At 40.9% G+C, this 72089-nt stretch overlaps 2 pseudogenes; both read right to left on the minus strand.

The window, feature by feature from the left end:
* Positions 1-19782: 19782 nt before the first annotated feature.
* Positions 19783-24516, minus strand: LOC109679192 (B-cell CLL/lymphoma 9 protein pseudogene; annotated as a pseudogene).
* Positions 24517-24618: 102 nt separating this feature from the next.
* LOC109679193 (B-cell CLL/lymphoma 9 protein pseudogene) lies at positions 24619-31619 on the minus strand (annotated as a pseudogene).
* Between the last annotated feature and the right edge of the window lie 40470 nt (positions 31620-72089).

Here is a 72089-nt window from a genome sequence, read left to right on the forward strand (position 1 = left end):
ACCAGCAGGCAGGTTTCAGGACACACTGACCTTAGGGTCAGTCCATGTGCAGGTGCACAGGGAGGTGAAGTGCTCGTTTTCTGTCATAGTCTGAGGCTTCCTCTCCATAAGACTGTTTCCCAAAGCAGACTCTGGTTTCCTGATTATGTGCTTTCCACAGATATCCCTAAATTAGCAAATGCTGTTTTTACACATGTTCTCTAGTGCATCTTGTAAAGGAAAGAAACCAGTCTCAGAAAGATAAGCATTTCAGATTTACTCTCATAAGTGGAATCTAGGGAAAAAATCAGTAAATAAAAGATGACATGAGAGTGGAGGGAAGTCCTCTCAGAAAGGAACAATGGGATTATGGAAAGCTGGTAGAGTAATAGAGAGTGTGAAATTGGGGTTATACATAAGCAAAGAATGTTATGGTCAAGTGTAAAAATACCCTAACAAACTGTTAGTGCCTATAATTTCAGGCACTAATAAAAATATTCACATTTACAGAAAAAAATTCTTGACTTCACAAATACTAAGGAGTCATTTATGGTGGTAAAACTGACTTGGCTATGGTCACCGGACCAGATCCTGATGATCCTCAGGGGATCCTAGTGAGTCTTTTCCCATGAGAAATACACTTCCATGAAATTCCATGATTAGGACAATGTGTGGAAATCAGACTGTATCCAGGTCAGGGTAACCCTGGTGAAATAAACAAACAGAATTGTGTTTAAATCTCCTACTCCTCCTCATGCGTAAATGGACCCAGCACACTAAGGCCTAATCAGATTGTCTGTTTCAATAAATCCACTTAATTCTGTTTAGACTTCTTTCTCACTTTTCTCTGTTGTCCATCTTCTTCCTGAGAGTGAAGAAAGTAGTCTGCATTCTCAAAACCAGCATGGACGTCTTTTACCTGGGCTCAGGTGTGGTTCCTGTAGGCCACAAGGAATGCTGAAGACACCATTCACTGTCCATTACCCAGGGAACTCCCACTGTCTGCTGTATTTCAACACTTTTGCAAAAAAAAAAAAACTTGAGCTGACAAAGGTAGCATACCTTTGTCAAAATGTTCAAAATGGTATGTGGAGGAATTACTCATATTTGACTAGTCGGACCCACATCTCCCTCCACTGTGTCCTTGGAAAGAGCAGCTGATGGACACCTTATCTTCTGTGCCCTGTCATTTGAAGCAGTGCAAGATGAACTCAGTTTGTTCAAGGCATGTATGGCTGATCATTAGAAACTGTCATTGCATGGACACTTACATCCCTTGTGACTACTGAGATGAGGCAGTGGGCAGGGTTAACTCAGTTTGTACAAGACAAATATGGCTGGATATCAGAGAGAGAAGCCTGGAAGTGTTCAGGAGCTGATGCAGTAGCTATGGAATTTCATCTTCAGCTGATCTCTGAATAAATCAGACGCAGCCAGTGTGTCTAGGGCCACCCAGCTGATATAGCATGAACTGATTGCCATGGGGTCTAGTCGCATCTGCTAAATACCTTCATGATTAGTGTGGGGTGGAATAATTGGAACATGTTATCTAACATGCAATATTTGATAGCAAAATCAGGTTCACATCACAAATTCCTGTCTTGGAGTATCTGGTACTCATAGCCAAGTAACAGAACAACATGAGAATGAAATAAATTTACACAATATGTTATTTTACTAAAATTCCCTTGCAAGACAAAATGCAGATATGACAGGAAAGGTTGAAAAATCCTCACAGGGGTTAGGGACATTGTCTGGCTTCCAAAATGATTTTGAGACATGGGGTCTCTCAGTCTTGATGGAAACATCACTTGAGTTTAAGAGAATTGACATTTTACAGGGGTACACAAAGACCAAAGGAATCCAGACGTGTATTTCTCCCTGTGTATAAGAAGAGGACCTCCCACATGTAAATTATTAGTCATTTCCTAGAATAAATTCTCCTCTAGAGCTGTGGGAGCTCATGTCTCTTTCCTCACTCAGGGCTGAGGTTTCTGTGAGGGCAAGTTTGTTGTCTAGAAGATGAGACTCTTGTGTCTTCTCTCGTGCCTGGTGACAACTCCCCAGATTGAGTGTCCTCAATGTCACATATTGTTCTGTGGAAAAGTTGTGACTGCAGGGGACTGGCAGGGATGATTCTCCTTGTCTCCAGGTGTCCTGTCTAGTTATAACTCAGGAATCAGGATCTGTTCTGGTAAGTCTTTTATAGATCCTGGCCCTCAAATGTTCTGTCTCTGGAGTCTTGAGATATGTGACAACAGATGACACAGAAGTGCATTAATGTGTATGAAAGAGACCTGGTGAGAGGACCTCATTGTGCACCCAGATATAAACCTCCCTACAGAAAACAGGAGGTGTGGAATGCAGGAGGTGCTCAAGGTTCACCCAGTCCTGGGTCTTAACCCTTAGGCCAGTGCAAGATGGAAATTTCAGGGACCTCTTCAGAGCTCAGTAGTTTTCTTTTTCTTCAACAGCTCACATGCCTCCAGGGACATCTCTCCCTCTCTCTCTTTCTGTCTCTCTCTCCTTCTGTCTCTCTCTCAGTCTTGGTTTTTCACAGAAGTTACTCTCTCTGTTCATGGATGAAATGGGACCAATCAACAGCACAGTCTGGAAACACAATGCTGTTACCTGTGCCTCTTCCCTCAGACAGAAGAGCACCTGTCTTAGGTAGGTATGGTGACCCTGCATAACTTGTGCCCCTCAGGTCCCTGAGTTCTCTGGGCTGTTTAATCTCCTCCTCCACATGCACACTGCAGCCCATTATGGTCATGATTATCTCTTCTCTATTCATGACTGAGGACCATGGAGGGATAAGGAATCCAGTTGAGCTGAGAACAGAAATCTCAGATTAGCCATAAATGTGGCTGGAAGGTAAGCATACAGATGAAGACCTCTTCTATCCCTGCAATGTTGTTTGCAGGATGGAGCTCTGAAATGAACCCTGGAGACTATTACTGAGGCAGATCCCTCAGTTTCCACTTGGAGAATCCAAGTGTGCAATTAGGACAAGATGGACAGAACCCTGTCCTGCTCATTTCCACCTGTCCTAAATATCCAAAAGAACCACCCTACACTATCTCCCTTCTCTAAACAATTGAATTCAGAATAAATCCATACTTAGCCACAATGGTCCATGTGAACAGAGATCTTCTCTCTTCCTTCCATTGTTCCCTAATCTCCAGGAAAAGAAGGAGGCTCCTTGAAAACTCTGCTATCAAGGCACCAAATCCCTCATTATGTAAGACCCATGTCATGTGTCCTTTATCCCATGGACACTACCGGGATTTGCAAAAACCCTGCACAGGTCATGGTATTTGATTTCAGGACACAGGCTCCACTTCAGGGAAGTCATGCCTCATGTTGGCTCAGACACTTGCTGACTACAGGGAACTGGACAAGTCACACACCTCAATTCAGAACATATCCATAGGGTTCATGCTACAGAGCATCCATGTGTCTAAAACCATAGGAGGGTGTTTGAAGATAGTGGTCAGTAAATGAACTGGGTGGGTTGTCTATGCTTACTTCACCACTGTACTTGGAGTGAGGGCTCATGTGACAGACAAGCATCTGAAATTTTATGTGATTTTTCATCCAATTTACTTTTACAAGGTACACAGATCCCTGTTCACTAACCACCATCACACAGGTGTGCAGATAGGTCTGAATAAATGGTATTAAATTTTTACACTGCTCCTGGGGTACTTTTTGATCAGTGGAATTTTACAACTGTACCCCTGGATTCAACCAATAGACCCATTTTCTCTATATTGATGTATCTCTTGATTTCACACATAATTAAGAATAAAATCCTATGTAGTTTTGATCTTTGGAATTGTGTTGAGGTAGTTAATACCTCTGTGTTCCTAGAGCAAGTAAGGGAGCCTGCTATAGTACAGAGTGTTTGATGCTACAGATTAATTCATCTATCATTTTGGGGCCATACTGAATTTGAAGTTAGGACTTCCTGATTAGTAGTTTAACGTGGTGTTCTACTTGAGCCATGCTTCAAGCCCTATTTCAGAGATAGGCTTATGCTTTTTCTCCCATTCTGGCCTGGAATGGGATCCTACTATTTAGTGCCTCCTAGTGGAGCTTGGAAGAGAGATGTGCATCACAAGACACAAGTTTTTCCTTTGTGATGTTTTCACACAGATTTTTTTTTTTTTTTGCGTAGACTGGCATGGGAACATGACCTTCAAGTTTTAACCCTCAAATATCTGAAACAAGTACATGAACTGTTTCATTTTGATTTCATTTTACGTCTGTGTTTTTCTAAATATTTCCTTGATCATTTCAGAGACTAAGTAATCCACTGCAGGTTTAATGTTTGTAAGTGGCTGTTACCAGACCCCACTATGGACAGTGATTCTGAAGATTTCTCCTATTGCAGAACATCAGAAATGTGTCTGCTTTTCTGTTTTTATATTTTGGTATTAGTGGTGTTTGAGCTCAAAGTCATATGCTTTTTTGAAATTGCGGTACTACTTCAAGCAAATCACAAACCCTTCTTAGCTTTAGATATTTGTTCACATAGGGTCTCTTCTTTTTACCAGTTGTATGTTTCCTCTAAGATATTCCTACCTACACCACCTATGTTGCTGAAAACACAGGTTCACCCCGCCATGTCCTGATTCCTTTTTGAGATGTGTTCTTATGAATAATATGTGACATCATCTTAATAATTAGTATCATTTTTCTTTTTTCTAATTTTCATTTGTTTTTCTAGTTTATGTAAACAAAACTTTTTCAATTTTGTATGTGTCCAACATTCAAATATACCTTACTAAGAATTACAGATTGTGCAATGCACCGTTATTATTAAACAGTGATAACACTCTTGAATAATGAGGGTTTTCTTACAATGCTATTGCAGATTGTCACGCCTCAATGATAGTGTGTTCACACTTTGTGTTTGCAAGCATGATATTCTCATTCCTAATCATCAGTGGATGATGGAGTCACTTGACAATAAATGTAACATAATCCATTTGCAGATAGGATTATTTTATTACGTATAGATTTCATTATTTTATACAAATTAAATTTTTAACATTTGAATGTTGAACATATTTTACATTACCTATACACACCGTATTAAGTATTTTTTTTGTTATATTTGATACAATTTTGTTTAGATTGGCAACATTACTTGGAATGTGAGAATCTATCTTTAACAAACACAGAGGTCTGAAATTTAATTTAATTCGTTAAGTAATTTATTTTGTAGCTCAGTGTTATGCAGTATTAGTGGTGTGAGCACAAAACCTTTCCATGGACCATTTCACTAAAAAGGAAGTTTCTAAAGTATCAGCAGCACAGACGTGTACAATTGACCTTGGCCACCCTGACCTCACCTATATACAACACAAACCTGTGCACTAGAAAATATATATGTCTCCAGCTCATTTTCTTTTCTGTCAGTGAGGCTGGGAAATAGCCCTTTATCCTGACCAAGCAGGTAAATATTGCCTACTGAAAAACATCTATAGAAAAGTGTTGAAGAACTTCACATCTACCCTCCACTACTTACTCCTGCCAGATCACTTAGTATAACTGAACTAAAACACTACATGAGATTAAAACTCACAACCAAATAGTAGGCTTCAGACTTGCAAAATCCAATATGAAAATTAGAGGAAACATAACCCAAATGAAGGTGACATGGAACAAATCCCAGACATAGAATTCAAAAGAATGAATATAAGAAAGATCAAAGCTAACCATTGTAAAACCTAAATGAAAGTATAGGCTTCCTATATCTTCACCTTCTCAATTCTTCCACTCTCTTCATATTCTTGCAGATTCTTTCATGGATCCCTCTCCAGAACTCTTCTCCCACATTCTAGTGTTACAACTCAGATCCTGATGTATCACTGTCTTCATCTCTTGGTGGCTCTAGAACTCTCAGTTGCCTCTTGGTGTTAGGGAAAGGGAGTTTTCAACCTCAGCAGGCAGCTCCACTCAGTCTTGGAGATGGTGCATAGAACATTGTGTCCACTGATGAAAAGAACATTCCCAGACAATGGGGCTAAGTATAGAATTGTGTGCTTGAGTACATGTCACCCACCAGTGTGTGGTTCCATTTGTGATTTCAAAAAGGAGAATGAAGAGGGCATACATGTGATAAAATAAATAATGTGATGTGTCCTTTGTTTTTATCACAATGCAGTTACATGATAAACAACCACAGATTCCAGAAGTCATCATTACTGTGAATCCCACAGGACACAGATCTGTTCTGGTAAATGTCTTCTTTGAGATACCCAGTAAGACATATTGCCATGATATAGAAGAATGTGCAAGTAAGGATTCTCTGCATTGATGAAAACCAACCCAGGCTTGACCTTGAATACCAAGGAGAAGCTCAGCATTTTGTGGTCAGCACTGAACACAGACTACATACAAAGGAGTTGGTGCTAAGCTGGGTTTTCCTTGTTGCTATTTTAGAATGAAATATACAGAAACAATACATACTCAGTGTTTGAGAAAATATGACAGAGAGGAACAGTGAGTATGTGTGAGGGTTTTCTGACCAGATTTCTCTGAGTTTGCAGGTATCCAGTGTGAATGGCAGTTGGTAAAGTCTGGGAGAGTCTTAGTGGAACCTGAGAGTTTCCTGAGACTCTCCTGTGTAATCTTTATATTCTCTGTGACAGGAAGAGGATCCAATAGGCTCCACTTGAGAGGAAGGACTGGGTCACACACATTAGTACTGGTAGTAGCACATATTATGCAGAGTCATTGGTGGTTTCTGACCATACCCAGAGCTAATGTCAAGAACACAACACTTATGCAAATGAAGGCTGAGGGCCCAGGTCAACTTCATTCAATACTGTGAGATCTAATTTTAGGGGGACTTTAAAGTGGTCCTTAACACAAACCTAACTACACTGTTGGTGAGGTGCACCAAGGGGCCCTCTGAGCCAACTGGATGTGCTCAGGACAAGTGGGCACCCAGGGCCAGCAGTCTGCATTAATGATAAACAGAGAGCATTCTCAAGCAGGAGGAGGTGCTCAGATCCAGCAGGGAGCACTTGGGACAAGCAGAGAGATCTCAGGAGGAGCAGAGGTCTCTCAGACTAGTAGCAGCCATCAAGACCAGAACATTCAGTGCAATATAAGCTGGAGGATCACATACAGGGGACACTCACAATGATTTTGAGGGACTGGGGTTATTCTCAATGGTACAGTATCCCAGTGAATAACTGTAGCTCCATGACACTTTACCTCCCTGTGATATCTCTGGTTAGAGAAGTTCTAGTGGAAAAAGATCACAAGCTCACATGCACTGAAGGTAGACCATCTAATGTGGGAATATGTGACCACTGTGGTCATCAGGACAGAACCTACAGAAGCTTGGGGCCCCTCATGAGGGATCCCATGCAGCACAATGCAGAGAGTAAGAGGAATTCCTGATTAATAGTGTTCAGGTTTCAGTGTGGAACCAAGAGAGTGACAAGTCCAGGTTAAGTGACCCAGGAAACCTGGATCTTCAGTCTTCCACTCTTTTCTTGATTAACTACACATTGGAACCATAACTGAACAATGGTCTTTTATATTTTGTGTTTATGCTACTGGGGGTTGAGATCAGGCCTTAATGCTTGCTATACAAATGCTCTACCACTTGAGCCACAAACACAGGACTCAGGTGCATTCTTAAATCTAATTCATTTTCTCTGTTAAATCTCCCATGTGTCAATTTTCACACAGAACTCGCTGATTGTCAAATTCTTTTGTCTCATTCTCATGGCACTGACCTGCCACGTAGATATGGCTCAAACTGTGGGTCCAGAAGACCCTGAGAAAGGCCAGTGTACTTTCCAGGATCCATTGTCCAGGGCTCACCTCTTGTCCTCTGTGCATGACATTTTTAGGAAATGTAAGAAGACATTAAGACTCTGGGGATAAACCTGTCTGGAAGTGTTGCTAAGTGTCTGCTGAAATGATAATGGCCCACAAAAAACTGTCCTGGCCTCTTCCTTCATCTGTATTGTGTGTGTCATGTACATGGACACCCTGGGATGCTGTGAGCACTGCAGCATGCAGTTCAGGTCTCTGTCAGCAATTTCCTTGTGGCAACCACATAATGACTTTCTATGTGGAACTGCATTGCTGTTGCATAAAGATTCTTCTCTCAGTGGCCTTCTTTATGAGCACTGACATGTCCACCAACAGTACCTCAAGGATACTTTTACTTGTGTAATTATTGCTGTCCAAGTCATATGGACAGCAGAAGAACCAGGTGGTCAGGACTGGAGTGTCTCCGTAAGTTATCTAAAGAACATGGAATATGGGCAGAATGGGACCTGGTTCCTGGAACTACACCAAAGAGTGCTTGCTGTTCTTAGGAATGTGAATAATACAGGACAAAATATATTAAAGCAGCCATATCATTATATATGTATTTTATATATGTATGTATGTGTGTGTATATATATATATATATATATATATATATATATATATATATATATATATCTTATGTCATATAACCTATAATCTCACCACCATTATGGCCAGTGGGGAGCATGTGGAGAGGACATGTGCATGCCTGATGGAGTACTGCAGAGGGGACATATATTGCTCATTCTGCCTTAGTAACTGCATTGCCCAGCAATGCCCTGTCAAGCAATAAGTGCCCCAAGTGGACTTCAAGGAAATAACCTTATGTCCAGCACACGTCCACTTCTGGAACTTTCTACAGACTCTCAGAAACCTGACTTGACAGCCTATTGAATCTGACTGTAGAAGTGACCCTGGTCTATCCCTTCCTCCTAGAATAATGCTTCCTGTTTTCCACCCAGGAAAAAGCAAGATTTATGCTATGCCAAAGATCGACTTAGAAATCAAAGGTGATTTATAAAGTATTTCTTAATAAATTATCATTCCACCATGAGAGATTCTTTTGCGTGCCACATGAAACAAAATGTCACCACATGTAGACATTTTCATTCTTGAGTAATTCTTGTGACTAGGTGGAGACATAGCTGTGCCCTCATTTCAAAGAGGAAACTCTTAAGTAACCATTGCATGATAAATGTGGACAATGTGAATGAAAAGTCACCATCCTGCCTGGATAGAGCAGGACATGGATGAGCGCATTTGCTGGGTCTTTAAGGGCTGGGTCCAGTGAATCAAGGTGAAAAATTGTTTGCACTCAGGATCTGATGTTTGTAGTTGCTAAAGAGCAATACAGAAATCAGCTCAGGAGGACCTTTTTTGGGCTCATTATCAGAGCCAAGTTGCTACAGTTTCACAGGATCCAATCACAAATGGAAAGAAAGGACTTGAAGATGCCACAATTGACGTTGAGTTTCCCACCAAGACCTGCTGAATGAACTTGCAAACATTTAAAAACAGCGATGCTCTGATTAATTAATTAATGACATGCTTTAAAGGACATTTATTTATCATCTTGATCTACAATCATGAGCAAGGATAATAAGGGTCTACTTCTTCACAATATTGCCAATTTTGGACATTTGATTTTTTAAAATATTAACTTGACAGTAATTTTATATTCACAAGGCAAGATGAAACATGTTTACATAGGTGAATGCTGTGGAATGTTAATTTCAGGCTAATTAACATGTTCTTAACCTCACTTATCTTATGATTATGACTAGAACTCAAATCTATTTTATGTAAGAAAGTTTGAAATATACATTACATATTTCTTATTTGGTTTACCCACATGAATACGTTCTCTTATAAACTATATATTTAAGTCTTGTGCCCATTTGTTAGTTAGGTTATTTGCTTCCTTGAGATTAAAATAGTTAGATTTCCTCAGATATTTGGACACGGGCTCCTAATGAGAAGATTTTTCAATACTTTACTCCAAATCTGTGTGTAGTCTTCCCCTGTAATCACTCCCTGTGCTTTGAAGGATCTGGTCAACATGATAGAACCTCAATTGCCAATTTTATCATAGTTTTCCCTTTATGGGATTCTGCCAATGAAATTTTCCTCAGTACTGTTGACAGGAGAGTCTCAAAAAGAGAGTAAGCAGGGAAAACTAAGCACCATGGCTCCAGGTTCTTATCACTTGAAAAAGTTTTCAAGGTGATACAAAAAAGAGATTGTTGGGAATCCCCTTCGAAGGAGTGTGGGCTTCTGAAGGGAGAGTCACATGTTAGAGGCTTTGCTTGGTAGGATTTATATTAATCTGGGAATGCATTACAAGGTTACATATGCTACTTTATGGGTAGCACATCCTGACAAAGAGTACTAATTTCTTTGGCATGACAGGTTAAAAGATCAGACCTGAGGAAACAGATAAAAATATTTTAATTTCAAATTGAGTAAGTTCAACAAATCAAGGACTTCAGAGTGGCCAGCATGGAGGTGCTCTGTTTCCTTGTACTGAAAATGAATTGTTTCTGCTGTTCATGGTTTCATGCAGTAATGAAGAAAACCTGTTGCTGGAGGAAATTTCCAGGGCATTGCTCTCACCCAGTGGTGGACATGAGTTGACTTAGCTTCCTAGGTCTCTAACATGTCATGGGTTGAGCAGAGCAAAGTTACAAATTTCATTCTCTGTATCCTTAGGATGATACAGGGACAGGGTGGTTACTGTTAACTGTTCCTTGAATACTCACTTGAGGGTAGACCCTGGCAGGCATGCACTTGTTTAAACAGTTATTGAAAGTGATTCATTTACTGTCCTTCTACATGCTAGCCATTCACTTGTCTCTCTCTGCTTGTCATGAGAGGATAGGAGATCCACACACAGCCTCCTGTTGGCCTGCCGGAACACAGCCTTTAGTCACTTGGAGGACAGAGGATAGCATCTCCTTTCCTCTTCTCCAAGTCTCTAGTCAGGAACCATAAGGGTGATGTTTCCTAAAAGAGAATCAAAGCAGATGACACTGAGTTGTAATGAGGTCCTCTTAGAATCACTATTCATAATCACAAAGCTCCTCAGAAAGCACTGTGTATGGAGGACCCTGGACCAGCATAGGCAGACAACCCCCATGGGGAACAGACATGGAAGCCTCACCTGAGGGCACCTGTGCTACTCAGCACAGACCTGTTCCACTCAATGTGCTGATGCCTTAGTCCACCCAACAGGGTTAGGAGCTGGTAAGTCTCCCCAGCTCCACCCAATCCTAGGTGGAAAACTCCCACAGAGTCTGGGTTATTGCTGCTCTGACACCTTGAACAGGCTGTGTTCCATGCTCCTGCTGCTGACTCTCCCTTCCTGTGAGTGCTCTGTAGGGATCCCTCAGGTTGAAATCTCCTGTTATCTCCTCAATGTGCTTCTGCTTTTTCTTGTGTTTCTCCACAGGGGCCCTGTCCCAGGTCACGCCGAAGGAGTCTAGCTCTGGGCAGTTGCCGCCCTCCCAAACTCTAAGGCTGACATGCACTTTCTCTGGCTTCTCACTGCTTACTACTGACCAGGGTGTAGGCTGGATACATCAGACACCAGGAATGACCTGGAGTGGCTGGCAAACATTTGGTGGGCAGGTGAAAAGTACTAAAGTCCAGTCCTGAAGAGCTAGCTCATCATCTCCTAGGACAGTTCTCACAATGACCAGCATGGACCCTGAAGTCACAGCCACATTCTAACGTGCTAAGGATGCTCAGAGACAGGCATTTGGGTGTGTTCTGTGTAGGATTTCAGGCTGGGCCTCATCCTGCTCCTTCCTGTATATCAGGTAAGTGTGGAGGATGTACCTTACCCTGCCAACCTCTGAGACTTCCTCTCCACTCCAGGACCTCACAGCCATGTCTTCTTGTTATTTCTCTAATGATATACCACTGGATCCTTGAGGCGTTTTATGAATTGAGCTGCTATGTTCTGTTTATAAAGGTGAATGTAGAAGAGTGCCTTCTGGCTAGGACACATGAGTAACTCATAAATTGAATATTAAGAACACAAAATACTGCCACGTTTGTCATCCTTAAACTTTTGGAGTGGTCTCCAGTATCTATTAGGGATCAGAATCCATGAGGAGTTACAGAAATGCAGACACCACACTTTCTCATAATGGACAAGATTTACTACAATCCATGTGTGCGAATAAAATTCATGACACAATAAACAGGTTTGATGTGTCCACATCCTACCTGATCAGTGTACAAATGAATTGCCAGGATTACAGCATCTGCTACCAATAAGATCAGGTCCAGGAGTGCATTAAGAATCCACATAAATGGGAAAAGGAAATGTCAGAACAGACACATATCTTCTAAAATCTGATTACCATTTTGGTATTAAATGAGTTACACTAAAGTTTACTGTGTTGGACAGTTTTCCATTACTAGCACAGATATCTGAGATAATCAATTCGTAAAGAAGAAGTTTTATGTTGGCCTTCACATTGAGAGGGCTCTGTCTGTAGTTAGATGTCCTGATTATGTTGGGTCTGTGGTGTTGCATCATGGTAGGTTTTTCTATTTGCAGAGCCAAATCACTCTACATGACCCAGAACAGAAATAGGAGGAACGGACTGTGGCTGAGTCCTACTGTCCTCTTCAAGTCCATTCTCCAAAAGACATGACACCCCCACCAGGGCCCACTACTAAAAGTTCCACCAAGTCTCTATTGTGCCAGGTGTGGGAGGAAAAAGTATGAACTTGTGTCAAAGTCTTTCTTTTGAGAGCAAATCCCTGGGGCACCTGTTTGCACACTGAATCCTAGAGAATGGCTTCACTCAGATTCATGTCCCTGTTTCCAGCCATGATACAACCCAGAGACAACTGCAACATGGTTGAACAGGCCAAACCACATCTCACCACATGGCAGACCATGGTGTCTTCTATGGGATAGTGCATTTGCACATTGGAAAAATGCTACAAATATGGGATCATGGAGTCTTCAACTGAGGTTTCAGAAGAAAGATATGAGGGTAAGAGGGGCTTTAGGAACTCATGGTTTTAATTATCAACTCACTGCCTAATTGTTCTAACAGGCTGAGACAGTATTTCTTTTGTTGGCACAACTTATCTGTGTGAATTTCACAATGAAGGATAGCAACCCTCATATTTATGAGCCTATATCACAATATAGCATATTAGGCAAATGCTCTCATAATTAATGCCAATAAAATACTGCCAAGGTTGCCAGAGCCATCTGTTTAATTCTGTCATTGATTCATGCAAGAAAACTGGGTCTAGGAAAATGGTAAGTTCTGCTGTATGGGTCCTCCAGGACCAGGGCTGATTCCACACCTGTGCCCAGGTCCAGCAACAGCGTAGTCAGCAGAATTGGCAGGGAGTGTGCAGGGCTGTGGCCTCCTCAGCCCAGCACATTCACTGTGCATGTTAGGCCAGTGGGGTTGGGAGCAGATGGAAAGTCTCATGGCTCCTGTGTCCTGATCTGTGATGATTTTCATGTGTCTTACAGCACTCTCATTTTTGTTGATGCTGGGCAAGTTAAGGCTGGGGAATTGGAAGGGCATTCTCCAGATTTGACACCAGAGATAGACTTACTCTGAGAATGTGACCATACATGAAGAGGGCCCATGGAGATATTCATAGGGTTTCCCTGTCCCATGAGTTCCATGTATCCATCTGCAGACCAGTTGCTTCTGCACTTCCAGATGTCTGCTCTAATCCAAGATGCAAGGAAGAACTAATAGATACAATAAAACAAAGAAGATTCCCAAAATACAGACACTCTGAGATTATATAAGATATAAAACCTGTACACTTGCATTTGAGCATGTCATACATGAAGATAAATAAAATTTCAAAAACATGTACAAATCAGAAAATTTTATCAGTAGGAGAGAAATTCTGAGCCATCTTAAAGTGCCTTCCAAGTGTCCAACAAGAGCTACATTTCAACATGGTGTCCTGTTCAAATCTGAATCCACTGGGATTTTCAGAGATGATGAAATGCATTGAAGATGCACATATCCTGATATCCCCAAAGGGATATGTGCTCATTCATGTCCTGCTCTATCCAGGCAGGATGGTGACTTTTCTTTCAGATCGTCCCCATTTATCATGCAATGCAGAGTGCCCAACATCTTCTAGTCACTGCAGAGGTACACACAACCTTCTGCACAGTCAGTGGAGCTCACCGGCTGCTCCAGATGAAAAGGGTTTTCCTGTAATAACATGATGAAGTAGTTCTGGAGATCCAAGGTCATTCATGATAAATGTATATGACTATCATGTATGGTATGATTGATATATTCTTAGACAGCAGATCCTCAGTGATCTCCCCCACAAATTAAAGTAATATTGTGAATAGATGTGTGCTAATATTACCTCAGTAAAGCTGGAAATATGTAAAATGTTTTTGACTTACAGAAACTTTGAAGAAAAGCCTATAAACAATGATTTATTATAATAAAACTATAATAAAAGTCTGTGATATAGCATCCATTCATGATACACAGTCATTCCCTGATGTCCCAATCTCATGATACTCTGTGTGGCTCCGTTTCCTTTGAAGGCTCTGAGCTCTTCTCCCCAATTCTTTCCACGGGGGCCTCTCTCATACAAAGCTACTTCCATGCTCAGGGTGATAGTCCAATATTGGCTGAGGAGACCCAGTCTCCTTTTGCTCTGCCTGCTGTCAGTTCCCAGCTGTGAGTGTCTCAGGGGTCTTAGAAAAGGGACCTGGGCATGGGGTTTCTTCTGTTGTATTTGACTGACGGTGTTGGTCCTTGTCATCAGGTTTCCTGTCCCAGCTGCACATTCAGGAGTTGGGTCCTGGCCTGGTGAAGCCCACAAAGACCCTGTGTGTCACTTGCACAGTTTCTAGATCCATTTTAACCAGCTATGATGTGCACTTGGTCTGGCAGTCTCCAGGAAAGAGCCTGAAATGGGTTGTACCAAAATTAGGCACGGTTTTTAACCCAGCCCTTACCTCCCAAACTCAGCATCAGCAGACACACGTCCAAGAAGCAAGTTTCAATATCTCTGAGCAGCTTGAGAGCTGAGGAATCAGCCATGTATTGCTGGGCCATAGACAATGAGAGGACCTTGGTGTGTGCCCCCTGCATGGGTACTCAGGACCAGCAGGGGGAGGTAGGGGCATGTAAGGTCAAGCAGGAGCATTTGGACTGGTGCAGAGCGACACATGATCTTTTCTTAATGGAGCTGTAATTTCTCATGCTCCCATCTCCTCCCCATCTTCACCATGCGCAGTGATTCTGGGAATTATGAGAAATGTTTATCTCTCGAAACCATGTTTGGCTCCCTGATATTATTTGCTGTTCAGACTTTGTTTCTTGTAGAATTTACTCCATAGTGTCAATGATAGTCAGGTTTATGAAAATATAATTGCACATTTAATTTTCCTGCACACAGATTGCTTTCAATGTCCTCTCTTCTCATTGACTCCATTCCAATCCTAGTGCTTTCACAGCCCTTCCATGTGTTTGACCTGGGCAATGTTGTATATGCAGTTTATGCTGTGTGCAACATTTACAAAAGTTCTTTCTATATATCATAGTTGAACTTACCTCCTCCATCATTCTTTATCCCTCTTCCCACCATTCCTGGGAAAGTTACAAAAGGGCTCATTCTTCCATTTACATTCATGAGTATATTATCTTTCAACCATATTCACTCTCCTGAACCATTTCCTCATATCCTCCATCCATGAGCTCCAATTTCCCAGAAAAAAATCTGTTTTGCCTTCCTTTATTAATGACGTCTTTGTTTGTTTAAGATTTTAACATGAAGTGTTTCATTGTGACATTTCCATGGATATATATATATATATATATATATATATAAGAACCTGAATTGGTTCATACCATCTCTTTTACTTTATTCCCTAGGCCCTGTCTTATGGAAAGTTCAACAGGTTTAAAATTTTAATATTTATTCTTTTGTACGAAGTGCATCAACCATACTGACCTTCTTAACCTCCTATTGTGCTTCCATCATTTGTATGTGAACTCCCCTTAGTGTGACCTGTTTTTCATTATATTGCGTGAACTTATAATAGATTTGTATTGTACATAGGAGAGAAAACATGAGGCTTTGACTTTCTGAACCTGGCTAACTGAACTTAAGATGATGTTTTCCAGTTCCACCCATTTACTGGCAGATGACAAAAAGTCCATTTTGATGCTGAGTAAAATCCCATGGTACAGAAATATCACATTTTCGGGGTTTTTTGTGGTACTGGGGCTTGAACTCATGGATTTCACCTTGAGCCACTCCACCAGCCCAATATTCTGTGACAGGTTTTTTAGAGATAGTCTCATGAACTATTTGCCTGGGCTGGCTTCGAACTGCAATGGTCCTGAATTCTGCCTCCTGAGTAGCTGGGATTACAGGTGTGAGCCCAACACCCTGAAATATACATTTTCTAATCAAACGTATTGACAGTAAGAGCCATGTGTTTTTTGTCATGATAACATATGTGTTAAATCCATTGGCTAAGAAGCATGAAGAAGGATTATTACATGACTTTTTAACTTTATTCTTGGGAAATTACCACAGTGATTGTGCCATTTTATTTAGAAGAATTTAGTACTTATAGAACTGGTTTTTGTTAATGAAAAAAGGAGGGAGTAGCTCACAGACTTACCCAAATCCTTCCAACACAGCCTTCCCCACTCTTGGTATCCTACCCAGAGAATAAGGGTTTTGAGCATTCAAGGCCCTATCAATGGCTGCAAGACTTTCACTCAATGACTTTCTAGAACAGCCATGGAGAATCAGTGGTGTTGCCCTCACAGATCATACAATATGAAGGGAGACCCAGAGTAGCTTCCACGTATTTCAAAAACATCAACATAAGTCAAGCAGTGACCTGTGAAACTGAAAATATCTTCAGATGATCACTCAAATACAATTCTACAAACATGACTGTGCAGTTTCACTGTGGACATAGCTCTTCAAGTCAGTCAAGTGCATAGTCAGGAACATGATTATGAATTGCATAGTAAAACCCTATATTAGTCTGAAGACAACTGCAGTAATATGAGTGATGGTCCAAGGCACGCATATGATGTCTGGCCTTTGTGTGGAGGAGACCAGCACTCAGTGTGAGGTCCACTCTGAGTTGAACCAAGGCTCAGATCCCAGTCTTTATTGAGCTTTCAGCTAGTAACCAAGAACAGGATATCACCAGAAATACATCAGCCTGCAGGACACCAGGGGCTGATCACACGTCAGCCAGGGAAGGACCCTGAGGAGCAGGTGCAAAGAGAAATCAGTAAAGTGTTTCCTGAGTCCATCCAGGGTTTCCTCTTCCCAGTTAATCACAAGAAACTTCGGACCATCCACCACATAGTTTTTAATTCTTGCACAGAAGGACATGAAGAAAGTGATATTCACACTATGTCAAACACACTCACATATACTATCACACATGGTTACATACACTCGGAAACACACACTCACAATCACAGTCACAGACACACCCTACCACATGCATAGTGTCACAAACTAACACAGAGTCACATGCTCTCACACTCACACTCAAACACTCACATTCACACACACTCACATGCTTTCTGTTTTGTTTCTTTTCTCTCCAAAGTCTTTATACATATCCAAGCACAGAACTTTCTAAAATTGTAAGAATTCAGGGAAATAATGCCTCCTTCTGCTCATGTAACTAAGTCCAGCCCTGACTCTGTAGCTCTCAGACATAAGTCCAGCCCTGGATTCCCAGCTAACCCCATTCAATGATTAGCAGTGAGCAAAGACCACTTACCATGGCGTTGGGTATATGAAGGGTTTTCATTGTCCCTATTTTAAAAGGTGATTTATGCAGAACAAGGGACACTGAGTGTCTAAGAAAAAATAAGGGCAGAATAGTGGGGTTTTCTGACCACGATTCTGTTTGCTCATGTCCTAAGTGAGGTGCAGCTCATGGAGTCTTGCATAGGCTTGTTGCATCCAGGGGGTCCGTGAGACTCACCTAGATTCACCTTCAGTAACTACTTGGTGCACTGTATCTGCGGGGCCCCAGGGAAGAGGCTGGAGTATGTTGGAGTAATTAGTTACTATGGTGGTAACACAAACTGGGCAGACCCTGTAAAAGGCAGATTCACCATCTTCAGAGACAAACCTGCTGCACCTGCAAATGAATGGCCTGAGAACTGAGGACATGGTCATGTATTACTCTGCAAGAAACACCATGAGGGGTCTTCATTGTGAGCCCAAACATGAACATTCCTGCAGGGGTGCTCATGACCAGCAAGGGGTGCTGAGGTCCAGAGAGGGTGATGCAATAGCAGAGAGTTCAGAGCCAGCTGATGAGCAGGTGCACATGGAGTTTAAACTCTGGATTCCTATCAGGTTCTGACAATTCCATTCTGTATGACACATCATTGGATTCAATCATCTGTGATTACTAACAAAGCCTATACTTTAAAATTTTTAAACTTTTCTATTCTGTTGGATGGAATGAATTGTTTTTGTCATCAACGTCTTACCTTATTATCCTGACATGCTTGGACAGACTTTCTGTTGACTCAGCTTACCCATGTGAATTTCACAATGATGAATACTATCCCTCATGTTTACAAATGATAATGCAGCATAGTATACTAGCACTTGTCATTAACGCAGATAAAACACCTTCAAGATCCCTGGCAACATCTGTAAAACTCTCTCATTTTTCATGACAGAAACCCATGTCTTGGGACATGGAAAGTAGTCCTGCTGTGTGGGTCCTCCAGAACCATTGAAGCTCCCAAAACTGTACCCAAGTCTATAAACAGCAGAGCCAGCAGGAGCTGCATGGACTGTACAGTGCTGGGTCCTCCTCAGGTCAGCACATTCACTGTGCATTTGAGGAAGTTCATTTGCAGGCAGAATGAAAATCTCAGGAATCCTGTGCTCCTGACCTGTGATGATTTCTGTGCATTTTACTGCCCTTTATTTTAATTGACACAGAGTAACCCTGGGGACTTGGAAGTGATGCTTCAGTGTTGATACGACATATAGATTTATGAAAAATGTGACATCTGCATCATCATAGGATGTGATTTCATTTGTTTCATTATGTAAGGAAAAAAATATTATTTTTCATACACCACAACTCTGTCAAGTGGCATTGTACAAAAATTTTAAAAGGTTATACAAAAATTTTTGCATATGGGAGAAGGAGGAAAGTGTAGGAACTACAATATTTAAAACAAAAACAAAATCTTGGATAGCTTGTGACATCTGAAGAACTCACACATTAATAAAACTTACTTGAGAATTCCTAATTAAAGGTGAACAGGAAGCACAGTGGACATGAAAGACATCACTGGGAAAGAGAATGTTGAAAGGAGGGATGTCCTGTGGGTATCCCAAGGACAGACTTGTTCCTGCTGGAGCCAGGAGGATGCTCCTTTGAATGATTTGCTAAAGTTATTTTCCTGGAAGAACACCAGCTATTGCAAGTTCCAAAGCCAAGAGGAAAGCAGGGTTACTAGTGGGGGCAGAAGGGAGACACACTTAGCTAAGGGACTGGAATGGTGGGGAGGAATATAGAGAACTATGGCAATTGGTTTGTATATTGGGAGAGACAGAATGTGTTGAAGAGTGCTTGAACTGAAAAACAAATTTCCTAATCTTCATTATATTTTAAATAAGAAAAAAACAAGCCCAAATCAAAGAACAAAACCAGAAAGCAATCCTGGCAGAAGCCATTCCAAAGGACATAAGCACACAATATTTAAGCACAGGGCAGATGACAATTCTCAAAGCCCAGCTACAATTTCCCAAAAGTAGGTGCCATCATGAGATACCCAAGTCCTTTTAAAAACACATACTAAATTAAAGCACCTGTTGAGTAAAAGAATAATTTCAGACAAATCCAAACATTCTCCAGATCCTCTCCCCTATCCCCAAAGCAGCCCTCAGGTCTCTGTTCTCCTATTACATGTCCAATAGTCTGTCTTCCTGGAGTTCCCTCAAAGCATCTTGACAAGGATCCTCATGTATGAACATAGCAGCTGAAAACATCATGTTTTCTGGGTTACCAGGTCCATAGATGCCCCTGTCAGCATCCATGCCCTGTGGCCTCAACTGTGGGATAATCATCATGTTCTCTTGAGGTCCCAAAATGCCCTTCATGGACATCATATTGCCTGGAAAGCCCACAGGCCCAAGGTGGGTGTAGAGCCAGGCAGGCCCTTGCAGCCAATCATGCATATGGGACCAGCTGAGTTGATTCTCAGGATGGGCTGCCCAGCCATGGTAGATTGTGGTGTTGATGTCATATGCTACTGAGGGTCCATATTGTCTTGCTGGAGAAAGGCTGATGGTCTCATTGGTTTGTGCCATGGCATGGATGGAGTTGTACCATGGGGCATCTTCACAGTTCCTACTGGTCCTGGAGCTCCCATGCCAGGTAATGCTAATCCTGTTGGTCACCCATCATTCCCTGCATGTGCAAAAATCTAGGTCCAGGACCTAGGGGTGTTTATGGTGTGGACTGTCTCCTTGAGAAAAATATTGCAACATCTGTCTAGGCTTCTCATGTGGAGTAATGTGTGGCTGATCAAACTCAGGTATTCTGGTGAATCCAGGCCAGATGACCTCCCACACATTTGGGTCTACATACACCAAAGACATACTGTTCCTGAGAACAGTTAAGCCTTTAGACCCCTGGGCCTCCAGGCTTACAAAGTGCTGCATCTGCTGAAATTTGGAGCAGGATGGTGGGAGAGGCCAAGGGTATCTTTGCTTGGGAAATCTGCCCCTCCTGGGAAGTTGTGTTGTCTCCCATAGGGGCCACTGTGAAAGAATGGACCCTGCACTGGAGGATACTGTACTGGAGGTAAGCCTAAGGTAAATCTATCCCTCCCTGAGGTGCCATCAGAGGCTCCTGGGACCTATGCCCCATGATAGAATTGTGTGACATCAAGCCAGGCTCCATTGGGACCCCATGAGGAGGCATGTTGGGTACAATGGTATTCAGAGAAAGCATCTGAATGAAGTGAGAAAGTGGTTAGGTCATCCCCATTGGGCAGTGGATTGGCATCTAAACCATGGAATTTGTACCTAAAATTCAAAGACTCTGTATTGATGTCCATTATTCATTGGTGGTAATTCAGGAGAACAAGCTGGAGGGGAGTTGCCACTGAAGCTGGCCACAGTCTTGAGAACATCGTGGTTTAATGGGGTAGAACAGGGCATTGCAAGTTTGGACATCATAACTAAGAGAAGGTTCTGGGAAAGGGTTGAATCTGGAGGCCTAGTGTAAGGTGTAAGATGTATTAGAGGGAACACTTCAAGAGATATTCACAGAGTCATGCCGGCAATCTGTAGGAGATCAGGGGCCACCTGACTCCATACTTCCCAGCATGGCTTTGGGGCCATGGTGTAGAAGGATTTGTAGTTTGGAGGGATCCCAGGACTGTGGAGGGGAGGCTTGGGAGAGGAGGTCCATCCAGGTGATGGGGCAGGAAGTAACAGATACTTGAGGAGAACAGGAAAAACAGCAGCAGACCCCAGGACTGGGGGTTATTTAATGGAACAGCAGCTGCTGGGCCTGCCAGCATGCATGACAGTTGTGAGGGAGCGAGAGATGGCCTTGAGATTCCCCATGGGCAAACACAGCATGGGGGACTGGACTTGGTGCATCATGGGCAATTTCAGAAGGTTAATGCCTGGGGAATGAACGTGGATGCCTGCCAGAGATATATCCTCACTGAAGCTGTGTTGAAGCTAGTGGGGTTACTGGAAAGGTTGAGAGGTAGTGGGGGCATATGGCTGAGTCATCTGTTAGTCCTTTGTACAGGGCCCTAATGGTGCTCTGAGATTCCTCAAGCCACTGTTGCTGCATGGACCCTTAGACATGGGAAGGACTGGCCTAGGCCCATGCAATGCTCCTGCTGAGGGTGCTCAGCAAATGGCGGGGACACAATCTTCTGCTGGGCAGGCAGCATGTCTGATCTACTTGGGTGTAATTTCATCATCACCTCAGGGCGTGGTCCCGAATCTCTAATCTCCTCAGGGATCATCTGAAATTTAGGTCCCATGTTGGCATGTAGATGGACATCTCCCTTCTCCCCACCAGGAACCATCGCAAATTCACGTTCTGATCAGTACCTCTCTGTGGAGACATTTCTTCTGGAAAGTAACCTCTGAAAAGGCTCAGATGGCTCTCCACTAGTATCTGAGGGAAACGGAATTATTCCCATCTTCCATTTGGTGCTGGGAGCTTGGATCATCCTGTTCCTCTCCATGCTCATCCCCAATGGGGGCCTCACCTGTTTCTCTGCTAGCTGCTCTTGATACATCTCTTCAGTCAATCCTGAAAATCTAGGGGTTGTTGTGAGGTTTAGGCCTCTGTACAAGGCCAGGCATTATCTGAGAAATTTGTAACACCATACAGAAGGCTAAAGCTATGGCTCTGAGAAAATGGAAGATGGAAGATGAGATGTGAGTTGCATGACTGAAAATCAGACACAAGACCAAGATACTCACTGTTTCTTGGCTGAAAATTGGAGATGTACTCATTCCTAAGAATTTTCACATGTTTATATGCAATCATGAAACCAAGTAAGTTTACATTTATTTCACCACCAGAATTTATTGATTCATCCCCCAAATGCTATCTTCCCACAAGACTCCAAAAAGACACTCACATCTCCTCTGAGTAATGGCCTCTCTGAGACTTCCAACCAAGAGCTTGCTACATTAAAGGAAGACATGAAAATAGATATCACTAAAACCAACACAACCCTGACTCTGCAGCTCTGTGAGTGAAAAACAGCTCTGGATGACCAGCTGATTACCTTCAATTATTAGGAATGAAGACAGAGCAAACAATATGGATATTAGCTGTCAAGGCATCAGATGCCCTGTTCAAAACGGGATGTGGAATAAGAACAGATCTTTTCCTCCTTTTCCTGTCACAGAGTCACCTCCATCACATGCATCTTTGGGAAGCGATGCTGATAAACACTGGGTTGTTTCAATTGCTCATGTGATGGGAACATGTCCAGGTCACATGGGCTGTCCTTCAGATCAAATAACCTTGATGTGCTAGACAGAGAATAAATTTGCATCCATCATGGAACAACATCATTTCAGATCTTCTCTGAGTAGGTCAGAACGAAGGAGTTTGCCTAGGAAAACCTCCCTGACTCAGAGAGAATCAATGACAAGGGACTAACATGATCTCCAAAAAACTTACACATTTAATGTTGGATGTAAGCACTGGAGCTCTAACCAGACACGGTAACACTTACCATGTTACCCTGATCATTACACACTGCTGTGATATTTATATGTGATGTTTGCCAATAAAACCCAGTCAATGTAATTGGTAACTTATTGAGAATGTCTTTGTCACTCAGGGTCCATGTAGACAAAGACCTACATGTATGGTATAGGATTGCATAGTGTATATATTTAGGAAGCTCCCATGTAAGAGAATATGAAGATGAGGCATTGAGGTTCAGAAATTTCACCTAACATGGTTCACAATTGTCCCCTGGTTAGGAGAAGTTGTTTGGGTAGAAGTCTCCTAAAAGTCTGTTTCCTGTTCTGTGACTGCACCAGTGCCATCTCTCCACTCAGTCGAGGGCTGGGAGCCTTATTAGATCCTTTGTCTCCTGCACATAACGATGGATGTCAGTAAGTGGTTCAGGCTTCTATGCTTCACAGATCCTAGAGTTTAAGGCAGCTCCAGTGTTATTCAGTATCCATTATGTGAATTAGATTATTTGAAACAATGTAGGCTAGATAGCTAGTGTTAATGAAAAAAAATTTGACGGAGAATACAATTCCAAAACCCTGGATGAATGTAAGACTGTTGTTGAAGACATAGAGATGAAATGGTTAATGAGGTTAAAGTAAAAGTATGAATGAAGTTGGAATTTTGAAGAGTTAATGTGAATGAATGCATGTCCTCCAGCTACCTATATCATTAAGATGGACATTGTATTTACCTGGTAACACTATCCCTATGTAATTTTTAAAGCAGAAGTCATAAGCCACATCTCTAACATTATCAACTATACATGCTAAACATTACCAGTTGGATTGCCTGAACCTGCACAAGTTTGTAATTTGAAACACAAGTGAACACCTGAAGACAAAACAGTTTCCCTCTTCAACTAATGACCCAGAGGCTGGAAGCTGCACCAAAGGTCTGCACACAGAATGAATGACAGCAGTCTCTGTATGGATGGTCCCAGCTGCATGATGTATATTTCTATTTGTTTCCACGTCCTGGCTGTGGTCACTGATAAGTCGTCACGGTAGCTCCTGTTTCAAGACGGTGATGGTCATATAAAGCGCACAGGAACAGCTCTCCTACTTTTCCTGTCCCAATGGTGTGAGACACTGCCTTTGTCACCCATTCCCAACGTGTGTACTTTTCTGAGACAGGTACAAATGAACAGGGCCAAGACACCAGGGAGTACAATTATGAGCTCGATACTGGCTATGAAGGTGTGCAGGATGCTACAGTTCTGTGGTCGTGGAGTCTTCTTATGAGGTTTCTGAGGAAAGATATTAGGGTGGGAAGGGCTTTAGGAACTTGTTGTTTTTACTAGCAACTCACTACCTCATGGCTCCACCATGCTGGGACAGTATTTCATTGTGTTGGCACAGCTTATCTGTGTGAATTTCAAAATCAATGATAGCAACTCTCATATTTATGAGCCCCTCACATACTGTAGAATATTAGGCAAACACTCTCACCATTAATGCAGATAGCATAGGGCTAAGGTTCCTGGAAACATCTATTTGAATCTGTCATTGATTCATGACAGGAAACTGTGTCTTGGGACATGGAATGTTCTCCTTCTCAGTGGGTCCTCCAGGGCCTGTGCAGCTCCCACAGATGTGCCCAATCCACCGATAGCATACTGGGCAGGAGCTGAAGGAACTGTGCAGTGCCAGGGCCTGCTCAGCATATTTGCTGTACGTGTGAGGCTTGTGGAAAGACGGCGCTACTGTGTCTCCAATCTGTGAAGATTTCCACACATCTTACCACACTCTCATTTTCATTGATGCAGAGTCATCCTGGGGAACTGAAAGGTATTCTCCAGCATTTACATCAGAGATAGACTTATGAAAATGTGACTCTCCACCATCATAGGACATGCTTTCTCTTTTTTATAAGAAACAATATATTTTATTTTTCTGACACCACAACTCGGGCAACTGGTTTTGTACCAAATTTTGTGAAGATTAGAAAGAACATCTTGTTCAGGACAGAGAAAGGAAAGGGAAGAATCACAACATTTAAAACAAAAACAATATCTTGGATAGGTTTTAGCATCTGTTCCAGTCCCCCGTTAATAAAATTCACTTTAGAATTTCTAAGAGAAGGAGAAGAGAATGCAAGGTGGGCCACAAAGTCTTCACTAGGAAAAAGAAAGGTGAGGGGGGTGATAATTCCGGAGGATATCCCCACGACAGAGTCATCCCTGCTGGTGCCAGGAAGATGCTCCCATGGAATGCTTCAGTAGAGTTATTTTCCTGGAATATCATTGGGTATTGCCATTGCCAAAGTGAAGAGGAGAGGAGAGCCACCAGCACAGGCATGAGGGAAAGAACCCACTTAATCAAGGGACTGGAAGATTGGGGAGGAAAGGAGAAAAGCATGGTGATTGGTTTGTACACTGGAATAGCCAGTCTGTGCCAAAGAGCACACGGACTGAAAAACAAGTTACCTAATCTTCATTATTTTTAAAAGAAAAATCACCCTATACACTGACCTTAGTTCCTTTCTTGTACTTTTCATTAGTACTCTGCTCTGAGGTCATACCTTGGATTTTCTCTACACTGGAGTTGAAAGAAAATAGTAAAAAGGTCTGAAGTCAGATTCTCTACCTAATGTTAACAGTCCAGAATTCCTGTTCTCCTGTTGTCCAGAAGACTAAAGTCTCTGCTAAAATCCGTTTTACAGTATGGTACAATACACACACAAAAATAAAGCCCACATTAAAGAACAAAAACAGAAAAGAATCCTAAAAAACACCTTCTGATTAAATGAAAAGTTTGTTTTCAGGTAAATCCACACATTCTTGAGCCCTTCCCTCCTCCAAAGCAGTCCTTGGGGGTCTTGTTCTCCTACTACATGACCAAATGTCAGTCTTCCTGGAGTTCGCTCACAGCAGCTCTCAGAACCTGGAAAGAAAACTTGAACAGGATCAATATGCCCAATCTTAGCAGCATAAATCATCACATTTCCTGGGTTGCCAGGTCCTGGGATGAACCCACCTATACCTACATTAGCCACTGTGCCCTGGTGCCACGGCTGTGTGAAAATCATGATGTTCTTTTGGGGTTCCATCAGTCCTTGCTGGAATCATGCCCACAGCAGCAACTTGGTTGCTCATCAGGGTGGGCTTTCTGGGTATGGTAGATATTGCTGGTGACATACTCCAATGGTGAGGTCCCATCATGCATTTTTGGATAGAGGCTCACAGTCTCACTGGGCAGTGGTCTGCCATGGATGGAGCTTTATCAAAAGGGAAGTCTGCAGTTCCTACTGGCCCTGTATCTCCCATCCCAAGTAATGCTAGTCCCATTATGAAGGACTGGTTGTCCATCAAACATTACATGTGTGAAATCTAGGTCCACAACCCTGGGACTGTAATAGCCTGGAACTTCCCCTGGAGAAATACATTGCAATGTATTGTTAGTATTCTCAGATGTAATAATGAGGTACAGTGGGTCCAGGCTAGATGACCTCCTGCAGATCTGGGTCTTTAAACACCAAAGACATGTCATTCCCCAGCACAGTGAAGGCATCCAGACCCACTCAGACTCCAGGCTTGCAAAGAGCTAAGTCTTTTGAGCTTCTGGACAGGTTGCTGGAGAAGCCAAATGGAACCTGTACTGGGAAACCCATCCCTCCTGAAAGTTGCATTGTTCCCAGTGGGGCATTGTGAGGGACTGGGAGCTGCTGTGGAGGAGTCTGTACTGGAAGGAAACTTTGAGGGAAACTCATTCCATCTTGTGTTGCAATCAGAGGCTTGTGGGACCCATGACCTATGATAGAATTGTGTGACATTAAGCCAGGCACCAATGGGACGCCTAGAGGAGGCATGTTTGGTCCCATGGCATTTGGAGAGGTCATCAGATTGGAGTAAGATAGTGCCTGGCTTATTCCCATTGGGCTAAGGTTTGGCATCAGAACCATGGGGTTTGGACCTGAAATTTGAAGATTCTGTGTAGTGATGCCCATTCCTGGCATATTATACACTGAACGCTAGTTGGGAGAATAAGCTAGAGGGGATTTGCAATTGAAATTGACAAGTAGAATGGCATCATGTTATAATGGAGTAGACCTGTGCATTGCAAACTTGGACATTTCAGGTATAATTGGGAGTGGGTTCTGGGAAAGGGTTTTCTCTGGTAGCTTGGAGTAAAGTGTAATGTGTACTAGAGGGAACACTTCCAGGGATATTCAGAAAGACAGTCTGGCTGCTTGTATGAGGTGGGGAGGGCACCTAACTTAATGCTTCCCAGCATGGCTGGGAAGGCCATGGTGAGGGGGGCTTTGTAGATGGAAAGATCCCAGGACTCTGGAGGGGAGGCTTGGGAGAGGAAGTCTATCCAGGTGATGGGGCAGGAAGTGATGTAGAGTTAAGGTGAACAGACAAAGCAGCAGCAGAACCCAAGACTGGCTGCCTGCCACAGATATATCCAAGGACTTCCACCTCAGGCCACACTGGATTGTAGGAGCTGTATTGAGGCTAGTTGGGTTACTGGAATGGATGAGATTTAGTTCTGTCAAATGACTGAGCTAGTTGAAGGTCCTTTGGAAAGGACCTATTAGTTCTCTGAGATTCCACGAGTCACTGTTGAAGGGAGGACCCTGAGACATGGGAAGGAATGGCACAGGCACATGCCATACTCCTGTTCCTGGTATTCACCAAATGGCATAGACACCATCTTTTGCTGGGCAAGAAGCATGTCTGATCTACCTGGGAGTACTTTCATCATCTCCTCAGGGTGTGTCACAAACTATCTTATGTTCTGAGGTATCATTTGAGAATTAGATCCCATGTTGACATTTAGATTGGCATTATCCTTCATTCTCCCAGGAGTCACCGAAACTCAAGTTCTTGACCAGGACCTATCTGTGGAAGCATTCCTTTTGGAATGAGACCCCTGGGGACTCAGAAGGTCCTCAACTGATATCCAGCAGCCATAAAGAGTCTCCCAAAAAGAAAAGTCTGGGACCAAATGGATTCTCTGCTTAATTCTATCAGATGTTTAAAGAAGAACTAATACCAACCTTCCTTAAACTGTTCCATGAAAGAAAAAGGGAAGGAACACTGCCTAACTCATTTTATGATTTCAAAGTTATTTCCTTGAAATACTGAATTTTAGATTGCTATTGTTTAGTACATGTACAAAAATAAAATACAATGATGATATTATATATAGACAAGACATATTAAGTCCATGTGATTTCATATTTTCTACTACGCCACTATGATCATCACTGTTTCCTAGGACTCTCCTATTTCCTCTGGGCATTGCAATATGTGAGACTTCCACTCAGACCTTGCAATACAGCAGGAGGACATGAAAATACAGTCTCTCTCTGCTCATGAAAATCTGCCCAGCCCTGACACAGCAGTTCAGGGACAGAAGCCCCGTCCTGGATTTCCAGATGATCCCATTCAGTGATCAACACCAAACACAGATCATTCACTACAGAGTTGAGTTTCACTGGGTTTTCATTTTTGATATTTTCAAAGGTGATGTATGTAAATTGAGAGTTACCTAGTGTGTGAGAGGATATGAGGGGAGGATCAGTGTATACCCTAATATGCATACATTAATGTTCAGGTGTTAATATCCACAAAATGTGAGTTATATTAGTTTACATGGCAGGCACAACTGATGGAGAACTTCATCAATCATGATTCCCATGATTCATGACTCACTAGCAATTCTGGAGTTTCTTGATAAGTATAACCCAAAATTTCCTAATAATAAGATTCATTTTATTTCAGAATACCAGAATATAACATGATCTAACACCCACAAGAAGACAATGCTTTTTGTACTGTAGCATAATTATTAATAGTTACATTATCATTGTAAAAGATAATTATTTCAACACCTCTGAGTTGGTAACTTGGTTTTCCAGTATCTATTTGAAGCATTCTTGAGGTATTCATTCAAACATTCTATTATGAAATGCAGGTGTTAGTTGCATGTAGTTTGGAATTTTTTTGATGAGAAATATGTGCTGGAGACATGTATTATTTTGAAAGTCATTTTTATACCTCACAGCTCTGGTTGTTGGAAACCCTTACTTCTTAATAGCAAATAGTGTTAAAGTTCCTATGTTTTATTTTGATTAATATTGTGTTAATTGAAACAAGCCAGGCATTGATAAATACCAGCAGATAACAATTATAACACCTAAAGGATAGTTTCAGAGAAGTCACAAGTAAAATGGACCTTAATGGTTCTGAAGCACGGAGTTTGAGATATTAATCAGAGGATTCATAGGTACCATTAACAAAGAGTGATCTCTTGACTGGATATCCGTGTCCCACACCTGTAATCCTGTAATCTTACACACCTGGGAGGCAGAAATTAGGAGGATCTTAGCAAAAAGTTCATGAGACCCCATCTCAACCAATATTTGAGCTATTTGTCATACACCTGTCTAAACAGAGAATGTGGGAAGTGTTAACTAGAAGGATAATTGTCCAGACCAGTCTGGACAAAAATTTAGATCGAATTTCCAAAATAATCAGAGAAAAAAGGGTTGATGCATGGTCCTCAATGTAGATCTGTATAGCAAGATGAAGGCCTTGGGTTCAAACAGCAGAAGCAGAAACCCAAATAAAGATTGACCTGATGTGTAATATGGTGATTCAATAAACAATTCTTTATGGAATTCTTCAGAAAGTGCTAAGATTGTAAAGTAGGAATTTTCTGACAGAGAAATGATACTATGTGAGTTAGTGCATGTATTTATTACGTATATTTACACATTCATCAAAGTGAGTAGGTTTGAAATAATTATTTCACATAGGTTTCAATTACAAGTTTTGATTTTGTTCTTTATCAGAAAATAACAGCATTTAACAAGAATCGCATTTAAGTAACTGTAGTGTTAGCTGCTAAGTGTATGCATGTTACGAAATAGTTCATAAACTCATATAAGGTTTACGTAAAACTAAAAATATAAAATAATTATAAATTTTAACATAAATGACAGGCACAACCGGAGCATGAACACACACAATAATTCCCAGATGTTCATAACAGCAGTGGCATCTCTGACATTTCTTTCCTACGAGTTTTATTATAATTTCTAACAGCTTGTTTTAATAAAATGAGGATGTTTCATTTTGGTAGTTCCATGCATAAGTACAGTGTATTTAGATCAAGTTAAACCCCTCCATTATATTTTCCAATCTTTCCTTCCCGCCTTTTCCAATAGTGATTGATGGATCTCACTGTGCCCTGTCATATATATGTATGTATGTATATATACATATATTTATATTTATTTATTTATATATATATGTGTGTGTATGTGTGTATCATACCTTGATTCTCTTCATGCTTCTATATAATTTAATCTCTCTCTCTTTCTATATATATATATATATATATATATACACACATATATATATATACACATATACACACACACAAATACTCTCAAGTATAGGTTTCTTTTTCACTTTACAATGACTAAATACAAACCAAGGTAATAGCTTCTATAAGGCATTATTTTCATTATTAAGATAAATGGCATAATATTAATTTTAATAAATTTTGACTGTATTATCTTTGTGGGTTCATTACCTATTAGAAGTATTTGCAGGAATCACCTGGAATAATTTCTCAACCCTTCATGGTTTAGCATTCAGCCAGACATCACCTGCTCCTGAGTGGTAAGCACCTGGATGTACACCCAGAACCCCATGATTTCTGTGTTCTTCTCTGTGACATCAGGAATGACCATTGTGTTGTCCTAGAAAAGTCCATCCTACTTATCTAAGGAGAATAGAAGACAGGAGGCAGTAACTGACGACTTTGGCTTGGGTCAACAGTCATGAGAGTGTAAATAGTGAATGTCTTATCCTTCAATGTGTGGTTATGATGAAGACTCTCAATTCTACTGACAAAGCATGGACTCATGTACTACTGACAGTCTCTCTCTTCACTGGGGAAGAGATGACTCCATCCATCTTTCCTCATTATATTAAAGCAGATAATGTGGACTTAACATGAAAAATAAGAGGACAGGTAGGCTACCAAGTTCAGGAAGCAAGTTTCAGAATTTGATTTTAAGGAGCAGAATGGAGCTAGGTTCTAATAGCCTCATGAGTGTCAGAGTTCACTGCTATGGACATTATCACTCTACAGATGGTATCAATTATGAGTGGTTTTAAAAGTCATTATCAATGATTCCTTCAGCAGCTTAAATCCAGCATTATCCTATAAGGAGCAAGAGAAAGCTGAATATAATGTAAATGGCCACATAATAGATGTAGAATTCTCATCTGGGGAATGGGGCATTGATAGCAGATTTCCTTTGTCTCTTCCCCAAATGTTCAAGATCTCCATTGTGAATAAAAGAGGGCACAGACAGCATGGTTTGCAGTGCTGGGGATTGAACCCAAGGTCTAGAACTTCCAGTGCTCTTTTACTTGAATGATGTCCCTAAGACATTTTTTTAAATTTAATTGTGACCTCCATTCTTCTTACCAGTTTCCAGGGTAGACAATAGCTGCTGTCCTGCTGCCATCACCTCCCATGTACTGGAATTATAAGTTTGTGTCTCCATGTCTGACCCACATAGAGCATTCTCTCCAGTCTCTATATTTCTGACGTCTGTGTCTTTTATATAACAGATTAGTCGTAGTATGGAATCATATAAGAGCAGCAGTGTGACAATGTAATAGGATTCCAGTGTATCTGTGAACAAAAACACAGTAGAGGAACAGAAAAAAGAAGATCTGTGCTAGAATCAGAACTGCAGAAGGCATTTCTAAGCTTTAGTGGACATAAGAGCAGAGAAAAAGAGGGAGAAGGGGCATGGAGGATGGTGGATATCTCCTCAAAGGTGAGAACATCCTTGGAAAAGTTTCCATCATCTCTCTAAAACTAGCTATCTCTTATAACAAACGTAAACACCTGTAGAGTTTCACAGCATGGATACTTCACAGGGCCCAGAAGTACAGGACCACCTGACCTCAATCCCTCCACTTGTATAAAATGAGGACTTCACATGCAAATTGTTATTCAGTCTGTAAGTTAAATCACCCTCTCAGGCTGAGGAAGCTCACAGCTCTCTTCTCACACGGGGCTGAGGTCTCTAGGGAAGGCAGGGCTGTGGTGTTGAAGATGAGACTGTTTGGTCTTCTGTTGTGCCTGGTGACAACTCCCCAAGGTGACTGTCCCCAATTTCACACATGGGTCCAAGAGGAGTTTGTAACTGAATGTGAAAGACTGTAGTGATTCTTCTTCCCCCAGGTGTCCTGTCCCAGGTGCAGCTGCAGGAGTCAGGACCTGCCCTGGTGAAGCCCTCACAGACCCTGTCCCTCACCTGTGCAGTCTCTGGTTACTCCATTACCAGTGGTAACTCCTGGATCTGGATCTCCCAGCCTCCAGGGAAGAGCCTGGAGTGGATGGGGTACATAATTTATAGTGGAGGCACTTACTACAGCCCATCCCTCAAGAGCCACATCTCCATCACCAGAGACACATCTAAGAACCAGTTTTCCCTGCAGTTGAGCTCTGTGACTACAGAGGACACAGCTGTGTATTACTGTGCAAGAGGCACAGTGAGAGGACTTCAGTGTGAGCCCTGACACAAAGCTCCATGTTGGGTACACTCAGAACCAGCAGGGAGCATGCAGTTCATAGCAAACACCACCTCAGGTCAAATGTCAGGTGCAGATTCACACATGAATTTTTTTCCTTACTACTCTGCTTCCTACCCTGCCAGCTCCTATCACACAGCACAATGCACAGTGATTCTGGAGCTCTCTCCTGATTCAGAACATCAGAACTATCTCTATTGCTTCTCTTTTTGGTGATAATGGTGTATGAACTCAGTCATGTGCTTCCATGCATTTGCTTTATCACTTCAGCCACACCACCAAAATACTTTTACAATAGATAATTGTTTCAGACAGTCTCATATTTTTTTGGGGTGCATCTTGCACACTCCTACATGTGCCTCCAATGGAGCTGAGAGCACTGGTGCATGCAACCATGTCTAGCTTATTTTTTGAGTTTGAGTCTCAAAAATAATAAGTAATATTATAAGAATAAATAGCATCATCTTTGTTTAAGTTTTATTTTCTGTTTGTCCTCCTTCTATACATAATGATACTTTTCCTTTGTTATTTGTGTCTATCTTCAAAAACCTTATTAAAGGGCTGGGATGTAGCTCGGTGGTACAGCGCTTGCCTAGCATGCGTGAGGCCCTGGGTTCGATCCCAGCACCAAAAAAGAAAAGACAAAAAAAAAAAAAAAAAAAAAAAAAACCTTATTAAAATTGGTAGGTTTTACAATAAATAAATTTTATTGGTAAACAGTGATAATATACATGAATATTAGTAATACTCTAAGAATCTTGTGGTTTCACGAGAGGGATGGCACAACTTATAATTCTATAGGCAAGGCTACCTTTACTTTGGCATAATGGTAGTCACCTGAGAAAGAGTCTAGGAAGCAAGCACACTGGTTGAGAAGTCCACTTAGGTTTTATATCTAATGCAATGCTCCCCTGACCTGGATTGGGCAGGTTTGTGTTCACAGTGTGAGTGAGTGGTTAATTGGAAATGACACAGGTTAGGGAAAGGGACTTTAGAGAAATATGCTACAGAGTATATGTGCTTCTTCTCCTGAAAAGGGAGAAGATTGAGTACAAAAGTAATTTTCACTGTCAAATAGGAAATGGTACACAGGGGCTGCAGTTTAAAAGCAATGCTCAGTCTAAACTTCCTCTGAATGTCTTTTCTCCAACTCTTTCTCCTGAGTTATGTGGTGACACCTGAGATCCTGCCTGCTCTGTCTCGATTGTCACCTTCATGCTGTCCTGGAGCTCTTCAAGCAGAGTGCTCACCTGTCAGCCAACCTGCTGTCCACTTCCACTGTGGTATCTCATGGGGGTGTCACCGTGCACTTAAACACCTATGGGTGAATTGTACTTTGATTGTAACGTTCTTAAATATGTATGTACAAAAAGAGAAGAGGTCATTCATATTAGGAACAATCTTTTAAACAGTACTGTTCAATTGGAATATGAATTTCAAAGTATTTTGCTGTGGTATTGTAAAAGTTTACTAAGAATTTTATGCTATCCACACACTAATATTTCCTAAACTAAATCTCAGACTTATCTTGGTGTTTCCATACACCTCTTTTGGCTTTTCATTGTCCATATGAGTGCCATATATCTAAATTGTGAAGTAGGAGACACTTTAAAATGCAGTGACAAAGATCAGTCCATACACTGTGCTGGAATGACATTGCTTCTGCAGGAATTCAGTGTCCTAAGGTTTGGAGAGAAGATCCTTACAGGGAGAACCAGGCCAAAGCAGGAGTCTGATTGTAGGAGGAGAGAAAAGTAAGAAGGGTGGAAGGAGGGTAAACCATTGACCTCTGAAGAAGTAGGAGGGAATGGGAATTTTATTAGCCTACCTGTCTTTTAAATCTCCCTTTAAGTGCTGGGACAAGTGGTTCTTCCCTGTAATCCCAGCCTAGCAAGTATGAGGCCCTGATTTTAAAACACAATAGCACCAAGAACATCAAAAATTTCCTCCAAAAAGGAAGAACAAGATCGTGCTTGAGAAAAACCTCTGGAAAGCTTTCCCAAACCCACTAAGTCTAAAAGCTGTTCACACACCAACCCTATTGCACAGGAGTGAAGGCGACCAGGTGACAGATCACATTCCCTCATTTAGTGTAACAGAAGAGAAAGACCCCTTGAGAAATATAAGAGGGAAGTGCTTCAAACACGTCATTCTTCCACAAACTACCAGTGCATGGACAGAGACATCCTCCTTGGGTGAGAGAGAACCAAGTCCAGAACCATAGACTTCAAGAGGAGTATCAGGCACTCCATGGTAAAAACCTGTGTGGTAAATTCCCATGGTTACTCTTGCCAGACCAGCACCTGTGACCCATCCTCAGGGACTGCTGAAGGCCAGGTAGCAATGAGTCTGTCTTCAGCACCTTCCTGAGCCTTGAGCAACACAGCAGGCAGAAGGACCATGACCTTGGGGACCAGGGTGCAACAGCAGTTCAGGGCTGAGCCACAGACAATAGTACTAGCCTTCACAGAGAAACCAAGCATGCATTAGAAAAATCAGGTCACCATTGCAGACTAATACTCAATCAAAATTTCTAAATGATCTCCTGCCTTTCTTCTTGGCCTTTTGGGTAAGATCAAGTAGAGTTCCTGGCATTGTTCAGAGACATGTGTACTTATGACATATATGAGTCACGGTTCTCTGAGTTCCAGCCTTAGAGGGGCCTAGTGGAAGATTCCCAGGTTTGTGCATGCCCTATGAACTTGACTTGGGGTGCAACAATCTTAGCTCTGTCTAGGAACTGTCCTATCAACTCTTCCCCTGCCTCGGGGAGCACAGCAGCACATCTTACATACAACCCACAACAACAGAGACCTGTGCCCTGTGAGCCAGATCTCTTGTTCAATTCTCAGAATACCTAACTACACCTAGATCCTCAGTGATCTCCCAAGACTGTGCAAGACCAGGCATGATTCAGCATAGCATCCACCAATATAGCTAAGTGTCTTACTTCACCAACATCTTCCCATCTTATGGCAGCATAGCAAGTCTTAAAATCACACTACATATTAGGACTTGGTTGAAATTACATGACTTGTTTCTGGACCATGGTGCTGGAGTGGTGGGATTAAAAGTGGGCAGATTCTAATGGCCTCTGTGTCTAGGACTGCCTGTGTAAGGCCACTAGAGCAGCTCCAGTTGCTAAGGAAAGATACACAGTCCACTCAGTCATCTATTTTACCTAGCATCACCAGCACCATGGCCAAATGTGTAACACAGGAAGTAGGCCGAGACCACTTCTGTGACTGTTCTCAGAGCCAGAACAACTCCTGCTGGGCTACTTCCAACAACTGACTAATCAGTACTCAATATGGGAAGTTCACACGCAGAAAATATTAGAAAGTGGATTCATGGAATCTAAATTAAATAAATGAAAATACAGAGAAGTATTTCAATATGCTAAAAGAGAATTTTGGCAACAAAATGGAAGCAGTATAACTAATTAAAAAGAATTATTGAGAAGGAAAATACACTCAGCAAAAATAAAACTGTGATGCAAGATATCAGTCTGGACAGATCAAAACAAAGAAGCATTTGCAACCTTGAGGAGTAACTATTTAGAAGTAGATCCTGCAGGAATGTGAGGAGGAATGCAGAAAGCCTACAGAATCTTTAGGATAATTTGTAAAGCACAACTTTTGTCTTTTGCAACTCAGAAGGAACTTGAAATTTTCTTGAAGAGGGAAAACTATTTCAAAGAAATAATAACAGAAATAAAAGGAGAGCAAAGATTGTTATGAATATCCAAGAAAAGGAAGATCTGAGCAAAGGAGGACAAATTTAACTCAATGAACAAAATTAAAACTAGTCTGGGGGACATTAGATATGATAGGGAAATTGCTTAACATGCAGGATGCCCTAGATTCAATCCACAGTACTTCAAATAACAAAAGAAAGAATGAAAGAAAAAAGGGAGGCAAGAAGGAAGGAAGAATGAAAGGAAGAAAGAAAGGAAAGAAAGAGAGAGAAAGAAACAGAGTAACAGCGATCCAGGAGAAAACACCCAAATTATTATAGGTTATGAGGAAGGGCAGAGTGAGCAATTGTTACTTCTGTTGACTATGGAATATCAATTTTGAACTTCCATTATAATGACCCATAATTTCACAGGGAAACTCAGAAGAGGGAAGTATTTGGGGCTCCAGGAGCAGAAAGAGGCTCCATACTTTAGGACCCACCTGAAAGAAGAGACTTCCTGTAAGCACAAGCCTCCCCTACATATTGACCCAGATTCGTGGAAGATGCTGCCATCCCAGCCAAGGTCATGACTATTCTCTATGTTCTATATTACAGAACCAGATGGACACTTTCTCTAAAGCCTTTTTCCCCAGTCAACAATCACCCTCTCTGTTGGTAGTCTCATTCTTTGGGCATATTGCAAAAATTTGAATTGCAGTTACAGATTTGTGTGAAGGAGATTTATTAATTTTTGCTTTCAGGGAAACTATAAATGACATAAAGGCAGCAGCTTATATCTAGCAGGGAAGTTGCTAGATATAGATATCACCTCTGGAGACCCCACAGAGGGCAACTGCATCCTGTCTGAAAGACAAAACATGGAAATTAAAAACTTCAGAGTTTCCCTGAGACACGCACCTGGGATTTCACACATCTGATCTCATAACCATTGACAAATGCTTCTCTGGGCAGGACTGAACACCAGGCCACCATTATTCTCTTAGGACAGGAGGATAGGCTCCCTTCCTACTCACCAGAATTGTAAATGATCTCCCCTGAAGACACAACATGGTACATAAGGAATTATATTAACCTGGGAACAGACCCCGTTACTCTTTCTCTGCTATGTCCACTGTGTTCTGGGCAGGAATAAGTTTTTGACATTGTGGGTATCCCCATGCTGTTCTGTATAGAACAGTCCTAGGTCCCAACGAAGCTTTGCAGAATTCAGAAAGGATGTGACTACTGTGCTTTTTTTCAGAAGATGTCTTTATCTAAACAGTGAGTACCTGATCCTCAAAACATGTGGTTGCAATGAGGACTCAGTCTTGTTGGCAAAACATTGAAGGATAGGCTCTTGACTATCTCTATTACCTGGAGATGTAAAGTCTCCATCCAAATCTCTGCAAAGCTTCTTGATGATAAAACAGATAAAAGACACCAGTTGTCTGAAAAATAAGAGTAAATTCAGGCTACACTTTCCTGGGGGAAATATTTTAAGTTTGTTTTGAAGGTGAGGACTAGGGCTAGAAGCTGATACGCAAGTCACTGTCACTAAGGATAATAAAAAGAATGTTATGTTAATATACAGGCTATATATGGTGAATGATTTTCCAAAATAGGGGTCATGATCAGTTGGGGAATTTAAATCCACAGATAATCTATGGATTCCACAAGCGAAAGAACATAGAATGGTAGTGGTCCACGTCACATGCCCAGTTATCATCTGGGGAATGAGGCAGTTCAAACAGATTCCCTAATTCTCCTCCCAGTGGAATACAATTGTCCATCAGTAATCCATGCCAACCTCTATTTTAGTCCTCTTATCAGACATGGAACATTTGCTTACCTCTTCTTCAGGGAAGCCAATGCTTCTTCCTTCTTTTACCCTTTAGGCAAGGAAACTAAACCAACACAGCAACAGATGCCATACCCCCCAGCCTGTCACAGGGACCTCAATTCACATCACACAACTTCACACTTTGAAAGGCTCAAAATAAAATGAAAAGCTCATAAGCTAATAAGGTGTGAGTAAAACAAGGCAATGGATACAAAGACTTTCTCTACATCTCACAGCATAAAGTCATATTTTTCAAATTCTGTCATGGCCACCAACCACCACAAAGACTGCCATATCACCATGGAGTTGGGGATGAGCTGGTTTTTTCTTGTTGCTATTTTAAAAGAAGATTTATGGAGAAAAGAGATGCTGAGTCTGTGAGTGGACATGAATGAGAGAAAGAGTGGGTATATGTGAAGTTTCTTGACCAAGATTTTCTATGTTTGCCTGTGTCCAGTGTGAGGATCAGGTGGTAGAGTCTGGAGGAGGCTTGGTGTCTCTGGAGGTTTCCTGAGACTCCCCTGTAAAGCCTCTAGATGCACGTTCAGTAGCTCCTAGATGATTTTGGTTCACCAGGTACAAGGGAAATGGCTGGAGTGAATTGCACAAATAAATGAAAATGGTCGATATTAACTCAAAATGGATCAAGGATCTTAATATCACACTCCAAACTCTAAAGTTGGTACAGGAAAAAGTAGGAAATGTTCTGGGATTAATAGTTATAGACAAGAACTTTCTCAATGGAACCCCAGCAGCACAGCAATTAAGAGATAGTATAGATAAATGGGACTTCATAAAACTAAAAACCTTCTGCTCAACAAAAGAAATGGTCTCTAAACTGAAGAGACCACACACAGAGTTGGCGAAAATACTTACCAGCTACACATCAGACAAAGGACTGATAACCAGAATATATAGGGAGCTTAAAAAACTAAATTCTCCCAAAATTACTGAAACAATAAAGAAATGGTCAAGTGAACTAAACAGAACTTACTCAAAAGAAGAAATTCAAATGGCCAAAAAACACATGAAAAGATTCTCACCATCTCTAGCAATAAAGGAAATGCAAATTAAAACCATGCTAAGATTCCACCTCACCCCTGTTAGAATAGCCATCATTAGCAACACCACTTACAACAGGAAAGTTTCAGAGATTTGAAGTGACTTGCAACAGGAAATAGATCTCATGGCATGGAAACAGAAGGTCAGAGACATACCATCCTAAGAAACTGAATATCTTAAAAGGTTGTTCTGAGAATCACAGCCCAGGGGAGACCTGCATTACCACTTGTAGGAAGCTATGCAGGAGATACAGGCAGGCTTACCATGGATTCCTGATCCAAAAAGTTTGAGTTAAATACTTTTGTTCTTTTCAGTAGTGAATTTGCTGAAATGTGTTACCCAGAATTAGGGTAAAAAAGAAAGATATATTTACCCCTTTTCCTGACTCTTCTTACATAAATTTCACATCCAAACTATTGGTGATTACTTTTATGTAAGCTGAAGAAGAGAATCTTGTGGAACAAGTGTCATGCATGTTTGCTAAAGACTTTTTCACATAAGTATAGTGAGATACTACATAAAATAGAACAAGAAACACGAAGAATATCTTTTCTTTATGGTTTGCCACAGGTTTCATGTGTCTCTATACAAACTGAAAATAGTCAGAATTGTATTCAAAGAACATGAGGAAAAACTTATCATGAAAGGCCCCAAAAGAGAAAGTTCCTTGTTTCTTTTATTGTATTTTCTTAAATGATTATATTGCTTTCCTCTGTTAATGTTTTTCTGAGTAAAAATGGAAACTATTTTAATGTGCTATTATGAGTTTTACCATTCATCTTTACCCTGAGTATCAACAGATAAATGCAGAAAGGAGAACCTGGCACTCGAAGGTTGAATCTCTAGAATTTTACATGTGTCTGGATATTTCTGAAAGCTTACTTCATGTATCCAGAATTAAGTAATTAGGTAAGGCTTGGGATGTTAGAGGAGTAAAACAGGGTCTTGGATGTACAGACTGGCAGAACAGGAGCATACACAATGGATCAAGTGCAGAAGGTCGAGCCCACTGTTTCCTCATAAAACCACTCTTTTACTCTAGCCTCCTGCTGAACTTGGTAATAGTTCTGTGAAGCACCATGAAGGTAAACACACCTGGCAGGCACACTGAGAGGGACAGGAACTAGAATAGGGCAGATGCTGATGATCTATCCTATCATTGGTGTCAGAGACCTCCCTTGAATGACTGTGAAGGGGATGACTGACGTGCAGCAGATATGGTCCAGGAGGATTCAGGATAGAATACAGATGCCAGCAGAGGAGTGGGGCATGGAGAATTCCAGGCATAGAGGAATTCCAAGCCAGTTGCCTAAAGGGAGCAAAACCTACCTCCTAAGTAGAACTCTGCATGTGGATCAGAAGGGAGTCATTTAAAACTGCCAATGGCAGAAAGATCTGCCAGTGATGATCTCCAGTGATTCCAACCAGAAACTGAACTGGATGCCTTCAAAGGGTCTGCTGTCCATGGGGCATCTCTCATTGCTGCTGGACTCCTTTATGAAAGACCTGGGTAAAGGGACTGTGACCTCCCCAGTAATCATGAAACCAGGGCCTGTAGATTTCATAGTTAGTCTCAGAGTTGAGAACTGGAGATACTGGAACACAACCCTGAACAGGAAAATCTGATTCAGTTTCAGCAGAAAACACCTGTATGGAAAGGGTGGGGGATCATTTGGGGAAATGTTGGGGTAGTGTTTAATGGGTAGGACCTGGGCCTCCTCCAACAACACCCCAGAAATTTGCAGGATTCCTAGTTCCAATCCAGGGATCCTGAATCTCCACATTTCTCATTTGAGTTAGCATGAAGAGTTTTAGGTGGGCAGAATTGCTCTTGTTCACCACAGGTGAACAGTCTCACACACTTTCAGGTGAAACTCAGGTGTATGGACACATAGGGAGAGCAAGGATATGGTTCCTCTGAAACGTGGGACAATAAACCCACTGTAAACCACAGTATGTAGATGTTTCCATTTCTTCTCCTCCTTCACTGCAGAGCACAGATAGCATGGACTCTGCTCCTGGTCTTCACAGGCCAGCACCTGGGCACTAATGAGAAACTGGTTTAAAACAATGAAAATGGCTCTGTGCTTGATTTATTTCATTGAACACAGTTCTCCAGTTCCATCTCCATCCTTTCACTAACCATCATGTATTGTGCATTTCACAAGAAGAAGAAGACAGCATTTTCCACAATGAAATTGTACACATTTGAAGTGGTGGAAGGTCTGATATTCTGGGTAATTTTTGCACACTGGGCATTATATACATATACGGAATCTGAATCTCCTGAACATGAATAATTATTCTTTGTCAATTAAAACTTTAAAAAAAGAAAAATAATCAAGGGCAAACACAACAAGGGGATTGGATTATGAGCACATGATAAAAGCGAGAGCACACAAGGAAGGGGTGAGGATAGGTAAGACACCCAAAAAACTAGCTAGCATTTGTTGCCCTTAACGCAGAGAAACTAAAACAGATACCTTAAAGCAACTGAGGCCAATAGGAAAAGGGGAACAAGTATTAGAGAAAAGGTTAGATCAAAAAGAATTAACCTAGAAGGTAACACCCACGTACAGAAAATCAATGTGAGTCAATGCCCTGTATAGCTATCCTTATCTCAACCAGCAAAAACCCTTGTTCCTTCCTATTATTGCTTATACTCTCTCTACAACAAAATTAGAAATAAGGGCAAAATAGTTTCTGCTGTGTATTGAGGGGGGGGAGAGGGAGGGGGTGGAGTGGGTGGTAAGGGAGGGGGTGGGGGCAGGGTTGAGAAATGAGCCAAGCCTTGTATGCACATGTGAATAATAAAAGAAAAATGAAAAAAAGAAAAAGAAAAAAAGAAAAATGATTTCTTGCACATAAATTGTTATCTTCTTCAGATTTACTTTTATCTATATCACATAATTTATATCAGGTAATTTATCAAAGTCTGGGAGACAAATTATGGATGAAGTAATATAATTTTCTTACATCAATGATATCTAAATATATAGTAATTGATCATTTATCTTGGCTTCTTTGTGTCAGTATTGGAGTTTGATCTGAGGACTGCATACTATTCAATTGCTTGATCTACATGTCCAATCCCCAACTCCATGTGTCTTTATTCTCAGGGGTATCTGAAAATCATTTTTATATTGAAAAATTTGAAACATTTGAATCTAATTTTCTCTGAATAACTTATGGATAATCAGGCAGTTATAATTTAAACTCCTTGGGAAACATGTATAATGTATTAGTTGATTACATCTCATAAAAGCTGGAAAACACTAAACTCTCCATCCTACACTGGAGGTTATAAGACAGTGCTTTCCCTTATGGCATGCACATAGGAGTTCTAAACACTTGGGTTAATTCTAAAAGGCTGCCAGGTTGAGAATCACTACAAGTGGTAGGCAAAGATGACAATTCACTCACATGCAATCTCCATTCTCTGACTTTGGAAGATCTCTGACTAAGTACCAAGACAATGTGTTGACTCTGTAGGGCCTCAATAAGCCAGTGACTGGTCCTAGCCTGTTCAACACTAGTGTTTGCATCCATACTTGAACTTATATTTTGGGTGTCAATCACAACCCAGGTGATGGCACTGGGACAATAAATAAGAGAGCCATTTAACTAACAAGGCTTCTGGAATTGTGATATGTTTTGGAGTCTTGTGTAGATCCAGGATTCAAACCATGGAAACAAGGAAACTCTAAATCAAGCCATGGTATTCCATTTTTTGAAAGTTCAATGGCCATATTGATGAAAGTCCTCCCAGACCCAACTCCCTATACCATTGAGCACACTATGCACAACCCACCTACCACACATCATTGCTCAATACAAATGCTCTGTGTTCCAGTGATGATCACCAGTTACCTGCCTGAAAATTCCTTGTTTTGCTGATATTTTGAAAGCTGTGAAAAGAATAGGAGAGGTGTCTGATTAAGTCAGACTTTCAGACACAACACGCATTCCTTCCTTACAGTAAAATGGATTGCACATTTTCAGTTTGTTCACATGATACTTAGTAGGCACTGTGCTGGGAACCCCAGTACACTGTGTGAATTAATTTCCTGTACCTCTGTAGTAGTGTGATGAGTAATGTACAGTCATTAAATGGAGAAGGAAGAATATATGGGGAAGGATGGGGAGGACATGCAGGGAACAATGCAAAGTGGATTGATGCTATACAGGCAACGTGGAATGGGAAAATCACAACCACAGAGCAATAACCAACACGATTGTGCACATCCATACACTTTAATCAATATACTTCTATTCCCTGATCATCACTCAATGTGGACTCTATCAGAAACATAGTAAACTTCTATGTATAATTAGGGACATGATGAAAACAACACAGGAGTGAGCCTAGGACTTGATGAAAAACACACTTAACACTGAGTTCAGGACAAGAGTCCAGGATAAGATAACCCAGGACTTATCATCCTTCATGATCATGGTCATATATTCAGTATCCATAACCATTGGATATATGTCCATAAGACTCTCAGTGCAGGGGGTTTGCTAGCTCTAGCCCCTCTTCAATCCCCTGCAAAATGCACTATGTTGTGACATTATAGCAGCTGAGAGGGGACTAGCTGATTGGAAACTTTCAGCTCCATTATAGTCTTAGGTGACTATGGCCTTACATGTAACCATCATTGTCTGAAGCTGTGTTATGTGGCACATGACCATGACAGCTCAATGATCATGTCATGGTGTGGATAGAATCATGGATGATGAAGGCATTCTGATGAAAGCTCAGATGGAAATAAGCAACAGTCTCCTGGGAACTAGAGGACAGGATGTCCTTGTATAATGTGGTACATGACATGGCTGAAGTGTGTTCATGCCCTCCTGTGCTGTGTCAGAAGTTAAGGCAGTGAGACAGGACATGTGACCGAACAGCTCTCTAAACACAGAGAGAGTGGATGATACCATTTTCCCTGACTTCTTGTAAAAAAATAATTAAGAAAAGAGAAACAGGACAAGTTTGGAATTTAAAACCAAATGAAAGTCAAACTTACAGATCTGGAAAGTCTCAGCCTGTCCATGTTGTAACGAATGGAGATCTGGATAGGTTAGATTATCAAGGCCATAGCCAGAGAAACTTGTGATGAGGTGACTGGTGTGGACAGAAGGTAGCCAGGTGCTGTTCATCAGGATAATGGAAGAATGACCCAAAGGCTTTTCAGAAGCTGTCACTCCATCACAGAACCACAGTACAAGATTATGAGTGCAAGACAGCATCACAGGTTACACAGAACACTTCAATGAGTTCATGTTTCACTGAACTCGATCAACTTTAGTCTCTGCCTCACACAAACCCATACCATAGTCGTCACTCTCCACTGGTGAGGCTCCAGTGTGTCCAGATACAGTGTGGGCTTTGATAGTTGTCCCTGCAGAGGCCACATTCCAACAACCTTGGTTGTGTCCATCTGGTGCTCACTCTGCTGGTCTGAAGAATCCTAGAGCTGTGATGCAGGGAAGCCTCCTTCTAGATTTTAAAGCATGGCCATACAGCCACAGGATCTGACATAGAATCACTGCTGATGTGGAGAGAGTGCAGAAAGCATCCATGGGGGCAAGGCATGCACAGTCCAGGGAGTCTCAACAGGGAAAATCTGTAGAGGACATATGGGTGTGGTATATCGGCCATGAAAACATCCCTGTAGAGGCTTCATTACGCAAAATTAGACATGAAATGCTCAGGAAACCAGCTCCCACACATGAGGCTCCTGAGTCAGGTACACACAACAGAATATGGTTGGGACTACGATGTTTGTGTGTTCAGTGCCTAGTGCAGTGTGAATCAATAGAACACTGATGTTTAATGTGTGACCCACTGAATTTAAGGTTTCTATGGACTTGTTCTCCATCTCTTCTTTCACATCATCTATTTTGGAATGGGAGTGTCAACCCCATTCCAAATGGGGTTCCCCTGTCAACTGCAGGGGAACACATTCCTGCAGTCTCCACCATACTTGTTTTAATACCAACTTTGTACATCATATTATTAAACTCAGATTTTATATTTGGTTCTTGAACAAATTCCTTTGTGACTATTGCAACAGAGGAATTCATTCAATATGGAAAGTGGACTTGAATTTTTGAGGTCCACTGTGGGAAGCATGTTATGAATACATACAATCCTGAAATCTCATGTTTGTACCTTAATCAACAATGTGATATTTACAGGTGTGTCCTATGCAGGATATCTAATCTCTTAGATGCAATTAGTATTCTATCCTGTAACGGAATAAACATAAAACATGCTCTCAATAAACATGTGGTTTATTACATCCTGTGCTGAAACACAGTAAATTTGTTAAAGAGAGACAACACATGTCAATGTATAAAATGTGACTGGGGAACAATGTCATGAGATGCCAGAGAGTAAAAATCCTGCATCTGACTGAACCCTGGTTCTCTATATCCTTTTAAACCTAGAATGCAGGTATGTCACCCTTGCGGTCATCACAGAAAGGGGGTTGTTCACTCCTCACCAGGTGTACCTCAGTCAGATTTAGGGATCAGTGTTGTGGATGGTTGAAGTCATGTACTCCTGTACACACAGCACCAACCAATGTGATTATTTTATACTTCCACATGTTTGAAAAGAAGATAAGTTTAACAGTTATATGTTTTATGTTCACAGAAAAAATTAAATAAGACCTAGTGTTCATAATGATTATCTGTCACATCATGAAACTTCATGTTCACTTTATTTTTGTTTAACATTTATTGCACAAATAGGTTTCATTTTTTATTTGCATGCATTCATATAATGTGTATACGGATGTTTGAACAAACTCACCCCATTTATTATGGTTCCTAATCAGCCCTCCCTTATTTTTTAAACAATTTTAAACGGTTTAATTGTTCAATGTGGTGTTACTTTATCTTCATACATAGCTGCAAAGTGCTTTGATCATATTCATCAACCAAGATCTCTGTCCTTTCCCATTCTACCTCCACTGTTTCCCCTCTAAATATTCTCTTTCTTTCTTTAATGCAGGCATTGTCAGAATCTCTGCAAGGATGGTCACATCTGATCTGGACTCTGGCAATCTGAATCTTCCACAAGAGTTGCTATATGCAGGAGGATATGCAAATAAGGCCTCCCTCTGCTCTTGAAAACAAGCCCAGCCTTGACCCTGCAGCTCTGGAGAGGAGCCCAGCCCTGGATTTAAGCTGACCCCATTCAGCGATCAGCCCTGAACATAGACCACTCACCATGGAGTTAGTGCTGACCTGGATTTTCTTTGTTGCTATTTTTAAAGGTGATTTATAGAGAACATGAAATATTGAGTGTGTGAGTGGACATAAGTGGGAGCAAAAGTGTAACAGTTTTCTGGTCATGATTCTCTGTGTTTGCAGGTGTCCTGTGTGAGGTACAGCTGGTGGAGTCTGGGGGAGGCTTGGTGCAGCCTGGAGGGGCTCTGAAACTCTCGTGTGCAGCCTCTGGATTCACCTTCAGTAGCTATGGCATGAGCTGGGTCCGCCAGGCTCCAGGAAAGGGGCTGGAGTGGATTGCAGCAATTAACAGTGCTGGTAGCACGTACTACGCAGACTCTGTGAAGGGCCGATTCACCATCTCCAGAGACAATAACAAGAACCAGCTGTATCTGCAAATGAACAGCCTGAGAGCCGAGGACACAGCCGTGTATTACTGTACAACAGGCACAGTGAGGAGACTTCAGTGTGAGCCCAGACATAAACCTCCCTGCAGTGCTCTGAGTGACCAGAAGGTGGCGGTCTGCACACACTGTTCTTAGGTCAGTTTTCTGCCAGGTGCTGCCATGACAAAAGGGTTTTATGACTCTAAGCATAAATTGTTCTATTTTATTGTGATTTTCCAAATACATAAGATATATGCTGAAATGAACAAAGTATAGAATATCACATTTAGGACCAGAAGTGACTGCCTTGGTCAGGTTCTGCACTGGCTCAGAGCTCCTGGTTAAGTCTCTTTCAAATGAGAGGAGAGACTCTGTGGGATTTCCTGATTAGGACAGACATTCGGATTCAAGTTGTGAAAAAGAGGAGTTTCAGACTTCTCTCAGTGATACAAAAAACCTAACAGGGCTTTCTCTTCCCCTCCTTCTGTGAGGAACTAGGCACAATGCCCTCAAACTGACCCATTTATATTATTTAATTCATTTTTCTTGCTCAGTAACAATCCTTTTTACATATCCCATTTTCCTTTTTTCCTCCAGAAAATGTTATTTGTGACATCTGTGCTCAATATCCCAGGACAAAGCCCACATAGCTGGAGTTCAGGTGGGTCTCAGGTAGTGTCTCCAGTAGGCTGGAGGGAAAGGCTGGAGGGATCTCTCAGTCCCCACAGCCCAGGGCCCTTCTGCTGTACTCTGTGAAAGGACTCTTGTGAGAAATGAACATGGTCATTATTAACCAGTGAAAAACACTGACAGACAAAATTTAATGTGAGCACAGAGCTGACCTTGCTCTGTCCAGTCATCATGGAGTCACCTCTTCCTCTGTGGCTTTGAAGAGTACTGCAGACTGAACCTGCTACACCTATACTAGAAATCCAATCCAGCATGCTGATTGGCATCATGCAGCAGGAGGATATCACACTTGGCTATTTTGTTAAGGTGATAAATGTCCATCCCTTGATAACAGCTGCTCATGTGCACAATAGATAAAATGAAGGTAGATCAGCAGTCACCCTGAGCAGAAAAATGCAGGAGATATTGTCACCTGCCCTCTTGGAGTCCAGATGGCAGGAGTATGAGCACAGCAGGGCATTCTGTGTGTGTATAGGGAGAAAGTCGCAGGCATAGTCCACCCCACTCATGAAAGCTGTTCATCTCTCATCCCTATAGATCCTGGAGTGGGGCCACCCTAAGCCTAAGTCCTTCCTCAATGTCAACAACCTGATTTTTGTGCTGGCCTTGGCTTCCCTTCTCATTATGCTGAATGCAATTTCCCTAGTGCATCAAGTTCACTTGTGACAGTTTCATCTGGTTTCTCTGAGTTTTCAGGTGTCCTTTGTGAAGTTCAGGATTTGGATGTGACAGAGTGTGAGACATCCGTATTGGTCTGGGCTTCCACTGTTGACTCAATCAGCTCCTGAACACCAAGAGGTTACCATGAGCTCATCTAGTGAACAGGCTTACAGCCATCAAAATCTCATGTCTACCCAGAGTCCTTCTTTTCCTCTCCTGTCAACAGTCTAAGCTTTCCTGTGTAGTCATCTTCTCATTCCTTCTACTCTCCCCATAGGTTCTTGCAGACTCTGCCTTGTGTCTCTGTCTAGAACCCTTCTCCCTCCTAATGTTGCAGCTCAGACCCTCGGGTATCACATGCCTGAGGTCTTGGTGGTCTCTGGAAGTCTCAACTATCTCTTTATGTTGCAGTTTTCCCTCATGCAGGTCCTCAGCTTCTGCTTATTTTCAATGTGGACTCCAATCCTATAATGAACCTGTGAAAGGTGTGCAATTCTCCTTGTGTTCACTGTGATTGCACCTGGCATTTCCACTTCATTTTCCTTCAATTACACCCCTCAGCTGACTTGCCTAGCTGAACTTCATTAAGTCTACACTTTCTTCACAAGGTCTCACAGTATTTATGAAGTTTTTCACTTCTCTGTTCAATTTCATGTGTCCCAAATCTGTTTGAATTTTCATTCTGATTCTCTCTTCATATGAGTTTTGTCTTCTTGTTATCCTGTCAGTTTTATTTTCTCTAATTCCTATACGCTTAAGACCACACTGTATGTTAGCACATTACTGTCTTATTTTATTCTAGAGATAACCACACCTGCTGCCTCACAGGATTATTCTGTGGAATTTCTAAAAAATTAGAGTGTTGCTTGGCATTTTGAGGGCTTTGAAAACCAGAACTAAGTTACCTCTTTTTTGCACTCCAGAAAAGGGTACTTGGTTCTACTCAAGAAGATCTAGTTCACTCTGCCTGTCCAGGTCCACTTCAGGTTTACACTCACTTGATAATTGTGAATGTATGGGAAAGGGACATGGAAGTGACCTGGGGCCCTGATATATTACCTGTCACCTAGGGTGGGCTTTGCTTTTGCTTTTCCCAGTTCTTCACTACCACAGATGCTAGGGTTCCCACAGTGTGCTCAGCTTCCTGGTGTGCTGTACTGACTGAGGTGAAACACTTACTACTTAGGAACAGAGGGGAGGTGGCCTTGGGAAGCGTTCCATGTCTTCACACTCTATTTCCCCCAGACCTCTGTTCTCCCTCATGTCAAAGTTGCTGGCTCTGAAGTCTCAACCCTGCAGGTTATGTATTTTTGTTATGGTGATAAAGTGGTGAGTATTGCACAGTAGGGTAGAGATGCATGTACTTCTCTTGGGGCAGAACTATTGAGGTTAGCGGAGAACTGGAATAAACCCTAAACCAGGAAAAAAAACCTTGAATTGAACTGTAACCCTACTGATGTAAGTTTTCAGATCATTTATGAATATAGCATATTTTGAACTCATGACCTTCTGGAGTCCTTGGAAATTTTCTTCTGTAAGGTTGTACTAGCTTGTTATTTCTGATAGCATCTGCCATGTGGCATCATTCATATGTACTGAGTTTCTCTCTAAGCACTGTCTGCACCCAGAAGGTTAGTGATCTGCTTATAATTATTGATCTATGATGAATTGTGGATTCTATACCAATAGAGTCCTGCTTTGTTTGCTGCTTTATGAAAGAGAGCAGCTGGATTCACAGAAGCCCACCTTGCTAGGCTCACTTGAAGCTTTACTTGTAGAATCCGAACCTGAAACAATGTAATACCCATAAGCAATTCAACATGTAAACAATTTGTATCTAATTAACTCATAAAATATCAGCCATCATTAATCCTGTAAATGCCTCGGCACTGTGGCATTCGTGATTAATCATGCCCAGTGACAGATAAAAGAGAAGTGCATAATTCAAGGCTTCACTTCCTTAACTTCTAGAACCTGAATCCTGACCTAGAGGAACAAAGGAGGTCAATATCAGGAACTGCTTGGGAACATGGTGGGGAAGGAGCAAAGGAGGAAATAAGGATAGTAGAGCAACGGTAAAATTTCAAAGTCATGGCTGTGCTCTCTGTGCTACTTGTGGAAGACTGCCCAGGTGTGCATGGCATCTATATTTATGAAACGCTGAGACTACAGTGAGGATTATCTTATGTCAGTCCCTATGAGCACTCTGCCTTCATGCTCTTATAAATATCTTGAGAACTTGAGATTGTCACTGTTCCTTCCTTCCACCATGTGACTGTGCTGTGCTTACCTCCTTCACCATGTGAGGATGTGGCAACAAGATGTCACCTTGGAAGACAGAAGCCAGCCTTTCCAGATTCACCACCAGAACATTGGACTAGGACTTCCCAACCTCCACAACTGTGAGCAGGAGATGTCTATAATTTTAAAATTACCAAGGTTATTGTATTTTCTCAAAGAAGGACAAACAGACCAAGATATGTATAGTAGCAGGGTGGTGATGCTACTTTTAGAAAAACCTGAAGATGTGTACTGAGCATTGGAGCTACGAAATGGGCAGAGAGTGAAAGGGATTGGAGGTGCTTGTTCAACAAGCTGGAAGTGTCAAAAATGGACTGTTCCATGTAAGAATTTAGAGTGAATATCAACCTTATCAGATACAATCATGTGTCACAGAATGAGGAGGATATGTTTAGATAATTTTGTCATTGTGTGATGACATAGAGTGAGCCTACACAAACATGGGCATCCTGCCTGCTGCAAACCTAGGCTATAGTGAAACCTGTTTCTCCTACACTTCAGAGTTGAACAACAGTTGACTTACTTAAATCTAGAGGAAATAGAATTACAATGTCAAATGTAAGTAGTAAAATATCTAAACTTAAAGGAACATTAAAGATCATATTCAAAATGTGGTGTGGCACTCATGTCTCACAAATGTAATCATAACTTATGGGGAAAATGAAGGATGCCTGTCTTCCAAAGCTATAATGGTTAAAGAGGATCAGTTGGAGGACAACCAATCATGATTCTCAAGTCCGAATCTGATGAAAAAAATTAGAAGCCCGTTGGTACATGTCTGTCAGCTCAGTGAGATGTTTATGCCTATAGTAGGAGGATCACAAAGTACTTTACCTAGGAAAAACGCAAATAAAAGTGGAGGCATAGCTCAAACTGTAGAGTGCTCATCTATAAAGTGCAAAACTTTAAGTTGAAACCTTAGTACCATAACCATCACCGTTATAATCATCATAACAATCATTGTAATGTAAAATCATCCACAACTATAGGCATAAAGAAGTTAACTTTTGTTCTTAGAACAAATAACTTGAGACCAGGCAACTGTACAACCAGAACACGTGTATTCCTCTCACATTTCTGTAGATTCTATGTGTGGCACAGCATTAACTTGCTCTGGTGAGAACCTCATAGAGATGGAACCTTGATAGCAGGAATGTGTGAAACTGAATGAGTTCACAGTGAGACAGGATGCAGGTTGTCAACCACGTTCAGGGTATTCTTGCATAAACTCACTCTCATGAGAACTCACACAAATTCCACAAGAACTACATCAATATATCCTAGATCAGCGCCCAGACAAGTGGATTTCTCTGTGGTCCACCTTATAAAATACGCTGAATCTACACTAGCACACTGAGAAGATGACTACACACATGGCCCCAGGGTATAATTTGCAGGCAATCATGACAGCACTTACTATGTATGGATCCTGCAGAACTGGAGTTGGTCAGGTAGTCAGTCAGTGAGTGGGAATGGATGGGAGGTGAGGACACTTCAGTGCTCACTGTAGACTTCATGTGCACTCTACCCTCAGTGCAATAACTTTATACAATTTAGTGTATTTCTTGAAATATAAATTAATTTTAATGTGCTCTTTCAATATGTTAATTAATAAACCAACATTGACATAAGCCTGGTTCTGCACAGGTCAGGACTACCAGAATCAATGCCACCCACCTCCATGCTTCAAGTAGTGGAAAGAGTTCAGTGGCAACAACATAAAAGCATCCTTCACCTCCTGGATAGCAGTGTCTTCACAGAGCCCCAAGACCAGCTCAGGCTTTAATTAAGGAGGTATCACACTTTCAGAGACATGTCATGAATATTTGCTTGGTGTGTTTCTTTCTAATCATGTAATATATCAAAGCACACATTGTACCATGAATGTTCCTGTGTACTAATGAAAACATGTCATCATTGGATGCCATATGTGAAAGCAATGAGAGGAGATTGTTGAAGTCTGCAAAAAACATCTGTTAACCCAACTGTGAGTTTCCTTGTAGGACATTCATTCATTTATCTACTGCAGTTTCATATTCTTCTGACTTTCTTCACCTCTCCCATTCTGTTCTCTTCCAACAACACCTCATCAGTCAGTTCCTCAGGATCCTCCTGTAGTAGGTACTATCTGTCATCTTTACACACAGCACTTGGAGATACTGGACAGCTCAACCACAGAGGAACAAATCAACTTAAAGAGAACATAATGCATTTGGAATGAGATTAAGAGATTCCATATGATAAACACATGGACCTGCACCATGGGCACACCACCAAGCAAAGCCAAAATCCATCACAGTGTGCATGGACATCTAAGGAGATGAATCCAGAGCCCAAGGTTCAATACTGTCTAGTAGGGCTTTGGATTCATCAGACTTGTTATCACTTACTTCCTTTCTATTATCCCTTTTTATTTGAATGTCTATTCTATGCTCACATTATGGAAGGACTGAACACTTTCTATTTAACAAGTGCACTGGGGAGAATCATACCTGGAGTCTCACTCACATCTGATCAGATGATGATGTAAACCTTTAAACTGATGCGTAAGTGAGCTAAAATTCTAGATCTATATAGAAGAAATTAATGTATTAATATGTGAGAAGGATAGTATCGGGTTAAATTATGGGAAGCTACAATTTGAATGCATGGATTGGCAATTTGCATGCATTCAAACTTAATCTAATATTTTTAAGAAGTGAAGTAATTGGAGCTGAAGGGAATTTGTTAGTTTGAAATTTTTCCCAGATTCTTGTTATTGTTGTGCTTGTTGTTAGTGGAAGAGCAACTTTTTCTCAGATCACTACATCTGAATGGTTATTAAAACTATATTTTGTAAAAATCATAAAGTGAAAACAATTTTAAACACCAATGAAGAGGTCAATTAGAATAATAATCTGTTTTCATAGACTGTGAAATCACTCCATGTTCAAATCCATCAGTGCCCAATACACAAAAAAATGTGCTTTTTTGAATGAAGATTATGAGTTAACATGACAAGTTAATAAAAATGCAAAAACTATGTGATATTGAGGTCAAGCACAAAAAATAGAAACCAACTTTAATCTTCATAAACATGTCATGATCTCTCTGGAAAAGATGAAGTGTGGGAGGGTGAGTTACCTAGGAATCACAGGAATGAATTTAGGATGGAAAAAGTATTTAAGGACTTGAAGGTGAGGCCAACTGCATTTTAGTCCATAGATATTGAATGAGTACTAAATAAATGTGCATTTAACTACATGCATTCTTTTTCAGAAGGTTGCTACACATGAACAATATGTGCCATTAGTAAAAGAGTGACAATCAGACAATGAGACAGGAAGTGGAAGAGACTCTATATAAACCATAGTTCTTTATGTTTTCTCTCAGTAATCACTAAAATGCACTAAAGTCACACCTGTTCTCAGGACAGGAAATGGTTCTGCAACACTTCCGTAGCAGGTTCACTCTGTTCTTGATCTACACCAGAGGCCATAGGTTCAGCACTGAGGAGTGCAAGGCCACACACTGTTTCAAGACAGCAGATCTTGTTCACATAACTTAGGGTAAATGTTTTGTATTATCTCTTCTGTACAAGGAAAGCTATATTGATGTATAAAAATGTATTTTGTACATGAACAAGCATACCATGCTATGAGGGGTTATATATATGAAATGGGATCCATTCAGTCAATCCATGAGATATCATATTTTATAGTATGCCACCATGATCATCCCTGTCCTCCAGGATGCTCCTGTCTCTTCTAGGCCCTGCCCTCTCTGAGACTTTCAACCAGAGCTTCCTATATAGGAGGGGAACATGCAAATAGGGCATAACTCTGCTCATGAAAACCATCCCAGAACTGATCCTACAGGTGTGGGAGAGAGGAGCCCAGCCCTGGATTCCCAGCTTATCCCATGCAGTGATCCTGACTAAACACAGACCACACACCATGGAGTAGGAGCTGAGCTGAGAGTTCCTTGTGGTTATTTTAACTTGTAATTTATGGTGAACAAGAGATACTGAGTGTGTGTGTTGACAAGAGTGGGAGAAACAGTGAGTATCTGTGGCAGTTTCCTGACCCGGATTCTCTGTATTTGCAGATGTCCAATGTGCAGTGTACTTGGTTGAGACTGGGGGAGACTTGATGTAGACTGGGGGTCCCTGAGACGCTCAGACACAGCCCCTGGGCTCACTTATAGGTTCTAGGGACTGAACTAGAATGGGTCTTATCTATTAGGCAAAAAGTAGTTTCATGTTCCATGTAGTCTCTGAGAAAGGGAGATTCACATTTCCAGAGATGATTCCAAAAGCTTTACTTACCTGCAAATTAGCAGCATGAGAGCCGAGGATATGGCCATGTGTTACTGTGCAAGATGCACAATGATAGTAATGCAGTGTGAGCCCAGACTCAAATCTCCCTGCAGTGATGATCATCACCAGCAGGTGGCTGGCAGAACACACCAAGTCCAGGATATGTCCAAGTTCAGGTGCAAAGGAATGTTCAGTGCTCGTTTCCTGTCAGTCTAGGTTTTTCTCTCTGTAGGTCAAATTCCCTTAGGCGATTCTGGTTATCTATTTCTGTGTTTTACCACTGGTGTCTCTGAATTAGAAAAGTTTGTATTCATTAGATAATATCCAAATCTTCATGTTAACAGAAATAAGCAAGACTCAGAAAGACAAGTATGGTGTGTTTTGTTTCATAAGTGTAATCTAGGGGCAAAAAATGATATTGGTGTAGTAGGGAGACTAGCAGAGAAGCAGAAGGTGTCAGGAGGCAAAAACAGGAGAGGGGAATGGGGTAATTGGTGATCAGTATGAGAAAATTTTATATGATTCATACAGGAAAAAATTGCAAAGAAACTTATTATTTTATTGCATAATTGCATGATTCTATGCAGCAATAAAAACTTTTATAGGAAGACACCTTCTTACCTGTATAAATGTTGAGGTGTCATTTACGGTGGTAGAAATAATCTTCAGTGGTCCTCAGGACCAGATACTCAATATGCTAAGTTGATCCTAGCATGACTTGTCTGATCAGAAAAGAGCTTTCATGGAGGTTTCTTGATTTGATCTTCATGACTAGGACAGTCAGGAAGATTCAGACATGATCCAGGAATGAGGTAACCCAGTATCAGTGACCCATGAGGAGGAATGTATTTAAATCCAGCAATCTGGGAACTCATTTGATTTTTTAAAAACAATTCTTCACAATTCTACTTAGGTTTATTTCTCAAGTCTATCTGGTGTCTACGTTATTCTTAGAGGGAACAATTTAGTCTCCAATCTCAATACCAGAGATGAACTCCTATGCCTTGACATCAGATGTGGTTTCTGCTGGCCATAGGGAATGTTTCTGACAACAAAATCTTCAGGTTCCCGTGGGTCAAGGAACTCAAACTGTCCTTAATATTTCAAATATTTATAAAAATAAATATAAGCTGTCAAAGTTAACATGCCTTTTTCAGATGAGGATGTGAAGATATCACTGATATTATTCTGACCTGACAGTCACAGAATCACCTCCATCACCTCTCTCCTTTGGAGACAGGCTAGGGTTCATCCAAATCTTCTGTTACTACTCAGTTGAGAATCCAGACACAAAACTCCATGCACTGTCACTCATGACCAGCAGGGAGCAATTAGTACTTAGTTTGCTCACAGTTAGCCCAGAAGAAGATGCAGAAAAAGGCATCAATGTTCTTCTCTGATTCTGTGGTTCCTGACAAGCCAGTCCCTCACTTTTTTTATTATTTATTTTTTTTTCCTTTTTTTATTTTATTATTCATATGTGCATAAAAGGCTTGGGTCATTTCTCCCCCCTGCCCCCACTCCCTCCATTACCACTCACTCTGCCTCCTCCCTCTCCCCCCACCCCCTCAATTCCCAGCAGAAAATATTTTGCCCTTATTTCTAATTTTGTTGTAGAGAGAGTATAAGCAATAATAGAGAGGAACAAGCCAGCCCCTCACTTGATACCATTATGCAGAGTGAATCTATCCCACTACAAAACACCAGGAATTTTCCTTCTTTGAGATCAAGCTTGATGTCATTCACTCTCTCAGGACAGACTCCACAGTATTATTTGTAATGAAGGAGTTTTTGGCACGGAGTGTAGTACATGGTGCTATTAATTGTAAAGTTATAATATCAATGGCACATATGTTTCTCCTCCACCTCCACCTGGATCTCCATGTACTCTTTGTGACTAGGTACTCATCAAATTCTCACCCATTCAGATCCTTTCCCTTGTGTTGATGCAGGCAATACTGTGTGAGCTGCTGGTCCACTCATATTACAGAACTCTCCATTTCCAGATGACCTTTGACAATGTCTGCACAGTTTTCAATGCAACAATACAGGACAGGATTTTACTACTGACATGTAGATTTTAGAAACCATCCATATTGTCAAATATTTGACATACAAGGCACTATCTACTGCAAGAAACATTCTGACTTCAAATTTCAGTAGGGCTGAGGTTGAGAACTTCTGTCCCAATTCCTCTATACTGGTCATAATCCATATTTATCACAATGCATTTTGATATATATGAGCTATCCTTCTCTAATTTGATTTTAAAAAAATACAGCCAGAATGACACCCCAAATACACATACACAATTTCAGAGGTGTCCACTCCTCATGCAGATCTTACTTGCATGTGGCCAGTGGGGACTTGACAATGATTCTATAACAGAATGGATGCCCATTTATGAAGAACACTTTGCAATGTTCAGGGACGGTCGACAAATACCCTGGAAACTGGATGGAAGCTCTTTATCTCTGGCCTCAGTGACCTGAAGACAGGCTGTGCAGAGACTGCCTTTGACTCCCAGTTTACTAAAGATGGCTCAGACCTTAGAATCCTCTGGACATAGGGATGTTAAGAAGATGTGTCCTGGATGATCTCCTACGTTTCCAGATCATGGTGACAGGACCCATGAGGATCACAGATATATAGAATTTTGGTTCATATGTATATTGTCACTATCAGTACCACCCTGTGATCAATGTTAAAGGTGCAGTAAAATCAATATTGCATTAAATTCTGCAATAGTACTAAGGTTCTGTCATTTATTTGCAGGAAAGTAAATCAGTTTGAACATTCTCAAAACTCATGTCATTTGAAAATTGATTGATAACAAAGATTTTTTGTATACTGTGACACTTTGCAGTATGGAATTTTAGAATAACTTCAATACCTTTTGTGTCTCTCAATGATTCTTATAAATTTAAGAGCAGAGTTATTCCTTTCAACAGGTTAGGTGCTGGTTTATGATCAGGGTCAGGGGCATGCTTTACATAGGAATGTTTGCCATGGAAGATTTTTGATTTCCTATTTCTGTTTTCACCACCTATGTCTCTGAACTATAAAGTTTGTTTTAACAAACTTATCTCTAGATCTTCATATTTAATGAACTAAACCAACCTCAGAAAGACAAGACTTGCATACTTGCTCTCATATGTGTAATTTAGGGGCATAAAAATAAAATGGTGACCACAGAGTAGAAGGGATACTAGAGAGGAAGAGAAAGGGGTCAAGAAGATCTAATAGGTAAGGGTCTATAGGAGCAAAGTGTATTTTATTCATATATGAAAATATCCCAATGAAGCCCATTATTTCATAGTGTATAATCTCATAATTTTATGTGTCAATGACAAGCGAAAAATTGTTTCTGCTGAGATCACCAGGAGCAGAAACTGAGGAAGCTCTGTGGATATGAGTGACGGATTTGCCATCAGGAAAGAGATTCCATGGAATTCCATGACTAGGGCAGTCTTTGGGATTCAGACTGGATCTTGGACAGAGGTAACCCAGGCCTAGGGAAATATAAACGTGCCTGGATAATTATCCACTGCAAACCAAGTTCTGATTTGATTGACTTTTTGAAGAAAACCACTTAGTTCTCATTAGGTTTGAATCTCATATCTCTCTGTTGTCTGTCAACTTCCTTGAGTGGCAGATATTCCTTTATCTGGGGCTCAGGTGTGGTTCCTACAGGTCACAGGGAATCTCAAGAAATCTTTCACTCCCCACAGCTGAGAGAATTCCCATTGTCATCTCTACTTTGAAAAACAGAAGCAAACATATGCTGACAAATGTAAGATGCCTTGTTAAAAATAGAATGTGAATGTAGCATAGGTAATAGGACTGTTAAGATTAGCCTTCATCACCGCATCACGTTTGCCCTTGGTGAGAGCAGATGATGGACACACAAGTCTTCTGAAACCTCTGGGTTGAGGCAGTGGGTAGGGAAACTCAGTTTTTCCAAACTCCTATGGCTGACCTTCAGAGAGAATCCAGGAAGTGTTGGGGAGGATCTGAAGGTGCAGCCACCAGGAAATTTCATGTTCTTTACATCTTCTCTGAATAAATCAGAAACAGTCAGGGCAATTCTGCTGACTTGGAGTGCATTGATGATAATATGATATAATTTCATGAACTAAATACCTTCACTGCTAATAATTGGAGTATTGAGCCAGACACATTGGCAGTACCCATCATTATTTATTATTTTATATCATATATTATTATTTAACATTATTATATGTCACTATTTAATATTTTATATTCATCCTTATTATACTTCATAATGTAAAATTTTGTATTTGACAACAAATCCTAGTTCATGTTCCATGAACATTTCCTACTAGGCTTGGATACTATGGACCTAGTGAGCACAAGACCTGAAGATAGGATTGCATTATATGTGTTTTGTAAAAATTATTTTGTGTGAGAAATTTCAGATGGGATCACTGTGTTTGAAATATCATCCCCTGGTTCATGAGTGGCCACTACAATGAAGGGTATTTTGGTGTTAGAGTGCCTGCCTAGCAAGCATGCGGCCCTGAGTTCAAACCCCAATACCACCAAGAAAATAAAAGAAAAAGAAACAAAGGTTATTTGGTTGGAAATTTCTAAAACACCATGATCCTCTTCTGGGCCTTCATCAATTCCATCACAGAACTCAACCAAGTGTAAAGGAAGCACCAGGTTGTGTCATACGCACAACAGAAAGATGGAATCCAGGAAACAGTGGGTGCCTTTGTCTGCCACCCTCCCTAGATCTGAAGACACTCAGGGTGCACGTCAGGGACCGGCCTGTCACCAAGACTACCAGCACATGTGGGTAAAAACAACAGAGCATAAGAATGGAAAATATTTGTGGGCATTCTTAATACAAAATTTCTTCCAAATTTTTAAAACATCCTACAGATATATTAGGAGGCATGGAAATAAAAGTGTTCCTGGGATTAAGCTGAAAGTTTGGATGGATTTGGAACAGACACTGAAGGGAAGTCAGTGGGATCCCAGGCCAAATATCACGGCTGGGTGTCTCAGTGGGGGATGCTATTTTCAATATAAGATGATCAGAACCACAAAGGGGCACTCAGAACCTCTGTGGGGCACTGAGTATGACAGAGACATCCAACAACACAATAGGGATCAGAAGCAGTTGGGTTGTGGAGACCCATTTATTACAGCAGCCCAACACAGGGGCAGGAGCCCTGAGGCTCTGCAGAGGCAGATCTGCTAAGGTCCTGGCTTTCCTGGACTTTCTCCCCTTTTGAGTCTCTCCCTCCCTCTTTATAGTTGCATAACATGTTCTAAAACTCTCTCATGAAATTCTTCTTTAAGCACTTTGCAGCCCATATATCATCTAATGTTTCTAGAGAAATATAAAATTTGTGGATGTTTTCAGTAATTATTGAAGTGTGTTTACTGGCGTCTATCTTCAAAATTAGCAGCTAAACATCATTATTCCTTACCTAAATGTGTAAAACCACATTTAGAGTTTAGATCATTTCCAAATCTCCAAAGAGAAAAGAAGAGTCATTAACTCTTTCCCTTTTGTGCAGTGTTGGGGAGCAAAGCAGGGATCCATGCATGATGAGAAACTGGCTGCACCACATGATCCACACCAAGTGCTTTTCTTAGTACTTTGGTTTTGAGATAGGGTCTCTTTAATTGTTCTCTCAGGATGCTTTTGTGTGCTGAGTAACTGGGATTATAGGTTTTCCTCCAACACCTGGCTTCATTATCACTTTTCTTTCCCTGCATCTTCCCCACTCACATTCCTTACAACCCCCAGGCAGGACTTGGTTGACCTGCCTGTCTCCATTTCTGAAAAAACGTAGTTTTATTTGTGTAAGATTCAGGGAATTTCATTGGTACACTTCCATGTATATATGTATTAGACTCCAAATTATATCATCCCTGCAATTTTTTCTTTCTCCATCTTGGCCCCAAACATATGGTGACAATTTATAAAGAGAAATTTTAATGCATTCGGGTTACCTTGATAAACAGTATTGTGATTCATTTTGATGACCTTTAATGTGAATAATGTATTATCACGTTTTTTGGAATGGTGGCATCTCTGTTAGAACATGGGTAGGTCTTCAATTATCTTTTTGAATATTTTCATTGACACATAATGTGTATGAGGAAGAGTATAATAAATTGATACATGTTTATGAAGTAAGGTAATAAAATCCAGATAGGTGTCATAGCCATACACTCAAAAGTCTTCATGTTTTTTTGGCAGGAAACTTGCAAATTCTTCTGATCCTGTTATTTTGAAGTACAGGATATATTTCTAGATTCTGAAATTACTCAACAATGCTACAGTGGAAATCAAGCCCCCTTACTCTGCTATCAAGTGGAAATCAAGCCCCCTTACTCTGCTATCAAGTGGAAATCAAGCCCCCTTACTCTGCTATACAGTGGAAATCAAGCCCCCTTACTCTGCTATACAGTGGAAATCAAGCCCCCTTACTCGCAACTTCCTCCACCTTTCCCAGATCTAGTGAGCACTGCTCCATTCTCTCCTTCTATCAGATTGACATTTTAACCTCTACAAGGGAGAGGAACCATGTGATATTTATCCCTGCTTGTTATATTTTACCTAAAATAATGATCTCCCCTCTCACACTCATTTCCCCAAAGAAAATATGTCAATCTTTTGCATTAAATATTACTTCATTTTCTGTATAAAGCAATTTTCCTTTATCTACCTATTGATAAAAATGCTTTATAATAATATAATAATAAGGTTTATAATAATATATATTGCAAATAATGTTTTAGCAACATAATGTACAGATTTCATTACATTGCATATAAAACCAGTTCTGAAATATTGGATCACAAGGAATATGTGTTTCTAGATATTCAAGGAACCTCTGTACTGTACTATAAAACAGCTGAACTAACATTCATTCCGGCAAGCATTTACAAGGTCATACCTTTGTACACTGTAGAAACTGGTATTTGCTAGGTTCTATCATTTACACAATAGTCATTCTCATGGGGAGGTATGATATCCCAATGTGATTTTCACTTAACTTTCCTGAATATGTATTCAGAATTGTCCCATATAGTAAATTACTCATTTATTTGTTTTACCAATATATTCATTTACTTACAGTTTCAGGAGAATGGAACCTGAGCCCTGAGTATATAAAATATGTGCTCTGTGTACATTGAGTCAAAGCCCCAGTCCCATTATCAAATTATTAAAATTACTAACTTTTTAAATTGCCATATAAATTTTAATTGATGGTTTATGATATTTGATACATGCATAAAAGTGTAACGATAAAAATCACAATAGTGACTTATCCTTCTAGTCAAACATTTGTCATTTGTTTGTGAACCTACAAACTCTTCTTTACCAGTTATTTACAAATATATGCTATGCTGTCATAGACTACACATATCTGCTGTGTTACAGAACACTAGAACTTGTTCTTCTTAACAGAATCTTTGCTCCCACGATGCCCTTCACACCATCCTTCTTCCTCTATATTCGTCAGCCTCCAGTTACTACTGTTCCTCTCTCCAGTTCTAGCAGAAGCTTGTTTCATCTTCTGCAGATGAGTGAGACCATGTGGGATTTCTCTTTCTTTGCTTGTCTTAATTCACCTGTGATAACATCATTGTGCTCCACACTCTGCCACAATTGACAGGTGCCAGCCTGTTTTGTTCAAATCATTTCCTCTGCACAGTTGTGCATTGTTTGTCATTATCTTTTCTTGGGAATAGTTCCTCAACGATGTGGGAATGCGGGAATGTCTTTCATATATAGATCACAGTTCTGTCATACATATATCCAGCATTGCAATTGTTGGACCACCTGTTAGATATCTTTTAAGATTTTTTTGAGAAACCATCAGAGTGTTTCCAAAACAACTGTACTAACTAAAAAATGAAAGACACTACAACTTCCTGCATTCTACACAAGCATTTGTTATAATTTCAAATTTATGCTATAGAACAACCATTGCTGGGCTAAGTTAACATCTTGTTCCTTGTTGCTTTTATTTTGGGATTGGTTTTCAGAGGTCATTTTGGAAAATTTAGAGAAGCATGATAGACAAAGCCCAGGATGCTTAAAGTAGAGCTTCATGGTGATTATCTGGAGGACATAGGATATGAATGGGTGGAGAGAAATGAGGACAGTAAAGGCTATGCTGCTTAGGTTCAGGTGGAATGAAGGACTATTGGAAATTGGGCTTGAGACTAACCATGTTGTTTCTGGTAAAAAAATGAATGCATTATATCCATAACCTGAAGCACTGTGCTGCTGAGTTTTAAGTGATGCCTTATTTATCACATAGAGGATATTTCAAAGATGCAGAAGATTCTGCCAGCCTCAGGTATTTCAGGATGTTGTTAGCCTGTGCAATTGTTTCCTGGAGACATGGTTCTCATTGTAAACCCATCAGGACACTCGCAGGTCACTGCAGGGGAGGAGAAGGAAGAACCTGGTACACGTCATGCCAGAAGATGAAACCCCACTCTTCATCTCAAATGCCTTCCACCAAGCATGTCTTCCTTCAGTTTCTACTCTCATCTCTAGTGGAAGGGAATAAACCCCATAGATGGACCACCTCAGTTCCTCTTCATAACACTCAGCATCCTATCCCCCTCCCCAGATCTGGATGGTTCCAAACTTCCTCATTCACTGATGACTGTCAGGGTATTTGACTTCAAATTTTACTCCTTAATTTTACCTGAAATACTTTGATAGCCTGTGGTTCTCCCCACCAACACTATTTTCTTACCTAGGTATCAGTTTTCACTAAGAGAATCACAAGTGAAAAATGGTCTTTCTAAGCCCTGATGCCCACCACTTTGATCTGTCCTAGGCATAAACCAAGACTGCACTGTCCTCCATACCCTATAAGCACATGTATGCCTGCTACATTTTCTGTGTCGTCAGAATCCACATTGGTCTTATCACAAATCTAACGCACCCTAATTTTCAGGGTATTGTTTCTGTTGTCAATCAAATTTCAGGGACAGTCACAAGCTGGTAATTAACAGTCTTACCTGGTCCTGGGTGTTGAGAATAAGCTCTTCCTCTCCCCTGTCACACAGAACTCTGCCTGCTTTCCAGACTTAACCCAAAGTATTCATATTTGTCATGTTCATCTGTCTCAACCTATTCCACTTATTCTGACATTACCTATGTCAGGCACCCTGATTTTATCTAATTCACACAATTAAATCTATTTTTTACCAAGTATACAGGACCCTGCACTCAAGGGTCTGCTCATGAAATGATTTGGAGGAAAGGGTTTTCAGGGAACATAGTGCTCATCAGTCAATATATGTGTGAAAAGACTGAGCAAAGGGTCCAATACCTGCCCATGTCACAGGTATGTCAGATCAGGACAGCAGACTAAGTGCCTGATATTATCTAAAATGAGTACAGGAAGGATCTTTGTGGCATCAGTATAGAAAATTAGTAATAGCAGTGATGACATTACTGGACACCATTGGATCTTCTCTGTAAGTTGACTCATCTAGTTAATGCAGCAATCCCAAATTTAGTATCAGTTCAGACTGGAGACTAGAAAGTGAAGTTCTCAACCTCAGCATCTCACAGCGGGAACAGATGGAGCTGTGCTCTGTTCTCCATAACCATTTACTCTAGCATCTAAACCCTAGTCTCGTGATTCAGTGACACAGGACATCAGAATGGTAGCTACCATGTGGGTCATTTTAAGGATCAGTGCTCTTAACCAGGGAACATTTCTCATCACACAGTACAGTTGTTGATTTTGTAAAACATTCAGTGTGAGGCATCATTGTCAAGGATCATTAATGTTCTCTATACATTGTTATTGAAAATATTACAGTGACTTCAAAAGATACCAATAGAGGACTAGAAATGACTACCACTAGTGTAAAAGAGTGTCCCTCACCATATTCCTGTGCTGAGATTCTTTCAGAAGCTGACTGTTTCCAGCTCTGATGTTCATGCTCCTCAATGATCCCCAGCTATGGACAGTCTACAGACCAGGTTATTCATTAAAAGCCTCAACATTTCACAGGAAAATTCAAGAATAGGACCCTGATGTCTGTTTACACAGTGATGGAGATGGACACCATATTAACATAGCATCTTCTATGTACCAGACACAAAATGCATGCTAGCATATCTTAAACAACTCCTCTTCAGAGTAACCCTTGAAAATCCATTGTTTTAAAGTTTTATTTTATTATACAGATATAAATTCAACTCCCATGTTATGGCATGGAGTTGACATTTTGGGGGTGTTGATGGGTATTTTCAGGGTAGATAGAGCATTCCAACCAGAACGCATAATGTATAGCAACACTTCAGGTGGGTACTTCAGGTGAGGTCGATGGAAGTTTTAGTCTCTTCTCAGTGTCCTCAGGGCCTTGGCCTGATATGGTAGCCTCCAGTGCCTAATCCCACCTGGCTGCTAGATGCCATTATGACAGGGTGGTTTTCTGGAACTTTCCCTCTAACTCAGCCCTGCAGCAGACATGGGTCTGTAAGAGCTGCCTGAGTTTCCTCCTGGCCCACAATTAGGCAGTGAGTAGAAGTAAGTGCTATAAAAGCTAACAGGTGTTTTCTAGTCATTGATGGAGTTATCAGAAAATAAAAATCAGATACATTTGATGGCCATGTGAACCATTACACCATATCAAGTTCTTCTTGCCTGCAGAGTCTCTGGCTGCTTCTTTATAATGGTGCCACCATGGCTCATGTTAGGTACATTGGCTCTTATGGACTCTGGAATTCATTTTATTCATGCGGATTTCCTGGGTCTCAATGCCCACTTCACTGCTCTTGGAAATGGCATTGTCTGGAGAATCTCATGATCCACCTGGCCAGGAACAAAAACTGCAGGAGATAGCACTGGGATGCTTATTGCAGCTGCATTTCCTGGTACGAAATCAAACCCAATGAGTGTCAGGAGGCCTTCAGATGTGGTGCTATATCAGGACATTCCTAAAGGTCAAGACTACGCTTCTAATGTCTCTGGGGCCCCCAAATAAGGTATGCTAAAATATGTACTAAATCATCAGCCATCATTCTTTGCTCTTTTCAAGGTGCAGACTTGGATTACTTATGTTATCTGATCTATAGAGCATAGATGGGGATTAATTGAGGGAGATCAATATTCTCAACTTTACCTGGACAAGCTGCAGCTTTCGTCTGCTCTTAAGGTAAATTTCATCCCATCCACAGACATCCAGGGTTGTCTGATGCCTGTTGAGCTGTCAGGCCTGGTTTGGATCCATGTTATCCATGGATTCTCCTCCCCATTGTGCTAAGCATAGTTCAGTGCTATTGTCCATCTTCCCTTTCTACCCAAAGGGCTGTGTTTCTTCCAACCAGGTATTGCCTTCTGACCAATCCCTAGTCTTCCTCCACACAGGATCCTGCAGTGAAGTTTGCCAAACACAGATGGTCTCCATGCAAAATGTCAGAGAACCGGGGCCCTTCCTCTATAGTGATGGCAGCAGGCTAGTATCTTTAGTCCTTCTTGTCCAACTTGACTAAATACCTCTCCTAGAATAGTGAGTACAATGGCTTTCCTTGAGCAGTTTTTAATTTCCATGGCTAACAAGAAACACTCAGGCCTGACCTAGCTTTCAGAGTCACCTTGCTCATGTTGAGCGTATTTGAATTGGACAAAGCTAAATGAAGTTAGGACAATTTAAATTAGTGTTTAATTACATTGAATTTTAGCCAGTTAGAATAACAATACAAAATGAACTATTAATGAATATAATTACATTTGAGTCATAATCCTACAAATTTGGGGAATGTGTATGTATCTGTAGCATGCATTTGTGTCATATATATTTGTATGTTCCTACATACAACTACACATCACATACACATAGTCATTCACAGATTGCTATTGTCTTCTCTAATCCCTAGAAGTCAGGGCATGGTGTCCACATTTCCACAGCTTTCCTTTATCTGTGAATATATCTAGCACTCTTAAAACTCCTGCACTCAGTTCATGTCCGGGAATAAGATGACACTGGGCTTGGTGACATGGAAGGTGAGCTCGCTGAGGGCACAGCTAGCCTGCTGCACTGGTATTGAGCCCTGCAAAGGACTACGCCTCTGCACTTATATCTCTACTTATAAAAGTGCATTCCACATGCAGATGCAGATAGGAAACCAGATTCACCCAAAGAATGCCTTTTTTTAGATAATGCTTTTTCTCAATTTTGAAACGACTTTGTGAAATAACTTATAAGAAGCTCAGTCATGATTCCAATTTTTTAATGGTGGTTCCTCCCAGATATAAGTGCCCCAGGCATTCAGACAGGATGAAGTGAGCATGCAGCACAGTAAGCTCACAAGTCACTGTGATATTCTATCCCAAGTTGTCCTGCCTCAGGTGCAGTTTCAAAAGTTGTTATCTGGACACGTGTTGCCCTCTTTGACCTTGACACTCACCTTTGAGGCTCCTGGATTGTCCATAAGAACTGCTAGTTACTGTTAGGATTTTGTCTCGTATGTCTCAGTGAAGGGGCTGTAGTTGAGGCAAAACTTTGATTATAATGGAGGCACACTTTATAACAAGTCACCGTGAATAAAAAAAGCTCTATAATTAATTAAATTCTGCAAAAGGAAAACGGCATCATCATTGTGGTCATTTCCTAGGAATACACTTAACACATGATGAAACAATGTTGCACCATGCTTCATATACCATACATCCATAAACATGTTCCTTAGAATACAAACATGTGTCAATACTGATGAATGGATTAAGAAAATGTTTTTGTATACAATGGAATTTTATTCAGCCAAAAAGAAGGTTGAAATTTTGTCATCTGCTTGATTTGGAGGGAATAGAAGAAGATCAATTCAAGGGATGTTAGCCAGGTTCAGAAGGCCAAAGGCACATATTTTCTCTCAGATATGTGATATAGACGTAACACAAACACAAGCAATAATTATGAAAAACATGTCATGATAAGGGCAGGGCTCATGCAAGAGAGGCAATATAAAACAGGAAGTTAAGGTGAATGTGGTTGATGTTCTTCCCATGAAGAACCAAGGCCAGGATCTGTCCAAGTGCAGGTGCAAAGGAAGGTTAAGTTCTGGTTTCCTGTCAGTCTAGTTTTTTCTCTCTGTAGGTCAGTTTCCCTTAGGAGATTCTGGTTTTCACTTTCTGTGTTTAACCACTGGTGTCTCTAAATTCGAAAGTTTGTTTTCACCAGATGATCTCCAGATCTTCTTGTTAACGGAAATAAGCCAGACTCAGAAAGAAAAGGATGATGTGTTTTTTTCCAGACATGTAATCTAGGGGAAAAATATATGTTATTGGAGTGGAAGGGAGACAGGTAGAGAAACAGAAGTTGTCAGGAGGCAGAAACAGTAGAGGGCAATAAGGTAATTGGTGATCAGTATGAGAAAATTTTATATGATTTATACAGGAAAACATTGCAAAGAAACCTATTATTATTTTATTGCATATTTGCATGATTCTATGAGCAGGAAAAACTTCTACAGGAAGACACCTTCTCACCTGTATAAATGCCTTGGTGTCATTTATGGTGGTAACAATGAGTCTGCAGTGGTCCTCAGGACCAGATACTCAATATGCTTAGTTGATTCTAGCAGGCCTTGTATGATTAGAAAACAGATTTCATGGAGGTGTATTGATTTGGCCTTCATGACTAAGGCAGTCAGGAAGATGCAGACATGATCCAGGACTGAGGTAACCCAGGATCAGTGAACCATGAGGAGGAATGGATTTAAATCCAGAAACTTGGGAACTGATTTCATTTTTTAAAACAAATCCTCACAAATCTTCTTAGGTTTATTTCTCAAGTCTATCTGGTGTCTACGTTATTCTTAGAGGGAACAATTTTGTCTCCAATCTCAATACCAGAGATGAACTCCTATACCTGGACATCAGGTATGGTTTCTGCTGGCCACAAGGGATGCTTCTGACAACAAAATCTTCAGACTCACCGTGGGCCAAGGAACTCAAACTGTCCTTTATACTTCAAACATTTAGAAAAGTAAGCATAATCTGTCAAAGGTGGCATGCCTTTTTCAGATCAGGATGTGAAGATATCACTGATATTATTCTCACCTGACTGTCACAGAATCACTTCCATCACCTGTCTCCTTTGGAGATAGGCTAAGGAATATCCAGGTGTTCTGGTACTACTAACTTGAGAGTTCAGTCACAGAACACCATGAAGTGTCACTCATGACAAGCAGGAGACAATTAGGACTCATTGTGCTCAGGGTCAGCACAGAAGATGACACAGGGAAAGGCACCAACGTTCTTTCTGATGCTGCCCATCCAGCCCCTCACTTGACACCATTATGCCTAATGAGCCTATACCACAAGAATACCATCAGGAATTTTTCTTTCCTAGAGAACAAGCTTGATGTCATTCCCTATCCCAGGACAGACTCCACAGTATTTTTTGTAATGAAGGATTCTGTGGCACAGAGTTTAGTACATGGTGCTACTAATTGTACAGTTATAATATCAATGGCACATATGGTTTTCCTCCACCTCCAACTGGATCTCCATGTCCCCTTTGTGAACAGATACTCACCAAATTCTCACCCATTCAGATTCTTTCCCTTGGGTTGATGCAGGCAATGCTGTGTGAGCTCCTGGTCCACTCATATTACAGAACTCTCCATTTCCAGCTGATCATTGACAATGCACAGTTTTCATTGTAACAATCTAGGTCAGGATTTTACTACTGACATGTAGATTTTAGAAACCATCCACGTTGTCAAACATTAGACATGCAAGGCAATATCTGTGACTCCAGATTTCATTTGGGCTGAGATTGAGAAACTGAACCAAATCCTCTAAACTGGTCATAATCCATAGTTTTCAGAGTGCATTTTGACATGTATGAGCTATCCTTCACTAATTTAGTTTTAAAAATACAGCCAGAGTGACACCCCCCCACACTCACACACACAATTTCAGAGGTGTTCATTCCTCATGCAGATCTTACTTGCATGTGGCCAGTGGGGACTTGAGAATGAGTCTATTATGGAATGGATGCCCTTTTCTGACGAACACTTTGCAAAGTTCAGGCAGGGTCCACACATACCTGGAAACTGGACAGCAATTCTTTCCTCTGGCCTCAGTGACCTGAAGACAGGCTGTGCAGAGAATAACTTTGACTCTCAGTTTGTTATAGGTGACTCAGTCCTTAGAATCCTCTGGACAAAGGGATGTGAGGAAGATGTGTCCTGGACGATCTCCTAGGTTTCCAGCGCATGGTGACAGGATCCCTGAGGATCACAAATGTGTAGAATTTGATTCGTGTGTACATTGTTACTATCAGTACCACCATGTATGTGCTCGATGTTGAAGTGCAGTCTAATTACTGTCAAATTCAATTTTGAAATAGTATTAAGGTTCTCTTATTTATTTGCAGGAAAGTAAATTGGTTTGAACATTCTCAAAATTCATGTTGGTTGAAAATTGATAACAAAGATTGTATGTAGAATGTATCACTTTCAAGTATGGAATTTTAGAATAACTTCAACTCCTTTTGTGTCTCTCAATGATTCTTATAAATTTTAAGGCACAATTATTCCTTTCAACAGGATAGGTGCTGGTTTATGATCTTTGTCTGGGGCTTGCTTTACATAGGACTGTTTGCCATGGAAGATTTTGATTTCCTATTTCTGTTTTCACCACCTATGTGTCTGAACTAGAAAGTTTGTTTTAACAAACTGATCTCTAGATCTTCATATTTAGTGAACTAAACCAAACTCAGAAAGATAACAGTTGCATGCTTGCTCTCATAAGTGTAATCTAGGAGCATAAAAATTAAAAGGTGACCACATGGTAGAAAGGAGATTAAAGGAGGAAGGGAATGGGAATCAGGAAGAACAAATAGGGAAGAGTCTATAGGAGCAAAGTGTATTTTATTCATATATGAAAATATCACAGCAAAACCCATTACTTTATACTGTATAATCTTATAATTTTATGCAGTATTAAACATTTGTTATAAAAGAAAGACCTGTGTCAATGACAGGGGAAGAAATATTTCTGCTGAGATCACCAGGAGCAGAAACTGAGGAAGCTCTGTGGATATGAGTGAGGGCTGTGCCATCAGAAAAGAGATTCCATGGATTTCCATGACTAGGGCAGTCTTTGGGTTACAGACTGGAACTAGGACAGAGGTTACCCAGGCCTAGGGAACTAAAAACAGCATGGATAATTACCCCTTGCAAACCAAGATCAGATTTGATTAACTTTTTGAAAAAATCCACTTAGTTCTAATTAGGTTTGTTTCTCATATCTCTCTGTTGTCCATCTACTTCCTGGAGAGCAGATGTTCCTTTATCTGGGGCTCAGGTGTGGTTCCTACAGGTCACAGGGAAGCTGAAGAAATCTTTCACTCCTTACAACTCAGGGAATTCCCATTGTCCTCTCTACTTCAATACACTTGAAAAACAGAAGTCAATATATGCTGATAAAAGTAAGATGTCTTGTTCAAAATGGAATGTCAATGTAGCATAGGTATTATTCTGATCTGACTGCCAAATTCGCCTTCATAACATCATCACGTGTGCCCATGGAGAGAGAACGTGATGGACACCAAGGTCTTCTGAGACCTCTGTGTCTTTGAGGCAGTGGGGAGGGAAACTCAGTTTGTCCAAACTCATTTGTCTGACCACCAGAGAGCAGCCAAGAAATGTTGGGCAGGAGCTGAAAGTGTAGTCACCATGGAACTTCGTTTTCTTTACATCTGCTCTGAATAAACAAGAAACAGTCAGGGCAATTCTGCTACCCTGTATTGTACTAATAATAATAGGATGTAATTCCATGAACTAAATACCTTCAGTGCAATACTAAGCATAGTGAGGAGCATAATAATTGGAGTATGGAGCCAGACATATTGACACTACACATAACTATTTACTATTTTATACCATACTCCATTATTTAATATTATTACACATATCTATTTAATATTTTATGTTCATCATTTCTATACATCATTATTTAATATTTTGTATTTGACAACATATCCTGGTTCATGTTCTATGAACATTTCCTACTAGGTTTGTATACTCAGTGCCTAGTGAACACAAGCCCTGAAGACAGGATAGGATTGCATTACATGTGCATTTTAAAATTTGAGTTTGGAAAATCGTCCCCTGTTACATGAATGACCAATGCAAGGAAGGGTTTTTGGGTCTTAGAGTGCCTGCATAGCAAGCTTGAGGCCCTGAGTTCAAACCCCAATACCACCAAAAAAGA

The sequence above is a fragment of the Castor canadensis genome, chromosome 3, assembly GCF_047511655.1.
Source record: "Castor canadensis chromosome 3, mCasCan1.hap1v2, whole genome shotgun sequence".
Taxonomy (NCBI): Eukaryota; Metazoa; Chordata; class Mammalia; order Rodentia; family Castoridae; genus Castor; species Castor canadensis.